At 34.3% G+C, this 67,666-nt stretch overlaps 8 protein-coding genes and 2 long non-coding RNA genes across 11 annotated transcripts; 5 read left to right on the forward strand and 5 right to left on the reverse strand.

Annotated features, from left to right (window-relative positions):
- Window positions 1-4,981: 4,981 nt before the first annotated feature.
- Window positions 4,982-5,776, reverse strand: LOC135145519 (uncharacterized). The gene is made up of 4 exons (XR_010283474.1): window positions 5,635-5,776; window positions 5,482-5,572; window positions 5,250-5,383; window positions 4,982-5,194 (listed from the first exon to the last, which is right to left on the reverse strand). It is a non-coding gene; the product is annotated as an uncharacterized LOC135145519 (long non-coding RNA).
- Window positions 5,777-6,240: 464 nt separating this feature from the next.
- LOC135145542 (uncharacterized) lies at window positions 6,241-7,206 on the reverse strand. The gene is made up of 6 exons (XM_064077660.1): window positions 7,127-7,206; window positions 6,980-7,057; window positions 6,827-6,919; window positions 6,614-6,677; window positions 6,495-6,558; window positions 6,241-6,285 (listed from the first exon to the last, which is right to left on the reverse strand). Exons 1-6 carry the CDS (start codon window positions 7,143-7,145, stop codon window positions 6,241-6,243), a joined length of 363 nt encoding a protein of 120 aa, XP_063933730.1. The 5' UTR covers window positions 7,146-7,206.
- Window positions 7,207-16,936: 9,730 nt separating this feature from the next.
- Window positions 16,937-17,979, forward strand: LOC135145563 (uncharacterized). The gene is made up of 7 exons (XM_064077682.1): window positions 16,937-17,005; window positions 17,057-17,261; window positions 17,311-17,412; window positions 17,466-17,630; window positions 17,683-17,710; window positions 17,764-17,834; window positions 17,893-17,979. The coding sequence occupies exons 2-6, from the start codon at window positions 17,128-17,130 to the stop codon at window positions 17,797-17,799; spliced, it is 465 nt and encodes a 154-aa protein (XP_063933752.1). The 5' UTR covers window positions 16,937-17,005; window positions 17,057-17,127; the 3' UTR covers window positions 17,800-17,834; window positions 17,893-17,979.
- Window positions 17,980-21,107: 3,128 nt separating this feature from the next.
- On the forward strand, window positions 21,108-26,114 carry LOC135145527 (uncharacterized). Its single transcript, XM_064077645.1, has 28 exons — window positions 21,108-21,114; window positions 21,173-21,249; window positions 21,747-21,897; window positions 21,952-22,003; window positions 22,054-22,104; window positions 22,159-22,278; window positions 22,523-22,612; window positions 22,744-22,860; window positions 22,921-22,973; window positions 23,032-23,112; window positions 23,183-23,265; window positions 23,318-23,385; window positions 23,801-23,849; window positions 23,985-24,038; window positions 24,105-24,220; window positions 24,276-24,367; window positions 24,430-24,473; window positions 24,523-24,616; window positions 24,664-24,728; window positions 24,794-24,878; window positions 24,942-25,000; window positions 25,065-25,120; window positions 25,173-25,266; window positions 25,324-25,408; window positions 25,473-25,547; window positions 25,604-25,757; window positions 25,812-25,874; window positions 25,932-26,114. Exons 3-28 carry the CDS (start codon window positions 21,769-21,771, stop codon window positions 26,039-26,041), a joined length of 2,139 nt encoding a protein of 712 aa, XP_063933715.1. The 5' UTR covers window positions 21,108-21,114; window positions 21,173-21,249; window positions 21,747-21,768; the 3' UTR covers window positions 26,042-26,114.
- Window positions 26,115-26,522: 408 nt separating this feature from the next.
- LOC135145524 (uncharacterized) lies at window positions 26,523-26,842 on the reverse strand. The gene is made up of 2 exons (XR_010283478.1): window positions 26,786-26,842; window positions 26,523-26,721 (listed from the first exon to the last, which is right to left on the reverse strand). It is a non-coding gene; the product is annotated as an uncharacterized LOC135145524 (long non-coding RNA).
- Window positions 26,843-30,333: 3,491 nt separating this feature from the next.
- LOC135145543 (ubiquitin-like-conjugating enzyme ATG10) lies at window positions 30,334-31,252 on the forward strand. Its single transcript, XM_064077661.1, has 6 exons — window positions 30,334-30,402; window positions 30,470-30,526; window positions 30,592-30,649; window positions 30,698-30,816; window positions 30,875-31,033; window positions 31,082-31,252. The coding sequence occupies exons 2-6, from the start codon at window positions 30,503-30,505 to the stop codon at window positions 31,250-31,252; spliced, it is 531 nt and encodes a 176-aa protein (XP_063933731.1). The 5' UTR covers window positions 30,334-30,402; window positions 30,470-30,502.
- Window positions 31,253-31,313: 61 nt separating this feature from the next.
- Window positions 31,314-33,450, reverse strand: LOC135145544 (uncharacterized). The gene is made up of 9 exons (XM_064077662.1): window positions 33,385-33,450; window positions 33,105-33,263; window positions 32,786-33,041; window positions 32,486-32,641; window positions 32,275-32,414; window positions 32,104-32,223; window positions 31,870-31,999; window positions 31,545-31,621; window positions 31,314-31,487 (listed from the first exon to the last, which is right to left on the reverse strand). Exons 3-9 carry the CDS (start codon window positions 33,000-33,002, stop codon window positions 31,314-31,316), a joined length of 1,014 nt encoding a protein of 337 aa, XP_063933732.1. The 5' UTR covers window positions 33,003-33,041; window positions 33,105-33,263; window positions 33,385-33,450.
- A 6,852-nt stretch (window positions 33,451-40,302) lies between these two features.
- Window positions 40,303-45,420, forward strand: LOC135145557 (lysine-specific demethylase 5C-like). Its single transcript, XM_064077673.1, has 18 exons — window positions 40,303-40,368; window positions 42,386-42,538; window positions 42,716-42,843; window positions 42,942-43,051; window positions 43,098-43,169; window positions 43,228-43,293; window positions 43,341-43,430; window positions 43,478-43,551; window positions 43,604-43,720; window positions 43,773-43,897; window positions 43,951-44,068; window positions 44,138-44,244; window positions 44,292-44,421; window positions 44,471-44,560; window positions 44,613-44,704; window positions 44,758-44,836; window positions 44,891-45,279; window positions 45,345-45,420. Exons 5-18 carry the CDS (start codon window positions 43,130-43,132, stop codon window positions 45,409-45,411), a joined length of 1,584 nt encoding a protein of 527 aa, XP_063933743.1. The 5' UTR covers window positions 40,303-40,368; window positions 42,386-42,538; window positions 42,716-42,843; window positions 42,942-43,051; window positions 43,098-43,129; the 3' UTR covers window positions 45,412-45,420.
- A 45-nt stretch (window positions 45,421-45,465) lies between these two features.
- Window positions 45,466-47,953, reverse strand: LOC135145559 (ADP-ribosylation factor-binding protein GGA1-like). 2 transcript variants are annotated; one of them, XM_064077674.1, is made up of 15 exons: window positions 47,890-47,953; window positions 47,711-47,814; window positions 47,476-47,596; window positions 47,297-47,395; window positions 47,112-47,232; window positions 46,999-47,048; window positions 46,859-46,912; window positions 46,653-46,733; window positions 46,472-46,600; window positions 46,344-46,422; window positions 46,159-46,287; window positions 46,047-46,096; window positions 45,869-45,997; window positions 45,698-45,808; window positions 45,466-45,643 (listed from the first exon to the last, which is right to left on the reverse strand). In XM_064077674.1, exons 2-15 carry the CDS (start codon window positions 47,779-47,781, stop codon window positions 45,533-45,535), a joined length of 1,335 nt encoding a protein of 444 aa, XP_063933744.1. In that variant the 5' UTR covers window positions 47,782-47,814; window positions 47,890-47,953; the 3' UTR covers window positions 45,466-45,532. The 2 variants fall into 2 exon arrangements, with proteins under 2 accessions (XP_063933744.1, XP_063933745.1); XM_064077675.1 differs by lacking the exons at window positions 45,466-45,643; window positions 45,698-45,808 and having other exon boundaries at window positions 45,893-45,997; window positions 46,043-46,096.
- An 11,788-nt stretch (window positions 47,954-59,741) lies between these two features.
- On the forward strand, window positions 59,742-63,950 carry LOC135145545 (nonsense-mediated mRNA decay factor SMG5-like). Its single transcript, XM_064077663.1, has 26 exons — window positions 59,742-59,814; window positions 59,875-59,936; window positions 60,017-60,112; window positions 60,174-60,211; window positions 60,280-60,322; window positions 60,374-60,453; window positions 60,509-60,758; window positions 60,811-60,871; window positions 60,929-61,062; window positions 61,122-61,211; window positions 61,260-61,331; window positions 61,391-61,445; window positions 61,501-61,584; window positions 61,636-61,814; window positions 61,871-62,011; window positions 62,066-62,139; window positions 62,197-62,265; window positions 62,326-62,434; window positions 62,496-62,580; window positions 62,633-62,762; window positions 62,822-62,914; window positions 62,968-63,134; window positions 63,190-63,245; window positions 63,311-63,359; window positions 63,413-63,519; window positions 63,574-63,950. The coding sequence occupies exons 1-26, from the start codon at window positions 59,768-59,770 to the stop codon at window positions 63,948-63,950; spliced, it is 2,748 nt and encodes a 915-aa protein (XP_063933733.1). The 5' UTR covers window positions 59,742-59,767.
- The last annotated feature ends 3,716 nt before the right edge of the window (window positions 63,951-67,666 follow it).

Consider the following 67,666-nt stretch of genomic DNA (forward strand, 5'->3'; position numbering starts at 1 on the left):
ATACACTGAGTAAAAGAGTTATTAGTTGATTTAATAAAAAAACAAAAGACCAGAAAAGCTATCTCTTTAAAACTTAGTGCCTACGGTCCCTGCCTAAGGTAGAATGTAGACCGTATTTTAATTCTATTATACTTATTATATTAGTCCCCATCCTACTCACCTAGAAATTAATAAGGCAGATTTAAAATAACCACAGTCTACAAATAAATAATACTCGTTCTTTTGAAAGCAACCGGCTGGCTTGTAGAAAGAATGGTTAAAAAAATAAAACTATTTTTACAAAGAAATTCAATTTTTAATAGAAACATTCGCCTGTCCGGGGTCTAAGCATTAAATTTATGTAATTTTTTATTAATGCCTTTTTTAATGCGCGCACTAGGAAAACAATGATCCGGAGTGGACGCATATGTAACGCATCGCTTCATGAATCGCGGATGAGTGGCCTCATCTGTAAGCCTCGATGTAAAGCGTTGTTTTCGGCTAAACTACGGCGTCCCCGTCATAATAACGACGCTTTGATTGTGGTAATTAAGCAAAACTTTATGGTTGGCGAGTCGTAAACTCAAACCAAAGAGTCGACCTTCATGGCTTAACAACGAGAATTTTAAGCATATTCCGACATCTTGTTTTTGATGATGATTTTTACTTTAAAAGTACTTTTGCTTAAATCTAACGAATTAATAGCTAAAAAATTAAAATTTGTTCTTATAGGCTTCTTTAGTCCAAATCTAAATTTTTATAACACCCTCCGCCTTTGTAACTAATTACTTAAGCGGTCTCCTTACTATTAACCGATTTTAACGTTTTAAGATAAGTAGTTCATAAGTTAATTGAAAATATTTATTACAGCAATAGGAGTAAAATAATAAGGCGTACTTATCAAATATTTTTGTTTACTAACCCGTGAGTTTTTCCTTTACAAAAAGTTTAATTATATTATTCATCTATATTGTATTTTAACGAAATTTAGCTACTTTTTTTTAAAAAAAAAAGATAATTTCGCTAAATAAAAATTAATTGGTTTATTTAAAATTAATACCTAGTAATTAATAAGCTCCCGAAGTTTTCCACTGTGATATGCAGCAAAAGTGTCGTCACAACCCCCTATGAGCTAATTTTATAAAATTTTTATTAATTGTATTGAAAACTACTCAAATGCATTAAATTATAGTAAATCACTTTTTATATAAATAAAAATCGTAGGTAAGAAGGTATTTAAGAAACAATTAAGATAAATAAATAGTTAGAACCTTCTTATTTATAAATACATAGGGAACAGTTCGCTGAGAAGTCAAGGCGTAAAGTTCATCTTTAATCTAATAAGATATATAAATTGTAAAACGTAACTTATTTATAAAGCTCAGAAATAAATTAAGTAGAAAACATATCATTCTACTTACACTGTCGCCAGTTTCCAGCTGATCAAGTTCCATAGAAACAAAGTCTACATTGAGTTTTTTAAAAAGATCCTTAACTTTAGTGCAATATCTGCTAATAGTGCTTAGTGAATACAAAGCCACCGTAGTGTCAAAAGAGCTGACTTATGTTTATTACAGCACTTATTTTTCTCTTCGAAAAGTACTAACTATCCAAGCTACCAATAATATTAAATACACTTTTTTTTTCGCCTTAGAGGAACTCGATGAATCAAGTGGTTTTTTTAAGACGTTAGTCAATACTAAAATATGCAGCTGTAATTATAAACTTGAAATAAAATATAAGTTTCCAAGCAAATTAAAGTACAGTATTTTTTGTGTACAAACATACAATCTTCTAAATTAGATATTTAGTGAATAACTTACTAATAAATAAAGACATTACAAAGTTCAAGTTCATTTTGGCGGAGAATATAAACTTTTAACAAGCAAAATGCTTAAAGAAAACGTTGGAAAATTGTATCATGCGATAAACTTACGGACAATAAGTTTTCGAAAATATTGCAACCAGCTTCTGCTCCAAAATTTTGTTTATAATTTCCACAGATCGCGACATTTAGATCTTCACAGCAAGGTTTATACTCAGTATAAGTTTATTATAAATTAAAATATCCACTGCGTTTGCCTATATATAATATAAATTTTAGATTGGCAATTGTAAACCTATTCTAATAATATTAATTCAGAGAACTTAAAGTATAACTTTGTGATTGCAAAAGGTGTGTAACAGAAGCGAAAAGAAAGGTTCTCAAAAAAAGAAGCAGCTTCTTCGTTATAGCCATTGTCCAGGACGCTAAAGTATACCTCACACATTTGTGTATCTTTTTCGTTTAACCTTATATGGGAATGGAATGACAAAGCATTTTTCTTACTGTATAGCCTTTTGCATACATTTTTTAGCACAATAATTACACCTCTTGCCGATTGTTTTATCATAAATATTCAAACCCAAATTAAGAAATTAACTATTTTAAAGCTAACCTTTCTATAAGCAGCTAAAATTTAAATCTTTTATACCTTAGTATATGTACTAATGAAATTACTAGAAACAGTTTGGAACCTAGACCAGAAATTTAGTATATATATGATGTTTAAAACTTTAAAAAGAACTAACTTAAGAAAAAACCAAAATTTCAATGTTAAATGTAGAATTAAAAGCGTCTATCATATGTTTTGTGCGAAGTACGTTCTAAATTAATGACCATTGTAAAGTAGAAAAGAGTAACAAAATTATAGTAGTTATAACTGGCATAAAAGGGAAAACTGTAATTGTTGCATATGGTAAATGTGCGTGGAACCCATATCAACCTATAAAAAGTACCTTTTCTTTGACTTTTGCAGACTCGGTAGATCGAGCGCAAAGCAACTTAGTCTTTTTGGGTGCGAATGGATGCCTGCACATCTTTTGAAGGAGTATTACTTCCTGAAGAGCAAAAGATGGCGGAAACGAGAGGTGCTCTTGAGTGCTAGACATTAGGCCTCCTAGAAGCACCAAGCAGCCTTGCTCGTAAAATACCACTTACCATTAAACTTTACCCAAACTAAATCAGGCGCGTAAGGAAAGCTACCTTAAACATTCTTAACTGCGAAAAGCGCTAAGTATACTTTAAAATATAAAAGCCTATTCACACTTGGGTATATGTCTGTTACTTAAGGTCACTTTAACGTAGCTAACACTGGGGGCAATAAATTTAATTGTAAACCAGAGTTCAATAATTTTTTATGTTTAATAAGCAAAGAAAAAAAAATTTTTTTTGTTTTATTCTCTATAAAAAATTGTTATCAACTATCTAGTATCAATAATTTATAAATGCGATTTCGTAGTCAATCTTTTAATGAGGTAGAAGTAGCGTAAATTAATTTAAAAAAATGCACATATTAATCTGGGTTTTTTTTAACATGCACACCAGCAAAAAATGTTAGCGCATTTGCAACCGTAGATCCATCTTGATACATCTTGAACTGCAAAAGTAGGTGCTTAATTTTTTTGGTGAGAAAGTGTACCAAATAACAATATTGTACTAATTTCTTATTTAAAATTACTTATGCACCTAAAGGCTATGTAAAATATGAATTTTTTAGAATTTTTTGCCGCTGTAAGAGTTGTGAAGAATAACACAGAAGCTTCTGAGTACAAGATAAAACAAGGGTGATTTTTCTTCGAAAAAGCTTTTGATAGAGTCTGGCATAAAAAAGTTTAATTTTAAAGATTGTTTTCATGCAAGTTGCCAGAATATCTACGCGCGTTGTTAGCATATCTTTACTATAGATCATTTATTGTAAGACAAGAGAAGAATTGTCCGCCCCCAGGCTCCTTAAAACTGGAGCCCCTAAGGGTTTCTTTGTTACCTTTATACTTTTCTTATATACGGGCGATTCCCTCCCTTGCCAACATAGTTTCCATATAGCTCTAATAACTAATACACTGAAATTTAAAATTAATTGCATTCGCTACCAGATATGCAGGCCCAACTTTATAACCTTGATAAATTGTTTGCTGAACGAAAAATTCTTCCAGAGGCCATGCGATGATCTTTTCAAGAAAATAAAGAAAAGAACAATTAAAGCTTAAACACGCTATCGTAAACGCCCATTTCGGGTGCACCAGGGAAGTGTTGTTATTAACTCCAGACGTAATGAGGAGGCCTCACTTACATATAATATTATAGAAATTATGAATTTAACTTAACATCTTATGTATAAAGCTATTATCGACCTTAATATGAGTCACGCATTTGTCTTATGATTCTATTGCTCGGCATCGAATATTAACAAGCATCAGAATCCTTAAAGCGACCTCAGAATGTTTACAAGCGCATCTTGATTAGTGAAAAATTCTAACTACGAGAGCGGGAGCCAAACCTCTTTAGCTTCACCTTAAACGAACGGCTATGAAATGTTTTGCTGAAATACAAAAGATATTCTAACAGTTCAACAACTAAAGCATTTAGCTACTCCCCTGCATTTTTTTTAAACATATAAACACCTAAATTTTTTTTGAATATACTCAAGAAAAGAGAGCACAAGAAAGGCTTAAAAAAAACTACTGTACTATATAATTATTTTATATACGACAACAAAAGAAAAGAATGTTAATTGCTTAAAGATTTAAAAACATCGCTCTCTTCTTATTATGTAGATGAATTGGTGGCTTTAAATTTTATAAAGGTTACCCTTCTTATCCTCTTCTAATAAAGGAATTAAATTAAGCAGTTTAATTTATAGCCGATATAATTGTAGTATGTCAGATCGATTAGTCCATAATTATACAATAGTACTTGGCTTAAGTACTATTCACACCATTTTGTGTTTAATACATAAATTATAGTCCGCTCTATGCAGCTGAATTTTCAGCTTGCAATACATTTAGGTTTTTAAACTTTTTTACAGTAGAGCAGATCCCATCCCTCCCACTGATGGTCGCTTTATATTTTTTTTTATGTTGGGTGTAATTTAAGTTTATTTACAGAATTTTTTTTTTTTGGTAACTACTTTAATAAAGGTATATCTTCTTCACACTGATAAAAATTTTCAGATTCGGAGCTATCACTTTTACTGTCCTCTTGGCCACTTAGATTTTCACTCATATTATCCGGGTCAAAGCGACTTAATCCGTTTGCGCTATGGACTCGCTTAATATCATTGCTATTATAACCATTTACGCCTTTGCACTCTTTTTCTGGAGCGTCAACGGATTTTCTTTTAATCCTCGCCAAGTTCAACAGACCAAAAGAATTTTCCGATCTGGCAACCTGGACCTTTTCGTTACTTTAAGCTAAAAACTGGTGAAGGGTGGTAACATGGCGCGAGTACTTTTTTCTGAATATCTACGTAGACATCCGTTTCGTCAAGAATCTCTTCGTTTATTAATTCTTCCAGAACGTCCTCGAGTGTAATGATTCCCACAGTTCTGTTTGTTTGGGGTTCCAGCACGATAGCCATGTGGCCTGCAGTTATTGCAAAAGAAGAGGAAATTGTTAACGAAATTATAACAACATTTTTGCTACATTTCTCTTTACTGCGGAAATAAGCAAGCAGTTATTACATAAGTTCAGAATGCTACCAACTTTTTCCCTCCTGAAACTTATTTAGCAGATCATACAAGCCCATCTCCTGGCTGATGTAAAGAAGCGTATCTAAACATTAAGTTAAAACTGAATCTCCAATCCTCAAGAATAGCTTCTAAGTTGATTGGCACCTTTCATGAGCTGCGCCACGGTACAGTTTGGAGGGAAGAAAGCCCCCATCTTCTCGGACACCAGCGGATTCATGAATATGAGGGACTTTGCGTAGAGTACTCCAATCACCACGTTATCGGTGGAATCCAGTATGGGTATGCGGCTGTGACCCACACTAATAATCTTTAAGTGGAAATGAGCCACGTTTTTGGGGGTTCAAACTATAAAAGTTACTTCTCTTATTAAATCGCTGGTTATGATGGTGTTGGAGTGAAGGTAAAACACGTGCTCCATTTTTATAAAGCAGCTTTTGACCTGTTACCAAAGTAGAAACGAGTTGACCCCGCCGCAGGTTTGATAGTACCAACCTTCTTACTAGCCATGTCTAACACGCCGCGGATGATGGTTATCTCGTCTGGACTTAGCATGTCGCCAACGTTGGCGTGCCCGTGTAGATTCACTAGTTCTTTTAATTCTGAGGTTGACTTTGTAAAAAAAAGTTGAATTACAAGTGAACGAAAGTAAGACCAGCTCTTCTAAAGTAACTGCCCTTCTCCTTTCCGAGTAAAAAATCCAATAGTTTACCTATTGTCCATGATAAGGGCGCCGTGACGGCCATGAGAAACTTAACAAATCTGGTAATAAGGTAACTCGTAAGTTTCTATCGGGATCTACCAGATCAATTGCAATTAGCTAGTGACAAAGTTTACGTGTCAAGCTATGACCTACTAGAATCTTGTATACAGTAGCAATATTATAAAATCAAGTATTACTACTGAAACTTATTGGTTGTTTACATTATCTTAATGAATTGAATTGCTATTAAATGAGGCCGTGAGATTTAAATTTTAGAAAATATTAAATATAAAAATATACTTACATACGGTGAAAGATAGTAACCAATTGCGAGCCCGTATTTCGAGCAAATTGCTTGAGGGGCTATCCTGTAAAGTACTAACGGTTAGTAGTGAACTATTTATAAAAAAATCATAGCAGTACTCGCCAAAGAAGAGCACGGCAGTGGCAGAAAATATAACTGCAAGATACTCAGGAACAAGTTTGTCTAAGTAAAAAAGTACATTTTTTCATATCAGCATATAATGTGTTATAAGTTGTTAAGCTACCCATATTCTATTTTATAAGATTAATGATAAACACATAATAAAAACGCCATGTTAGCATACTGATATAAGAGAAGCAAAGTCTGCTTACTTAAAAACAGTGGTAGCGCCTCCATGGAAGCGGCATTGCAAATCAGTAAGGTAACCAGCAGAAAATGTTTCCGTTTCACTAAAGGTAATATCCCTGATGCGAACACAATTCTTAGCTTAAAGAGTTAAGCTCACTTCTAATATTAGTTTCAACCTGTGGCGTACTTTTGTTGACGAGGAAGACCACCGTTTTTCAAAACATTTAAAAAAGTTTCGTCGAAAGAGAGAAGGCCTTAGAGTATAAAGAAAATTTAAAAGGAATAAAAAAGTTATGTGGTTGGTGAAAACCATGAACACAAACCTATTGTCAGACCTGACATCAACCCAGCGAAAAGAATAAGCAACACACAAACGGCAAGATGGAGATAAAAAGTTTTCCTATAGTAAAGCTTGGGAAAGATTTGCCGAGTTAATTAAAATAAATAAATTTCACTCGTGTGGATCATCCAAGGTAGGTAGCTCAGCGTAGTATCTTTCACGGTGTAACATTACTTAAGAAACCCATAGAATAGTCAACAACTGGATGACAAAAAAACTCAGTATTAAGGCAATAATTAATTTAAACTTCGCGTTACAAATCCTAACCCCTTACTAAAAGAGGGCCAATTTTAAGTTTATGAACGCTTGCTAATAACGATTGGAGCCATATTAAGACTATCACATAATATCGATTAAATTTTGTGCATCTCATATGTTTAATATTAATAATAGTTTAATACTAAACATTTATACTAATTACAATAATTATAAAATAGAATAATAATAATTTTTATAGTATAAAATAGTAATTATCAGCAATATAATAATATTAAGAAAATAGTGAGTAATATAACATATATGTAAATCAATTATATATTTCTACCCCGGCACCCCTCTCAGTGGAAAATAGATTATGTTGTATTAGCCCTTAGCCTCTAGATCTGTTTAAAAAAAAAACATTTAGTAATAAGTAAAAATAAGTAGCCCGGTTTTATTTATAATTATATATTTATAATTTATTAACTAAACGGAACCTATCATAATAAGTTACGTTTTGTAACTATATCAGCTTTGAGGTCATCCGTTCTTCAGATTTTAGGCCCTCTGTGTTCGTGTCAAAGTATTTTATTATTCCTTTAAAGGGGTTGATATCATTTTATTAATGTTTTTAACCGTTCTATACTATAATCAATATTAGTCATGGCTCTTCGTAAGATTATTACTTATTCTTTACTTCTCGTCTCTTACATTATATTTTAAAAACCACTTTACTGATCAACAAAAGTTATAAACAATCATAGTTTATTAGTTTATAGTTATTCAACTAACTGGGATTACGCTACTATTTTAAAGCGTAATTTAATAATATTTCTTCATAGACCCTTCCCCCCTTAGTTTTATTTTTTTAATTTGTAATTTTATTCTATGCCTTAATATTGATATGTTTTTTTAGCTAACATTGCTAGAAAGCCCTGATGAGCTCTTATTTATAAGGAGTATAAAGTTATTATTTAGTAATTTTTTGTAATAGTTTAACTTTACTTTTGGTCATTTTCACAAATCCTACTGTGTGTCGGCCTATAGTAAAGAGCCTTAAAGCTTCGGTGAGTCTGCTAATTATTATACCTATTCATTTCTTTTTAATCATTTGCGCAACTACTTAAAATCTGAAATCATAGAATATTATTACTGTTTTTTTATGATTGCGTCGCTTTCTATCGCTATTAATCTTCTGTTAAAAGCTATGTTTATTAATTCAAAGAATTTAAAAGTTCTCTAGGTCCTTAAGATAGTGCACATGACAAGTTGCGAAAATAGTATGACCCTTTAATGCCTTTCTATATAAAACTTTCCATTAAAGAAAAGAGCCTTAAGCGGTTCTTTATAGCTAATAATCACTTAAGGAGTATCTTTGTTAACTGGTAGTAATTGTAGGCCAAGGCATTATGTGTAGCGAAGAATGAGGTATTTGATACCTTCATCGATTACATGACTTTAGTGCAAGTGGAGTCCATTTGTTGAACTTCTAGTAGCATACCCAACTTAAACCCTTATTTTGTAAGCATCTCTAATAAATTTATGCTTCTATTAAATTGATATAAAAAGTCTTATAAATAAGCCTGATTGCAAACAAAAAAGGGATATTGAGAGTAAAATATACTCTTCATTTTTTAAATTTAAGTGCTCTTTAGGCATGCGGTGCTGATCATAAATGTTTCAATTCCCTTTACATGATCGTCAAGATGAAAATACCAAGACTGGAGCGGACAATGACCTACGAAGGTTAGGCAAAGGGGTATCAAGTTCTCATTGGCTTTTTTGTATTAAAGAATTGTGCAGATGCTCGGTAATATCGAGCGCAGACTGCTTAATTTTGCAAATAATTTTATATTATTAGGTTAGATCATATTCAGTTTTGGCAGGTTATTCCTCAATAAACTTTTTTTTTTCTGTGTAAAGGTATAACAAAACTGTAATTGTGCGCTCAAAGTGCGCCGTGGGGCCTCCGAAAACGTAAGCTTTTCCAGGGTTCGTAAGTAAGTTCTTGAATCCAATGGGGGCTTGGATGCCTAATAACACGTTTAAAAGAAACTGAAGTTGTATTTCGGAAAAAGACTTACAGTCGTTTCCAAACCCCGGTCGTCATGTTACGTATATTTTCGCACGAAATATGGTGCGCCGACCACAGGAGCTTGTTTTACTGCGTTTGGAAGGGTGCAAATCGTCGATGGTTTATCATATTCCTAGCAGAGTAGATGTGTTGGTCATAGTAGGGCGCACGCATACTTTATTAAGGTGAAGTTTATGGCACGGGGACAATGTACTTTTAGCATAGCAGGGATAGAGTGCGTGAATTGCTGCTTTGAATAACGAACTCTGCGTGTTGCCTCCAAGTTAGTCGCTTGTCGATGACAACGACCAAGTATTTAGGCTGAGAGCCCCACGAGGTTTTAACACCCTGAAGGTTAGTAGCGGGGGGAGCGCGATGCATCTTGAGAATGAGGAATGCTTTGCTCTTCGTTTCAATAATAGTTACACACCACTGCCGCCACCAGTTGGCGAATGTTCCCAAATAACGCATCAATGTTGTCCCAATAATAAGAGACGTTTTGAGGATGCGTAAACTGCAATGTTATCAGCACAGAGTGCAATGCGGTTGTGAGAGTTCGCCGGGAATGGAATATTTCGCATGTATAGCGCGGAGAATAGGGGCTCCAGCTGTCAGCCGACGATATGGCGACGACGCAGCCCCTACTCTCACTCGAAAGGTGTGCCGCGTAGAAACGTACGCAAGTTAATTACTTTAGGTTCGAAAGGTTCTTTGCGCCAAGATTTTTTTTTATTTTCCATTAAGTTTTGCCTTGAGGAATTCTATTTTTTTTTTCAAAGCCGCGTTGGCGGCCAACAAGTTGTTAAATAGATCTTCTTGTTCAATATTTGTGGAAGAACCATTATAACCATTTAAAAAGAAATTAATATAGATATATAAGGTACCGTTATAAAAAAAATAAGTATAAATTTAAGTATATATATAGGAAGGTGCAGGTAAACATAACTAATAAGTTAGGTAGGCGTTAAGAAAAAATGGAATAATAAATATTCTTTTATTTATAATGTTGACATACCACGCCAGGTCAAGATTAGAAGAGACCTAAAATACTGCCTAATCTGATTTACAAGTTAGAAAAGAAGTACCCTACGCCCAGTACGCCGTTAAAACGGTGAGGTGTCGTGGTCTCCAAGAGTGTGGGCAACCGCGTCACAGACTATATCTCGAACAAAAAAGATAAATCGTTGGGATGATATAAATATTCATAATAGCTCTCCACATTGATGCGACAGAAATATTCGGAGCGTTTCCAACTTCAAGGCACGATGCAAGTGAGGACCCCGGACAAACCGGGGGCACCTGTAATTATTCGCAACAGTCAATTTTGAAAACCGCTTGAAGTCGCTTTATGTGCGGTTGACTGCTGCCATACGATCACCACGGCTACGTAAGTTAGAGGGCCGAATAATTTGCAGATAAAGCTTAAGTTTGTTGCGTACTGGGAAAGAACTCTTTTTACCCTAAAGGAATAAAGTTCGTAAATTGTTAACTTTGCTTTATTAGTGATGTAGTCAACGTGATAGCGCCAAGGGGATTGCTTGTCTATGCAAATATCCAGTACTGGACTTTCATGTGCCAGGAGACGGCTTGGTCGCAAAGCGTTATAATAGATGCTGTCGTTTTAAGCCCCCTCTTCGATACAAATATAGCTTTGCTTTTAAGGGTAATTCGCCACTTATCAAATCATACCTTAAGTGCGGTAACACACGTTTGCAAGTGTTTTAAAGCTAGAGAAGGAGATTTGGAGCAGGCATAGAAAGCCGTATTGTCCGCAAACTGTGACAAAAAGTGGAGGTATTCTCAGGCCTGAGTGTGTTCGCCATGTATAAAGCAAATATGGAAGATAGCAGCTAGCCTTGGGAGCCTCTATAGCCAGTTCGCTTATAGATGAGCTAGCTTTTCCCACTATGACATAAAACGTCCTTTGGTTCAGAAAAGACTGGAGAGGCGAAAGAAGATAATTTGGTACCTTCAGGATAGGTAGTGTCATAAAAAGAACACCATCGTGCCATACCCTGTCGATTGCTTTTCCGACATCTAGAAATAAAGTACATGTAGGCTTATTGATATTAAACCCTTTAGTGACATTTTCGGAGAAACGCAAAAAACTGCTGAGTAGTAGAGTGACCCCTTTGGAATCCAATCCGAGACTCTGGTATACAACCAGAACTCTCCACAAACTATTGCAATCGTACAAGTATTACAGCTTCAGCTACTTTGCCAATACGTGACAAAAGACTTAAAGAACGGTGGTCTTTAATTTAGGAATGCATAAGATTTCTGCCTTTTCTATCGTTCAGGGAATGTACATGACTCAAGAGAATTGTTAATATGTGAAACTAAGACTGTTATTGCTGTCACGGGCAAGTGTTTAAGAATCGTGGTTACGCTCTCTGGACCTGACGCTTTTTTAGTACGCAGAAGGTTTATAATTGCTCACTTCTTTCCTATCGGTATATTCGCAAGTTATATTTCGAGGATTGCTACTGCGAGTAGCCCTATTTTCAATTTCAGAAGCTACTTTTTTTGTGATTAGGCAGTGACTAAATAAACTTCGCACGCACACCTCCGCCTTAACTTTGTCGCCATAAGTATAATTGGTCTCTGTTTTAAGGGCCGAAGAATGAGGTTTCTTGCGATTTCTTATGGATTAGACAAAAAACCGCCAGCAGGATGTAGGGTTCTCGGAATTTCAAGCTCGGCAAATTTGATTCACAAGTTTTACTGAGCAAATTAATGAAGCAATTTTTACTTTTTTGTTAAGTTTGTCAAGAATTCGTTTATCTTTAGGATTTTTAGAGGCTACGTATTTACGTTTTCGCCGCCTTCTTAAGTTGAGAAATATTCTATTTCCTCAGGTAAGCGTGCTTTACGCGGAGGGATCGTTACTGCAACAGAAACCGTTATATGTGCTTGATTAATTTTAGTCTCATAAGGGGTACCAAATTTCTTAGGTTAACCTGAGGGACCAAAGTAATTGGATTGCCCTTAATGGCTTCCGTAATCACTTCTTTAAATTTATTCCAGTCCGTATCTCCGTGTGTAATTCAAAGGGCTAAACTCTTATAGGCCAATTTCGTAAAGCACGGGGGAGTGGTCCGAGGAGAGGTCCACTAGCATGGTTATGTTTGAGTCAATTCGGATGTTCTTTGGTATGACAACGTCAAGTACATCTGAGGCTCCTTTTATAGAGAAGGTAACCCCTTTTTTCAACGTAGTTGTATAGTTTAAGTTCCGTTAGTATTTCTCACTTTACTCTTCCAAGGAGCTTTGCTCTTCAAATCCCCGCCAAGAATTACAGATTCGCGACGGTTAAAAATACTAAACAGTTCTTTAGGAAACAAAGGCAGCCCGGGGGACTTATATGCAAAAACGATTACCACGTCCCCCTTAACCATGAAGATTGTTCTTGATGGCCACTGTTTCAAACAAATTAATTTTAAATTGACAAGAAGGTATAAACGGGTGAGCTATCTGCTATTAATAATAATGGCTACTCCCCCTTTTCTTGAGTAGGTCCTGCCATGCCGGTAAAGCCCTTAATTGGAAAAATTTTATGTCCGAGTTTTAAATGGGTCTCACTTATTAAAGCAATATCAATTTTCTGATTAAGAAATTGTTGAAATTCTTCTCTTTTGCGCAAAAGACTGTTCGCGTTTTAAAATAATATGCGACCATATTTAAACTAACAATGGGAGTTAGTATAAAGACTAAGAAGATCGTTACCATTCTTGCCAATGTTGAATTGGTCGTTCATATGTTATTTAAATTATGCTTATAATCTTTTAACTTGTCCTTCATGTTAGTGGCGAATGCGTAGCTCTTCTTGTTGACTAGTCGAATTATTTTCTGAAAAGTTTTTCTTTATTTTGAGAATTCTTGGAAGTGATGCAATTAATTGTCTGGGAGTACGGCTCCGTTGTAAGAGTTGTTAAAGACAAATGTTTGCGCATGTGAAATTTTCTTGGGTGATAAGGGCAACCTCGATAGTTAGCGGTGTACTTGCCTTGACAGTTTGCGCATTTCGGAGGGGCATCTAGTGTCTTCGTGCGGCTGGCGGTTTCATGGTTGCATCCACATTTGACGAACCTAAACGCAGAGGTACAGAAGATAGAATTGCGGTCAAGAGTTGAGAGTGGTGGCACTGGCCAATTACGTTTGAATCCTTGAGTCCTTCAACCGTAATTGTAAGATGACAAACTGAAGTTAATTTGTATACCGAGATCTCGGATTTTGATAGATGTTCAAGAACTAAAGGAAGAGCTTTTCGTTCTTTCCGATAACTTTTTATACGAACAACCCTTTAGTGGGCAAAAACCTGGAATGCGGAAATCTTTCTCAGCAGCGCTACAGTCAAGTTTTGAAAAAAATTCTCTCAGTACCACTTTCAAAAGCCTATCCTCAGGAAGTCGATAACCGTAAAACACGTAATTACTTTCTTATAATATTTTGTGCCCAGTCGAAAATTATTAGAGGAGGATATCATGCATATTTTTAGATGAAAAATTGGTCACATTTCTATCATGCAATAGGGAAGCCACATCTGGCCACCGTTGTTTCTCACGAATAATTAAAGGTGCAATATTTTCTGTCTCCAAAAAGTTTTTCGCAGTTGATACGTTGAGTTTTCTCTTCTGTGGGTGTTGTCGACTGAAAACTTATTGTTTTGTGAATTTTGAGTAGTTAAATCACTCAATCAAGGCGGAAATTCGTTTATATCAGCGCTTTTAATTTGTAAAGGTAGACCAGATAAGGAATTTAAGCAGGCAATAGGTAAAGGTTCAGTTTTGCAAGAGATTAACATAGCCTTACGCTCGTTTTACGAACATCTTTAAAGTGAACAGAATCTAATTCGTTCATTTCGTTCATTCTGTTCAGCGCTATTTTTAAAACTTTTTTAAGTTTTTCATTTAAAGCTAATACCTCAGTGATGGTAGGCCGCGAAATCTTTACTAGAAGAAACAAGAGGCATGTTAAGCATATATATAAGTAAATAAAATAATATAGTAAATATTAAAATATAAGTTAGATAAGCAAGATAGATATATATAATAGTAGTTTAGACTTAGTTTATATATTAAAATAGAGTAGGCGAATTAAAGTTTTTGTTGCAGTAATAAATATATAAATAAGATATTTATAGCAAATTTATAGTCAAAGGTAGAGGTGCACAGACCAATCCAAAAACGGCAAGAGTCTGCGCTAGCCAATTTCCTCGGTGTTTTGGAAATGCTCTCGTTGGTTTGCAATTGTTAAATAGTACTCATGAGCTGCATCCGGTGGAACTGGACGTACAGCCATAAGCTTTACGCGTCATTGCTTTTAACCCCCTTATGCGTTACTGGTTATTATGTTTACCACTTATCAACTAGGTTTCAGTTTGCAAGAGTAGAGCTATGGAAATCGACCCTAAACAACAGACTCCGACTCTGAAACAGTCTCTGGTTAAGTTTGAGTACCCTGTGCTAACGCATTAGACAGCAACCGATAAAACATAAAAAAGTGGTGAATTTAGTTACCAGTGAACGTTAAGTTGAGAACTAATGATCTTTTTTATTGGGCAAAAAGGTGTCCTGAATGTAAGAGGTTTATATTTTTGGTTAGATGGATAAGTAAGCATTTGTTTTACGGTTTTATGATGAGATATTAATTGGGATATGTAAAATTTGATTAAATAATCCATTTATTTGAAATTTGGCAAAACTAAGGTTAAGACACACATTTTTGCATGCCTCAAGTTTTGATTAGAACCTGTATCGTAGACATAAGAAATCGAGCTTTATTTTGTTTTTTCTTTGTTTTGAAAAAGAATATATATACCTATATTTTTAAAAAAAAATAAATGTGTTATTTTTTGCGATTGTATGTTTTATTTATAGAATACAAATTAAGACTTAAATGATATTATATGCACAACAATAAGTGTGGCACATATTCTTACCAGTAAACATTACAGGTGCACCATCAGCTGGTAACCATTCTTTTTCAAAAAGATAGAATCAAATTTTAAAAACAAATATTGTACTTAAAAGTATAGTGTCAACATAGGAAATGATATCGCAGAAAAAAAACATCTATTTTTTGAGCCCGAGTTTTGCCCGTTATAGGGTTAAGCAATAAATCAAGACTACTTCAGGATAATATAAATTATAAATCTTTTTTACTCAGTTAAATTTTAAGGTGACATGCTAGTACTTTTCTTGCTAGCTGGTTTTTCATTACAGTTCTGACATAAACTTTACTTTTTGAAGTGGCAAGTGACAATGCCTCAGAAAAAAAGGACCACACAGTGGAAGTGAAGTTAAAATGATTGTGGGAGTGGCCATAATTTTTCGTGCTGCCTTACTTTAGCCAAACGGTATATTGCTTATATGGAGAAATTAGCAACTTTATGGTAAAATTTTTTGTAGGCCACTAAATTCTATACTGGAATTGATAGAATTATATATTAATATATTTATGCTTAAACTTAAAACACCAATAATTAATTGCCTTTGAAGATTTAACTAGCCAAAAGGCTGTGCATAAAAAGCCAAAGGGGGTTATGGTTTCATATTATATACTACTATATACCTACTCAGTAAAGATACAGAGCGGTTGCCGTTTTATTCTTTTAAGGCTCTCAGGGATCACTTTACACCTAGCGTACTAATCCGCACGGGTTGTCTAATTTTAAGATTAGAAGGCAAAACTAATGTTTAGACGTTCATTATCACACAACTATAAATTAACTTATATACTTATTAGTATAAATTACAATGAAAAAGTGCAACCTAGTACAAAGCCTTCTTATGCCTTTTCCCTTCATAATAAACTAAAAAAACAAGGACACGGCAGCCGCTTTTTCTAATTACCTTTGAGAGCGATTAAAATTTTCTCAAAGGAGACTAAGGCTAACTTGCTTAACAACTCAGGTGTTAAGATTTAAATAGAAGTACGAAGGCACTTTATAAAGTTTACGGGCTTTATCTTAAGTAGCTGTTTGTTTAGTTGTAAAAATATGTTAGTTAATAGAATGGCAGTTAACTACAAATGTATGATGTGTGCGTTAATTTTTTTTAAAGTAAAAATATTAACACATAGCTTTTGAATCAGCATTACTGAAACTGAATAATTAAATTCGTAAGGCTATTCCTAGGTGTAAGTTTTGTGTAAAGGTAATTTTTAGAGCTCTTATTATAGTTAAGGTGCTTTAAATTAAATAGTAATTTTGATTTTCATAACTATGTATTCGATTTAAGGAGACTTTGTATTAACAGTTTTTTTATTGAGTTTATGACATTAACAGGATTGTATGCAGATCGACATTTTCAGTAGGTCAGAAAAAAACTTTAGGCAGGAAGGTTTTTCAGTAACATCAAGTAGACACCTACCACCAAGGGCAGAAACAAGTCACTGGGATTTCTATCTATTGCACACTTATCCGATTTTAAGTAGCAACCTTTAGAGCATAGGTCTCAAAAATTATTAAAAAAATATTTTTCATGTCACTTTTAACAAAATGCATTATTTATCAAATTTCATAAAATGATATAGTAAACTACTAGTTATAAATATTAAATGTTTTCCATGTATACTATCTTATATTAGGTAACGCGTTGGTGCCTTTTAAGGTACACTGTAAATAACTTTTCTAAATAGGAAGGCAATGACACCAGTGCAATAGGGTTCATGTCGCTAAAACCTAGAAATTATTAAAGTAGCTAACTGGTATGGTGAGTGTACTATTTTTTACACTTCGCTGCCGCTGTTTGCAGAAGACTACAAGGCATTTATTCACCTCTATTATTAATAATATCTTTAATATACCTGACTTGAAAGGAATAAAAGAACGAGGCGCAGACAGGTAAACAATAACTTTAACCAATATAAATCAAATAGCCCCATTTACATAGAGTGGCCGCAGAATTTACTTTAAGAATGGGCGGAACAGTAAAGTTAATTAAGGAATTTAAGGAAAGTGGAAACTTGAGGATACTCCCAGGGTTACTTACTAGGTTAAAAAGGGCAGCTGAATATTAATAATATTATTCACTCGACATGAAATTAGGCTTGAAGAACTTGAAGAGTTTGAAAACCTTTGTAACGAAGAGGGCCTAAAAACTAAGGTGTATCTTTATGAAGTAAATTTGAAAGATATTTCCGTCACAGATCTTGGAATGGAACATTTTAAGAATTTGAAACATTTAAAAACATTGGTGCTTGACAATAACAGGTTGTTTTCTCCTTTAAAAACTAAGTTTTTATATTTATTAAAAGTTGTATAGATACATAAGTGAGGAAGGACTAAAAAAGGTTCTTCAGAACCAAAACCCAAGCTCTTTAAACGTTACAACGCGTAATTGCAGGTATCTAACCGAATCGGCGTTCAAAAATTTGACTAAGCAAAATATTAAAAGCAGTTAGCAATAGTTTAAGGGTAATTAAAATTTTATTTAAATATATAAAAACAGATACTAATATATTTATTCTCAAAGTGCGCTAAAATAAAAAGTTAAACTAACCCCTGAGTCTCCTCGAGTCTTACAAGCTCCTCAAGATCAATGCTTTTTTTTTTTAACTCTCTTTAGCTTTTATGTAAAAAAAAGTTGTAACCTTTTATTTTTCATATTGGTATTCATGTAAGGTAGTTAATTTATGTATCAAAGTGTATTACAGCCCAAATAAGGTAGCAAAAGGTTACCCTAAACTCAAGACTCATAACATGAAGCCCGAAAAGCATTTTAGCACCGAGTCCTCGGTTTAAGCACGAATTTATGTCTACTTTGCTTTATTATTTGGTTGCTTCATCTTAAACCCTTGAAAGTCATTAGGTAGAGCACTGCTCTTAAGTACGTGCTCGAAATTCCACCTACTATGATAGTGGGCACGTTTCGGTTAATAGCATAGCCACTACCAACCTTCGTGAAGGAGCTTGGACTTTTCAATAGGAAAGGTACTTTACAGTTCCCAAGCAATGTTTGTGTTTAAGTTATTGACTAATTCGCTTTTTAATGAACGTCAATCCCTTGGATAAAACAATAAAGTTACTTTACCAACCCAAACCTAAAAACATCGTACTACTTGATAATAGTAGTAGTTAAATACTGAAATGCTATGTATTTTAATTTTTAGCTATCAAGAGCAGTCCTCTTGAACCATTGCTTTAAAGGAAGTTAATGATAATTCGTTTTTGCTCAATCTTTTTCTTAGCTCTCGTCAGCGCACTTTTGTTTAATTATTATAGAAATTTAAAATAATTTAATTATTAATAACGAGTGGTTATACGGTCACATCTGTCATTTCGATTGCTAAACTATCCAACATTGCTCATGTAAAAGTTAAAGATAAAATTGTATTAATATCGTAAATTAAAAATAGATTCATCTTTTATATATAAAAGAAGTTGCAATCATAATCTTTTAAGGGCAGTGGTTCGATCTATTAACTAGAGGTACTTCATTGTTACTAGTAAAAGGACGCAATAGCATGAAAAAAAAATAGTTCATTTATTACAGCAACTACTACATACGGATATTTTGAAGTATAGGCGTCATATAAATTATTTTAAAGCTCGCAATCTGATAACGCGTATGATTCTTTAACTTTATGGCAATAACTTAACCTTATTATTATATAACCATCACAGGTTTATATGCAGAGTGCTTTGATTTTTAAAAAAAAATTAAAAAATTTGTAATTACCGATATCCCTCATAAAAAATTTAGTATTTTATTCAATTTTTGTTTTTCTTAATATTTCGTTTATTAATTATTTTTAGTACGTTATCATCATTTTAATTACATAATAATGTAATAAGTTCCAAGTTTTAAGAGGCTAAAGTTAGCTTTAGACTAAAAAATTAAATATTTCAAGACTGGAGACGGAATTAACCTTATATTTTCTCAAGGGATCATAAGAAAGATAAGGGATAAATAGTCCAAAAAAAAAGTTAACAATTGAATATAGGCATTGAATTAATATATGGCAAGATAGATAAATAAAATGCGAAAACTAAATTAAAAACATACTTTCTAAGAAATGGAAATTTAGTGACGGGAGAAGTTAAAAACGTTGACGAAGAACTATACAGTATAGTAGGCTCCCTATAACACGTAGCTGAGAGCATTAGTCTCTTTTGTGTTACTAATCTTAGTAGGTGTCTTTTTTTTACTTAACGACTACTTTTATATCAGAATACCCTTGAAGGTTTTTGGGTTAAGAGTTCCTTCCCATCCAACTCCATCGAAAATAAGCTACTATTGAAATGCTACTCGAATTGTTTTTAAACAGATAACTTTAACAAGCCTTTTGCGAAGTAAATGAGAAATCTTACTCAGAGACGATTTAAAGTCGATAAAAGTATTTATCAAAATTTACTTTTCTTATCTCTCGAGAAATTACCAAGCTCTAGTTTCGAATGTCTCTAAATGTTGTTTAAGATTCATCGCTACGCCATAAAAGAATTAAAAAGAATCAGTTATATAGGGCATTTCTTGGCTATATACAATAAAGCAGGAATACTTAAAGTCTTTTGCTTGATGTCACCGAAGAATAAACATAAGTATAGTGCCAAAACAGAAAACAGATGTGATAGTTCCAAAACCCATGTGCACCTAGAATAATCCGATAGATCTTTAATGTTTAGTATTATGAAACCTAAATATTTTAGGTGATAAAACTGCGACCCAACTTTTGGAGGTTATTGGGATCCTAAGGCGAGATACTAATTGGTAAAGTTAAAAAATTAATACACCTTAACCTGACTTTGGCGTGAGGTTATCAAATAAAATTGGGGTCTACCACCATTTGGCGAATAGCAATTATAAAAGGCAAATTCTAACAATTATCATCCACCATCCCTCATTTTCTCATAATTTTACTTCCTGTGCAGAATACTATTCTTTACTGGACACACTCATGGTGATCCCAATATAATTTAATAGAAGAACTGTTTGAGACCTGAGCATACTGTCTAAAACAATTTCAATGTGTTACTTTTTTTTAAACTAACCTACCGTGAACACATTTTTGGCAAGCAAACTGCAGAAGAGGGAAATATGTATACTTAATATTAAATTTTTATATTGAGTCATTTTATGTTATGTTGTTTTCTCATTCTAACTAATGTATTTTTATAAACCATTCGCACTAAAAAAATAAGCATGTTTCTTTTTCTTAAAACTTGAGCTTTCCCTTATAACCGCCGCACATTGTCGAAAGAGGATAATAGTAATGTGTAAACAAGGCCACCATTGCATTGCATGACAACCAACCAACCATTTGGTAAAGATATATATTAGCAAGAAAAAGAAAATTTAACAAGATCAAAAAAAAAATTGGACAAATGAAATTTTTACAAGATACAAGACGCACCTTTTTTTGTAAGGTTTTAGAATTAAAAACGGTCTAATTTTTTTATAAAAATTTAAAACATTAACTATTCATAATTTTAATTGTCAGTAATAAATATAATTCTTTTATAAAAGGTCGCACAAATCTATTTTTATAGATAAACTGTTTTAAAGCCTATAAACTTTATTAAATGCTGAAAACTTATAGGATCTGACCTTAAGTTAATACCGGTCACTCAACAATTTGGAACCCATAGTATTTTCAACAATTTGTCTAACATTCGTGTGCTATGAAAATATCTTCCATAAAAACAAAGAATTACAGAGGTTCAAATGAATAAACGCGCTATTTAAGATATAAAGAACGTACTATTAGTTCTCATCCTTATATCAACTATCGTATTGTATACCAATATGTTACTAGGACGAACTGAGAACATGCATTGTGAAATGTCAATTTCAAAAGCTGTGTATACGCTTGCTACGGCCTTCTTATAACAAGTGACAAAAATTATATAACTATTTTTTAGCTTTCAAAGTGAGCTTTACCGTAAACAGTAGAATTATTACGTAAGTAAAATAGCTAAGTTGTTAAAATAATTTTTAAGAAGGTAAAACTGTTACTAAATTTACTTTGTGAGGTCGATTAGATGAACATTTATGACTTGCTTTTTTAATTTTTTAGTACTTAAACTAAAAGCAGTAAGCAATTTTTATTACCCGTTATATAAATTGTATACCAATTTCCTACCAATCCCTATTTTGTTAAAAACTTATAAACTTCTTTGCGTCATTAACTGAATGAATTAGTATAAGAGCGGGTAAAAAAAAGAAATGAATATTATATAACACTGTATGCACTAATTTGAAAAAGAAAGTAATAAAATTTCTTAAAGAAATATTAAAAAAAAAATTAAAATTTGCGTGGTTCTTAAGCCCCCTTAATATAGATAGCTGGCCGGTAAACTACCCTTTTTAACCAAAATTATATTGCAAAGCCTTTATGTGCTCTTCGGCTTAATGAAAGTTAGTGAGTCGCAGCTCTGGAGAAATTTTGTTTTTCACAAAAGAATTGGCAACAGTACAATATTACCGGATTTTTCTTATTGTGGTTATAAGTATAGCGATGAAGAGCTTCCAAGAAACTATGTAAGCTTTTTAACTTTGTATCCACATTTAAGCAGTAATATTATATTTAATGAGAATTGGCCAGTTTATTTAGTTGATGATTACGGAGGCAAACCAAATACTAAGGGTATATTGATAAAACTTTCTTAATATTTTATCATATAAATCCGTTGATAGATTTTTGCGACGAGGCTTTGTTAAAAGCAATTAATGCAGCCGCTTCAACTGGTCAACCTGCTAAAATTTTTTCATAACTTTTGTTAACATTAATTTTGATTAAAGGCGGAGGGGGTATCATACAATTTTCGGCTGGATCGTACTATATTGGTGTAGGGAATAATGAGAGGGATGTAATTAAAATTCATCATTCAAATGTCATAATTAGGGGGAAAGGCTCTAATGGTAAGTGTCAAATGCTTTATGGTATTAAGGGCTTCTTTATCACACATTTATAAAATTGATTGCTATAATAAATTCTCAAACCTAATGACGTAAAGAAAGCTGCTAATCTGCAGTGCTAGCTTACGAAGTTTAATTATCTAATAAGTGATAACTTAAAAGTAAAGCTACGAAGAATATCTCGATATTAATAAATTTATTTTTTACTGCATTGTAGATCCACTTATATTATAAATTAAAACTTTAGAAACTCTTTTGTTTATACATGGGTGCAAACCGGTTAATTCCCTATGTAACATCATATTTGAACCCAATCTTAAGCCTACTAAGAAATTGGGTACCGTTTACTTTTACTAATTCATTTTTAAACAAAAATTTACTATTATTATCAGTTTCAACGTTTTATTTTAGAATCCTGTTATGTATTATCAAATTAGAGTACTTAAAAATTCTACTTTTACTGTAAAGGCACTCTCGCAGGTCCCGTTAATAGAGGAAGTTTTCAAATAAAAGTTAACTCAGTGCTGAATTTTAAAGTAGACCATGACATCATTATCAGGACAATGAGCCCGAAATTTTCTGCAAGTATTTGTTTAAAGTAATTTTATTTTAATTAATTAATTATTATCCGGAAATGTTAACTAGATTACTTCCGGCCTTACGAAGTCAATAAAAGGTTTACGAGATTATACAAAAAGGTGTTTCTGTTAATAGTTGTTGAGCAAAGCGGAGAGTTTTTAAATGGTTAAATTACAGGGTCTAATTGTAAACGAAAACCATCTTATTAAAACAATTGATCATAAAACGAAAATACTTACCCTCTATGAGCCTGTCATGGTTACTTCACAGTTCTTTCTACAGTTATTTATAACTTTCTTTGTTTACTTGAAAACTTAATAAATATTAGATTGACATCGATAAGGATTCATTTTTGTACTTCGAAATTAGAGAGCATACTACGCTTAGAAATTGTGGCTTTGAAGACTTGAAGTGAGCAAATTCTAAATCTACAATTAAATATAATAAGCATATATTGTAAAAGAATAATGAGTAATTGGAAGTATTACCCAGAAGAATTTTCACATCATAAAGATGCCATACACGATTACGGTAACAATTCTGATCACCTTATAAGTTATCCATAAGCTCTATGCATATTATTTATGGGTATAAAATTTTATATACGGAAAAAGGGGTACGACAAATGCTCCAATATACTTTTTATGCGCATCATCGATGATTTATACATAAAATTACAATGCAAAAAACATTATTCACGTTGTGCGCCCAAATTTTCTGCTTGATATTGCTAATTAGTCATTGTAGCCTCCAGCACGCTTTAATGACAACCTTGTCATTACAGAATATTAAAATATAGCTTTGCAAATAGTATACCTCACGAATAATTGGAAAGATTTATTGGCTATTTTTATTTTCAAGCATATAGTTATATGGATTTTATATAAGTAAAACACCAGCTATTAAGCTGTTTTTAAAATTTTAATTTCGCACAACGATTTTTAAGGTTGGCAAGCTTTGAAGATGCAATCGGTTCGAAATGGTTGGATAAGAAGGTTTATTCTCCTTTTTTTTATTTAATAAATGTATTTTAGCTGATTTTATAATTAAATAATATTTTTTTTTTTTGTTAATTAATGCTGTTTTAGAAAGTGTTACCACCACCACTTTCGTTAAACTAAATATCTTAGATATAGGAAAGAGAACAGATATTGCCCTTCTTTTATTAATGCTCACATCCTTAAGTATATATGTCACTATCGATTCGGTTGGGTTTCACATAATTATTCTGACAATTATATAATGTAAAGATGTGTATTTGAAAGTTTAAGCTGCGGGATTATCCTCGACTCCTGCTGTGCTTTCACTGTAGAGGACTGCACATTTGAGGGCAAGCGAGGGCACTACTCCATTATCACCCAGCGAGGCCTTAGTGTAATATTTTTCGTTAAATCAGTTTGTAAGCTTCTTTATATTAATAGGTTACGGCTGTCTAGTTAAGAATTGTGAGGACACCTGCCTAAACCATCACGGCCCAAACGTTGGGTATCAAGGCTGCAACACTGTTTATTTGGTTTCTTTAATTATATATTGTAGCTTTCATTTTTCACCATTTTTATTGTATTTTTTTTTTAGAGATTTAAGTCGTTGCCTGGGCAAAGTATTGATTGCCATTCGGGGTTATTTTTTCTTCCTTTTTTTTTTTCAAAAAAAAATTCTTTTATTCAGCTATCCTTATGCCACTCTCTTTGACGACATTCAATACGGTGGTGTATGGAATAATAACGGAGGGCCTCTGTGTTCCTACCCTAACCATAACAAGGTAAAACTATGCAGCTTGAAAATCTATATTATCCAATAAAAGTTTAGGATCTTGTATTTTGGAACTATAACCACCGCTCTTCGGATAGCCTGCCAGTTTACTATAGTTTTTGGTTGATTTAAGCTACTTTCCATGTATAAATCTTTTTATTGACTGGTCATTTGCTTTTTTTGGTAGGAGAGAAGACCTTACCGATCTACGACCGCGAAACGTGTTTTTTTTCCCCATTCTCGTGGGTTGCACAGGGAACATGCCAGAGAAAGCACTAATAATTATTAGATGTGTGAAAGGCTTCTAACCTGTTTTACACCGTTATACCATTTAGACCATTGATATCCACACATGCTTAGCTGTGGAATCTTTAAATAAAAGAGTTGAGCCAAGGTACCTCCTAACTACTCTTCTCATCTTACAACTTGGTTATTTAAGTGATAATTCAATACTGAAGTTCGTTGTTTGAAGCGCAGTTGGCTCTTAAACATAAGTTATGCCTTGGAGATTCCGGTTATGTACTGATCAGCATTTAATTATTAAAGGGAGTTATACATATTTTTAGAAGCTCTTGTTGAGGGTTTGAGTTTAGAGGCTTCCCGCCTTAAAGGGTTGAAAGGCATCTACTTTGACGCCAGCAATACCGATAACCTACTCTTGTAATTACACTGCGTATTTTTTAAACAATAATGACAGAGACTCTCCCATGAGTAAAGGGATCCTTCTTTTGAACTTCTGTTGGCTGGCGGAAGAAGAAACACGCCGTGGAGAAACTACGGCGCGGGATTCTCTCCATCCACTGTAATTCCACCTACTTCTCTGAAGTGCTGTAGTGGATGTATCTCCCGTCGTTATACCCTCACAGAACGGAAGAAGCGGCGCTCTAAATAACTCGTCCAAACATCCTGGCATTCAAGTCAGAGGAGCAAATTACCAGAATGTATTGTTGGTGTTCTTTCACAGAAGTAACGTTTACTGATCATAAAACCGAGCTAGCCTGGAGCAGGCGCGCAACAGATGGTGTACATCTCCCTTAAACCTCCTAAGAGATTCGTCTTTGGCGGTTATTCCAGAGGGAAAAGAATTGAGCTCTTAGCAGGAAGCACGCCAGAAGACTACTGTCTCTGCGTCACGTTGCACTATAAAGACGGTTTCCTCTATAACACAGAAAGTGTAAGGGGCTGTTCGCCATAACCTGTTATAGGAACGACTTCGGAATTCAGGACTTTTTTTGGCAGCCACAGTGACAAATGGGAAAAAAGCGAGGGTTTATTTTTGTTTGCACTTGCTTTCATACATACGCTTAGTGAAATAACTTTGCTAGGAGAGTTTTCCCTAGAGAAAGAAATTAGAAAATTTGATTTTATCTGCATATTTCAAAATTATAACGGCACCGCCCTTTTTGACGATGTTTACCTATTTTTGTCAAATTGAAACTATTAGACAGTTCTTATTTTGCTCCTTTTACTATTAATTTTAACTATAATAAATGTTTCTTGTGATTAAATGTAGATTTACTAGGCAGCTGTCTAAGTTTTATACATAAATAAATTGCTTCTCATACATTTCAATATAATTATGAGGCATTAGCCTAATGCCAGTGGAGAAAGTTACAGGATATATTAGCACCGAAACAAGTATTTAGAAAAAAGTGCTTTATATTGTTCCGTTATATATAGTCTTTGTGTATGTTAGGACCCCATACCTTAATAAATGATTACTTGCTCCCTTAAGCAAGGCGCCACTTTTTGGCGTAAGGAAAATCAAACGTGTAATAGTAATCCGCATATATACAAAAAGCCACCAGCAAAATATTTTATTTCTAGACACTTTTCACTAATTAGATAAGGTTATTACTGTGCTACTGAGTTGGAAGACAAAAAACTTCAGTTATTATTAAAGATACATAAGTTAGTGAAACACACCCCTTATTTATATACACATCTCCCCGCTCTGACTCACGATTGTAAACTCAGCGCCATGTTTAATAGTTTGTATAAAGTTTCATCTTTGAGCTTCTGAGTTAGGGCCACGTACTGCGTTTTATACGCGAGTGTAGCGTCCAACCTTTACCTCTTCATACGTTCTGTCACTAGTAAGTTCGGTATTCATACCTGTTTACGAAAACAAGAAAGCTCATCATAAAATTACTTACAAGTCTGAAACAAATTAATGCACCGCCGAAAGAAAGTGTAAATTGATAATTAGTAGATGAAGCCAAATTTCATGTCAACTTAGCCCTGTTAAAATTTAATTTAGTTAGGAGAACTATAATCTGTTGTGGCGTACCCCACTTATATAGTAATTTTTTATTAAATTTAAACTTTTTCATAAAAATTATAACAATTTATTTATTAATTCATTATAATAAAATATTTATTTTCGCTCCCATCAAAGTGCAGGTGCGAATTATTGTTTTGGTAATTATAATAAATCTTGTCTCAACATAGAATCCATACAATTTGCATACAACGTGACAAAACGGGGGGATACTCATTGCTTTTTGAGTAAATAGTCCATGTGTAACTTTCAGATAATAGCCCTCTATGGGCCACGTTTAATTTAGGTTTTGCTGAAGTCTCCATGATTTTTAGTAGAGTTTGGTTTAATAATTAAATTTAAGCAATCATATGATCTATGATGTAAAATAGCCTTTTTGACAGTTACTTTTATTTAGTCTATCATTGAAGTACGTGTTAAGGTTACTTAAAATTTGGGGGCACCTTTTTTTGGGCTTTCAAGTGGTCCCGATAATTATGGTTTCCTTTTGTAATAAAAGCATGTAGTTATTGCTATTCCTTAATTAACGTGAGCATTTAAATGACAAGTATAAGCTCCATCATTAGGTAGTATGAGAGGTCTAGTTTTCTTATTAATAAAACTTTTAAAATTTCATTGGCCTTAATTTAAGTATCCAATGATAATAAAAGTATTTAAATTACTTTTAAAGTACAAGCTGTCAGTAAAGTAATAGTAAAGTTCAATTTAATTTGATAATCCTCAAAGTGAACTAGACAAACTTGATTAGGTATCGAACCCGTTCTCAAACCTTATTTTATAAATTTATTAAAATTAAGGTTTTATCTAAGACTAACAAACTTCTTAACTTAGCCCTATAATACTAATCGGGGTTACGTAAACCCAGCACTACAAACCACCACGATTTTATTCCGCGTAAGCTGCCAGCCGTGAATTTTCATATTAAATATTTTTTACCATCACATATAAATATTGTAACGCTCTCACATTAGTAGTAATATAGTTCAGCCGTAAAAATTAATGTGTGTATTATAAAAGTGCTTGAAATTACGCGTAACTCCTTTCAGTATTCGGGTTAAAGTTGAGATATAGGCTTTGAGGGTAAGCGGGCGAAATTGGTAGCTCTATTTTTTGTTTAAATTATCTACCTAGTTTAAAATAATCATGCCACGTAATTAACAAGTTGTTATTAAGTTAATAATTCCAGTAGCACGTTGATGGAAGCAACTAAATCATACAAATACTGCGGCCTCTAGCTTATAACTCCGTGTAAGTGCTTTCGCTTGCATAGGCTTGTGTGACGAGTGACAGGAATGGCACTATCTCGAGTACAAGAGACGCTGGTGCTGGTAGCAGCATAGTTTCAATGAACTAACCAGTGAATAATAGTGGTAGTACTATATAAATGGTATAGTATTAGTACTGTTAGAAGATAGTACTATTTACTAGTATATATAGTTAGATCGAGGAGGGCAATCAAACTCAGAGTAGAATGTTCAATCTTCCAATGAAGATATTTCACAATAAAGAGCAAATCGCTTCAATTTACTCAAGATATTTTCAACAGAAGTCACGAAAGGACTGTCTCGGGCATATGCATATATATACTAGTAAATAGTACTATCTTCTAACAGCACTAAAAACTATACTATTACCACTATTATTCACTGGTTAGTTCATTTAAACTATTGAAGCGATTTGCTATGTATTGTAAAATACATTCCTTTGAAGGTAACACATTCTATTCTAAACATGTTGCCCTGCTCGATTGAAACATGAGGAATGCTTTCCTGATAAAAAAATTTTATGTTCCCGCAATAAATAATTTTTAAAAAGATGTCTATTCCCCCCTTTTTTTTAAAGCAGTTATATCCTTATTATAGATGTCAACTTTGAGTAGCTTATCTAAAGCTTTCAGAAAGCTGTCTTACTAAAGAAGTACCCGATAATACATATTAAACCAAACTTCTATAGACTTCTTGCAACAGAACTCTTCCGCCTTTGAATATTGAGCTGCAAAGTAAATTGCACCTGCTCCGTAGAGCCTGTTCCAACAATAATATTAATAGCTAGTTCACTTTCTTTACTTACCACATGGTTTTAAAAGGTTTTAACTATCGAGTTAATAAAATTAAATAGAAACTCTTACTTAGTATGAAATAAAATTACTGAATGTCGCTTGGACGCTAGACTCACCAAAAATTTTAGTATTTTTTCCTATATAATGCCACTTTTTTTTAAAAAAACTCAAAGGTAGTATTAAAAGTGGTTCCTAGTTTATTAGGAGTAGCTTAAATGACTCCATAGATAACTTTACCTAAGAATAGGGACATCACTTCGACATATGCATAAGCATTTAGGCAGGTTAAATAGCCGATACAACTCTCTACACAAACATATCAGTCCCACGTAGGGCCAGTGCTTGAACGCCCTGAGGTATTAACGTAACTGAGCTATTCCAATTAACCTGTTATTAGTGCAAAATAGCGTTCATCCTCAACTAATCATCATGAAAGTCAACGTACTTGAGAAACAGAACTCTGCTTCATGCCGTAATCCTTGCACAGGCTGACATATCTCTTGGGGTTACTGCCAATTTTATTTTTGCCAGCGTTAGACGGGGCCTATGTTGTCTCTTGCTCCTTGGGTTAGAGTTAGATATTACCACCCATAACGAAGATTAAGTTCGTTTCAGGATAAAAAAATTACTAGAGAAGTGTTATCTAAGTTATGGTAAAAGGAGAGATCTATGACACGGATCAAAAAGTGGGAAAGTATAAGCAGGTGGTACTAGATGAGTCACTAGATGATTTTTCTCAATAACAAACCAACGTAATAAAAGTCTTCATCTTTTTGCTTATATTATTAAAAAAAGTTACAAGGTCAAACTATTTTTATCACTGCATCTGGATCACCGCAAACTTATTTTTGTTCACACTTTTTTTTTAGCTTGTCACAACACAAGGCCATGGCTATTTAAAGGTATCGTACGAAACATCCAAGAGCAGCGGTTCTAATTTAATATTTTATAGAACAAAAGCTCACACAACTCTTTAAATCTCCGTTTGCAGAAAAACGGTCTAAATGTTTAAACCTCTTTTTCTTATAATTATGTGAAGCGTTTGTTGGCTAGTTGCTACTATTATGTATACTCAGGCTATATCGAAAAAAATATTTCAAAACCTAAGGGTAAAAGTAGTAGTTAATTTAAAAAGTTCTATTACTTTTTATTTGTTTGAGAAAACAAGTAGATGTTACAATTGGGGCCGAAAGCTATGAGTTTTACGCCATATAGGCTTTGCGCGTCAATGCTTTAAACCACTAACCAACAGTGACAACTTCTGGGGATAAATTTCGTTAACACGAGTGGTGAATGTCTTCGTTTGGGCAGGTACTCTATTGGTAGAGCAATTTTATTTAAATAAAATGTTACTTTTGAAGTGCTAATTCAGTTATAATAATGTCCACAATTACTTATCAAGAATTTTTAGAACAAGGAAATGAATTTGTAACGAGATCCGACTGGTTAAAAGAAGGTCAATTTAGGTGGCTAAAGCAGTTTCATAGATTTCTTGTTAATTTATGCGTATCATAATATTATAGGCTGGTTTTGGGTAAACAGGGAGAGTAAAATTTATGGAGAAACATACCTTAAGAAATGTAATTACCAAATTAATATTAAAACTAACACCACCTGCCCTTCTTACTTATTAAAAAACGAAAAGGATGAATTTCCCTGTAAGTTAATAGACAAAAGTTGTACACCTGAAGAGCTGGATATTGGTATATATATATTCAGTTGAAAAGTTAATTAATAACATTTTCAAGTAGATATGTCTCTTCTATTAATAGAGAACCATGATACCGCTCTTCATTGTATCTCGCCTGGACAAGTAGGGACAGATATTCACGAATATGATTTAGAAATTGTGTACTCTCCAAGTTATCAAGTGTTTATTTTAAATTTTTACATAGTATACTTGGTAAATTGAGCTATGTGCACACTAGGTGCCCGTTTTACACTTTATTGGAAGGGATGCTAAGACCGGGAGGAGGCTCTCCTTAAAGTCGATCTGGGAAGATTTTGAGCGTATAACGTGTTTAACACTCTCTAAAGACGAATTAATGGCCACTATTACTCAAGGAGAGCATCTTGTTACTAGAAAGGTTAAAATCGCACCGACCTTTATTGCAACTCCTTAACTCGTCTAACAGATTTGTTATTATCTGCATCCGTGCCACACCGCCAAATTAATGAATAACATATTACAAGCCAACAGAAGGGCTGGTGAGAGCTCCCATAACAAGAGCTACTATTTACTTTCGTGGCTGAGTATTTTTGGTTCGGTAATTGGGCTCAACGTTACCTGTAAGTTCCTGAAGTGACTTTGTGCTCCAATAAAAAAGTGTATATATCAAAGCTACAGCAGAGCACTTTTTATTTCCTCTATTCGTCTCTCGGTGCAGCACAAGTATTTAGCATATATTGTGCTTTCGTGCTTTTATGAGCTATCTCAAGACTAGCGATGGCCCCCAGAAGAGAGTCTGCCGAGCTGCACCCCTCGTGCTGCTGCTTAATCCGTTCTTCCAACTGTCGATAACTTGCCGCCACCTCCTTTACCTAGAGGAGGGGACAATTAGTTTTATGTTTACGTAAAGAAACTAATAAGTTACTAACAGCGTTACTAGTACTGTTCATGTCTTTTTGATAATTTCGCATAGCATTTTCAGCGAGTGCCAAAGTCTTTGGTAGGCCTAACCAACAAGAGCTAAGCTTTTTAGTTCATGCAAAAAGAGCGAAGTAAAAAGTGCACAAAAAAACTCTGTGATCACTTTCATATAGTGGCTATACTAACTTAGCCATTGTAGACAAAAGATATGTTAGAAAAAAAAAAAAGGGACATAATATTATAAATCATACAAAAGTGGCGATAACATCTAATATAGCATAAACTTCAAGTAGGAAAGGGAGCTGACATAAAATAATAGACAACAAAACGAACTATGTAAATTATCTTGGGTAGTTTCTAGAGTTTGAATGCGGTACAACGTGGTTTTCAGCGCGATCAAAAATTTGTTAAAGTTCTTATTAAAAACTTCTAAGTTGGTTGTGCACGCAGTAATATTATTGACCTAAAATAAAGTTAGTATAATTCGCATTAACCAAAAAAACTGTAAAAAACAACAAACGAGGGATAAGGAGGGTGAGGAGACTGTTCCAGAAAAAAAAAACATACAAAATTCTCAACAAGAGTGTACGATGTCATAAGATGGTGAGCTTTCCTTATACTTTGCCTCAACTTGGCGTTGTCTCTTTTTAACTTCTCGTTCAGCTGCCATATCGCCGATATTTGCGTCTGCGAAGGTTATAAGTTAACAACTTGGCTTGAAAGACTGGTTTATATCACTTTAGCGGCACGCTTCTGCTTTAGGAAGCAAAGCGAAGCGTGATTTTCACAATAGAGCATCTGAATTAGCCTAGCTTCTTGTAGTTCAATAGCAACTTCTTTTTCTGTTAAATTCTGAGGTGGGAGCGTGGGCAAAGGACCTGAGAACAAGGGCTAGTGAAAGGAAGTCTTGAAGATTTTACTAAAGGTTTATAAGTTGTAGCTGTCCTACCTTCGGACTTCAAAGTAGGTGCTACCGAATTTCCTTCTGTAAGGGATTTATAATTTTTTGTTAAAAGTAAGTTTTTAGTTCCTAAAGATACAGCTTGATGGCTATGCTTTAAGGCTGCTTTAAAAGGATTAACAAGCTGTACTCTTCCTTTCGAACCTAAAGTAGAAAAAGATAAAGTTGTATTAATTTCACCATCTGCTTTTACAAAGTTAATCCTCCTGGTGCGCCCATATTTATTGTTCTCAGGAAGTATTATTTTTCTAAACGCACAAGGTGAATGGTTAGTTGTGCCTCCAATACCTTGTTTAGGTTGCTGAATATCTTTCATTTTTTTAGGTTTTTCGGTAATTGCTTCGAAACCTTTTGAGTAGCTGTGAGTATCTTTATTCTTTAAGGGCGCAGCCCCGTGAATCGTAGTAGTTAAAAGTTCTTTCCCACTTGTTGACCCACACACATCCTTAAAACTTATTACTAATTCGCTTTGAGTTTTTAAATTTTCCTTCAATACTTTTTCCATGCCTCAGTGCTCTAAATTGTATCTTTAATTGCAAATTTCCTAAGGCGTAAAATAAAAAAACACTAGTTGAAAAATTTAAGTTCAAAAAATTAATAGTAACACCTTATAATTAAATGTAATTATATAAAGATTTCCCCTACGAAGATTATGAAAAATGAGAGTATTTCCTGAAATGCGGATTATTCAAAAGTAAATGGCAGGATTCGCCAGTGAATACATATTGCTACAGAATTTTTTAACGCCTTCAGTGTTGCCTCCTTCCTTAGTGGTTTTACCAATAAAAAAATTAACAAATATAGCTCTTTTACGCTATTGTTTTATTAAATAAGCATTTTTGAATTATAAAAAACAGTAAAGTTTTAATAAATACAAAAAAAAATACCAGTAAAACAATACAACTTTTTCTTAAAGTCAGCAGATTTTGCACGTCGAGGTAGACAGATTCCCGCTTTCTAGCTAACCACTACAGAACACACTTGACTGTTTAAGAGGTCAACAAATTAACAACAAAGGAACAGTAAGATAGCCCGGCGCTCGCCAATGGATAGCCTCAAGCCAGAGTACAAAATTTGGTATGTATATAAACTAACCCACTACCTAACGATATTAAACATATTATAGTTAGTAATAGGTAAAATTTTTAGGAAAATCGTGTATGTGATATTACTAACGATAGTTTTGTTATCATTTTGTTGGTTTTGAAATTTAGTAAAAAGGATCACGACACTACTTTACACGAAGATAGAGTCGTTTTCAATGCCTTATACAGATAATTGCGACATGTTTATTTTGCCTATCGCTTCGTTGTAAAGAGCTATAAATAGTAAAATATTTAGGGTATTTAAATCTTTACTGGCCGGTGTCTAAATCTTTAAACCCTTTAAAATTAATTGTAAACAAATATATATATAGTGAGAGAGATGTACAGGTGTGACTAAACAAGAAACTCTGAAAAAAAATTAACTCGACTGCCGGTTTATTTTTCGTGAACCTTCATTATATATTAACAACTAAGAATGAAATAATCTAAATAGTAATCAAAAAATTGCCTAAAATGGTAATTTGCGTTAAAACTTATGGACTGGGATCTTTTTCTTCAACCACAGACTATGAAGCACGGGTAGGGCTCCTCCCCTCTGAATGAGGAGGTCATACCCGGGGAGGCCAGCTGGGTTCGGTCTTGCGCTTAGGACTGCCTCTTTCGGTGGTAGTTTTTAGCGGTTTTCCACCACACTAGACTAAATGGTTGGAGTCTGGGCTGGAGGTTTCCCGCTTTTCTAGTCCTTCGGGACATATTATAGCTCTATAAAGAGCGTATACTGGTGGGTACACGTGACCCAAACCCTGCCGAAGAGGAATTTAAATTAAGCGGCTTAAAGCTCCTATAAAGACCGACCGTAGTATGCTAGTGCCTAAAAAAAAAGCACGTCATGGAAAGAGACCTTGAACTGAGTGTGACCTACGCGCCAGGATATTTTTTTGCGAACTACTTAACTGTTTAGCACAACTCCCTATTTATACTTGCATTAATTTTGTTATTTATTTTTTCTTGTTTATATACCTACCTAATACGTATATATTTATTTTTAATTTTTTTGGCTAAACTTTTATTAATTTCTTATTTAGACTAGAATTTTATTTTTTTTAATGTTGTTATGGGTAATTTTCCCGCTAATAAAGAGCGAAATTAATAGCCGATCTATTTACTGCAAATCCAGCATTGAACGAGGGGTTTAAGTAGCTTAAGGTGAAATTGATTTACCTAAAAAGAGATAAATATTTTGTAAAACACTTAAAAGGAGGGCTTAAAAGGCGGAAAGAACTTTGTATTCTTTAAATCACTCTGGACGCTGCAAACACTATTTCTTCCGCGTAAAAATTTTAGGAAAGGCTTAGACTTGTTAAGAGGGCACTGTTAAAGATAGCGAATGGAGAGAGGTCCTTTCTGGTAGTATTAATGTATAATGTAATAATTTTAGTAATAGTTGTAGTAGTAAATTTTTAAAATTAATAACGATAGTAATATGAACACTAGAAGAGTAGTTTATAGCGATAACAACATTTGAAACTATTAACTATATTAGTTAAAGTAATTACAGGGGGTTGTAAAGATAAAAAGTTAACAATGTTGATAACAACGGTATCAATGACGATAGAAATACCAATAATTATAATAACCAAAAAAAATGCAGAATACTCCTCGTAACAATAACAATACGTAACGGAAATTTATGGTATGGGGTGTTTTCACATTGTAAAAACTAATTATGCTAAGTTTTTATTTGCTAATAGATTTTAGAAAAGATAACTATTGAGTATTATACATATCGACTTCCATCCAAGAAAGAGCTTTAAGTAGTCTTTCGTGGTGTTAATGAGGAATGGGTTTAACGGAAGTCTGAAAAGATAAGAAAACCGGGGTTTTATATTAAAGTTTGCAGGAGCGCGGTACTCAATCAATATAGAACTTTGCTATCCTTAGTCATAGTCAAAGTATGCAAAATTAAAAGTAATATTTTTTAAAAAGAATTATATTGATTTTATTTCCATCTCAGTTGACCTTTTAAAGAAGTATGGTAGATTTAAATAATGTTTTCGCTGCCAGTTATGCAGTTACGCAGACAAAATTTTCACTTTATGCATAGTTGCATGAATGCCTTGAAAACCATGATTCTAAACATGTCTGAGAAACCAACATACGCCAATTTGTAAAGATGAACACCTTGTTATAATAAAGGTTTTATAAACTTCCTTAAAAATACACTTTTTAGGGAAAACCTACTGTTTGTCGCCCGGTCACCTCGAAGACAAAACAACATAGTAACACCAAACAAAACTTACGCTTAGGCGACTACTGACAAAGGTGCTCTAATCCCCACTTACTGATTAGAACACTATTTCCTCCTGAACCTACACACCTATCCGTCTGGGGGCCTAGTGTATGATTCTATATAACCCTTTATAGCTTTTCTCACATTAAAAATAATTTGATATAAAATTTAAATGGTAGATGCTACGAGTGGTCATACTACGTATTTTAAGATGTTTTATTTTTCACAGATTAGTTGGAAGCTACACATAATAAATTATAAATATATATACATTGCCCTAATATAACTTTGACCATATTTTATCTGACTTAGGTGAGTTAGAAGGCTACTTTTTAAGTGATACATTTTATCACTTGTAATATTAATAAAATTTTGTTTTTTTTAATTTTCTATAAAAATTATAAAAACCCATTAATCTTATATGGCATCTAATAATTAGTATATTTCTTTTGTATATTTTAAAGTTAATTTTATTATCACTATGAAGCTGGTATTAATTTGCTATTTCAAGAAATTTTAAAGCTGTTAGCTGAGTGGTCCTATTTTTTTTAAAAAAAGAATAGCTATATTTACCATAGCTATCAGCTTTGCGGAGTACAACTTAGTTTTTACAACTGGTTCTTTCCAGCTTAATACAGCATTTTTTATATTAATGTCGAAAAAAGGGCATCATTTACTAGTCTTTTAAATGTAGGTCTTGAATTTTTAATATATAAAAGTTGGTGTAAGTAGAGTAGACTGAACGGCGGTATTTATTATATTGGCGCTCACATCTCCAAAGAGGAGGGGACGCTACCTAACTTTTGATTTATATATTAACCTATAAGGAAAGAGGAGGGAAGCTTTGTTGATAACTTTATTTTAGTAATGACACCTGCTTCTCGAATGGGTCAAAACAACCGAAGATACGAGCTTTCAACAGAGCGATAGAGCACAAATTATATTTAAGCTTGTATTAAACCAACTTTTTTGACTATCTATTACTTTCAACCCTGATTCCACTAAAAATACAACAAAACGCAAAGTGCATCGCGCGAACGGCAATACGTGCGCCGTCCTATCATTCGTAACTGGAGCGCTTCTAATAATAGTCGGTTAGCGCGTAAGCCATTGGTAGATGGTATTACATTGCCCTGTAAAAAGCATCGTTTCGCACAAACCACGGTGCGCCCGTCATGACGCGTAGTAGCCCGTTTGTCTCGTAGCGAAGAGACAATTTGCCAATGATCCATAGGCCCAAGTAATAAACGCCTATGTTGTATTGACCAAGTACCGCACGTACAAACGTCGCTTGTTTTTTAACAATAGTTTGCTTTTCGCCCAAAGAAAAAGATACAGAATTTTAGCAGTCGCCTTGACCTTCGTCGCTATTTAGTTTAGGTGCGACTGCCAAGATAGCTTATTGTTAATGATGACCCCTATATATATCCCCTAGGTCGTCACGGAATTGTTTCGCCTTCAAAGGTCAACAATAGCGGTGGTGCAATACGCTTTTTTGAGACAGATTGGGTGCTTCTGTTCGCATTAACAGTAACTTTCCTAGGAAAATTTTAAGTTGGCGAGAGTAACTAGGTAGATATGCAGATGCTGGCGTAGTAAGGCCGGCGACTTTGAGGAGGGTGTAGGTAGTTGCTCTTTGGCATCAGCGAGGAAGGGCACTCAGAGCGCATTTTATCTGTAACCAAAGAAAGGTGACGTTTACTGAGAAGCGAAACCATTAGCAAAAAACGTCGCATTGTTTACATCATCTTTCGCTACAAAGACACCGCCTAGTAGAAGGGATAGTAATTGTTAGATTCACCACCACGCCAAAAAGTGGGTGCCACTATAAGGGAGCAGGAGAGCATTTTTTAAGGTATCAAATCCTAACAATAATAAATGCGTCAAGGTTCTGTATCACTAAAAAACTGTAAGCAATTGTGCTGTATAAACTCTAATGTCACATGCTCATATCACGTTTTTACATATACCTTGCATTATATATCATATGTCCGTTCCAAGTCTCTATACACATGCTTATACCATGTGCCTATACCGCGTTTTCTATGTTTGTCCCACATTTGTACTTACTGTAATTCTTCCCTGGAGGTATGAATAAATGGATCGCTCCTCTTCTTTTTTTTCTTCAATAGGCACGGGCGTTACCACCAACCTCTAAGATATGACAACTTTGTCTACCTTTGCCGGTATGGTGTTACAACAGTTCTTTCCAAAAGCGCCGGTGGAATCGATTATGTGCTAACTAGTCTTCGGGCTTTGTGGGAGGGGACGCCGTGACCACTGGGAAAACCATTATGTTCGCAAATAAAAGCTTTCAGTTCATCAAGCAGATGTTTAGGCGGGTACTCAGCTTTAGTGGCGTAGTCACAGTAGGATATACCATGGGCACAGAGGTCATTGACTTCAGCAACAGCAGGTAGAATGGACGCCTTCACTAATACCGAAGACGTTGAATTGGTCATCTCGAGGGTTCAGACGAATTTTGTCCTGGTAAATTCCCCTGGTGACTCCTTTCCGTCTCCGGGATTTAACAGGACTGGAAAATAATTCGACGGGAGTCCCTAAAGGTTCCCATTGGTTGTTGGTCGATAATTATTTTAAAAGGGTGGGTATTCAACACGTCTTATATTCTCTTCGCAAGATGCGTTAAGTACTTGTGACTCCACGCACGCAGTTCGCTCCCTTGGTCAAAGTTTAGAGGGACAAGTTTGCAGTTAAGATCCATACCTAAAAAATTTGGAGGCTCTTTATAAAAAGGGCGTCAAGACCTTTATTTTACATTAAACTTATTTCGTGTATATAGCGCTTGTATGTACCCTAGCTTTTGTCACGAAGAAATAGTTTGCTACTTTAACACATATTTCTTATAAATTCTTAAAATCAAGCATTAAATTCTGCATAAATAACCATAAATTATACTATAACTTGATTTTACACATAATAATAGCTACAGTTGGCATACCTTTTTATAGTTAGCTCTAAAAAAAAATAGTTAAGGAGATAACCTTGTTAAAAAGGTAGCACCTAATTATACTATTGCTTGGCTGATTCATGCATGCAATCACTTGTTAATAAGAAGCGCTTAAAATTCTGAAAGTTTGATGATATCTCTAATATTTTTTTAGTCGTGCTGTGTTAGTGAAGACCCTCCCTCGCGTAGTCTCCCGAATTGATGTACCGCGTGTAACAATGAGATTGATATAAAAAGTAAATTTATTAATCAATTCTACGACTATACCCGGAAAAAAAGGACAAGAACGGGGCAACAGCTTAGAAAAACTATGTGCTACCTTATTATTGGCTAGGATATTCATACATCATTGTAATAGATAAAGGGGATAGTAAGAGCACATAAAAGGGGAAGAAAAAAAAAATGAAAATACATACACTTGAGTTTTTGTTTTAATGTAAATTTTTTACTTTCTGCTCACTCTGCCCTCGGTAAGCGTAGTATAATATATACTAACTATAGCACCTACGCCAACGAGATGGGAGTAGGAAAGAGACAAAATGGGTTTATCGAACCGCTAACACCTACACCTGTATAATAAAAGTTAGGTAGGAAGTTTAGTTATACAAGCATTTATACACTAATCTTTAAAAACATTAAATGCACCATCTGGTTTTTATAATAGCCGTCATTGGCTCTAATTATCATGAGATCGCGTAGGTTTCTCATGACACGCCTGTAGTTAAGCCGTGCAAACTATTATCATTCTTACTGTAACACTTTATCTTTTACCAATCTTTTAGCGGTAATGTAATAATAGTTTGTCCATGTTAAAAATTTCCAAGATGCTTACATATACATTAGTAGAAAAATTAATGTTTACAAAGTTACCTAACACATGGTAATTTAAATAAGCTTAACATGCTTTACAGCATCTGCTTTAACTCAAAGTCTAAAAAAACGAAATCTTAAAGACTTATTAGATACTAAAAAAACCATATGAAAACTTAGTTAAGTACAATAAAGAAGGTGCAACGCAAGTAAGTTATAAATAAAAGGCCAAGTCTGGTCCCCTACTATTTATACTATGGTGTTGTCCTTAATACTCATGACCTTTAAATTAATAAAGTAGTAGTGTTAAAAATATCTTGGAAAATTAAGTTTTTTGACTGGAAATACTTAAAAAACACTAATAAATATACATTATTCAGCTTATTGTGAAGATAAACGAAGTTTCGACCTAGCTTTTTATAATTAGGAAAAAAAGGCGTATCACAAGGATATTTTTTAAAAATAGTAGTTAGCGCGTTACATAAAGCGTCTAAATTTAAAAACTTTTATTCTCAGGTCTTCAACAGAATGCAAGGCTACACACAACAAAGTATTAGATAAATCTGTGTATTTGCTGTATTACACCCATCTCTAGTTGTTTTTTTAAATTTCAATAAAATTAACTTTAATGTTATATTTAAATAACAGATGTTAAATAAACTTGCCACCGCACCCGCTTGAGCTGGTAGCAAATGCGTATACATAGGGGGTTTTTATATTCAAAAACACTTAAAGACCTAACCAAGATAAATAAGTAACAACTTAATATCTGTCTCCCTTTTATTGTTATAACTTTACATAAGTGCAACATACTTAAAATACTTTGTTTAATTCGTACTTAAATAACTGGACTAAAACTTTTTCTACTATTTTGAAAGTAGTATTTCAGTTATATTATTAATTTAATTTATGCGTATATTTTAGAAGTAAAACAATCTCCCGTTCATATTGAGTATATTTTATTAAAAATCTATGTAAATGCTTATATAGCATTTTTACAAATTTAAGAACGACTATTGTGCTTTGTATGACATATTTTACTAAAAAAATTTATATTTTATTGGTTTAGGATATTTGAGTTCATGGCGTTTATTTTTTTATGCTATTACGTATGGCTTCATTCAGGGTTTCTTTTTAATTGTTACAGCGAAAAAAATTTAATAAAATTAGTTCAAGAAATATTATGTATAGATTAGCAGCTTATTTATTAAATTAGTTGTAGAGTTTGTGTACCCTACAATGGTATATTTCTTTCTTCTACTTATTTGGTTAACTATTTTATTGCTACTCCCTTTACTCCTCATAGATCATATTTAAAACGCAAGCTACGTATTCGACATAGATCAAAGCTGATTCTGCTATTATATGATAAGGGGCTTATTTAGGCTATTCATCTCTATAAAAGCATTTCATCTTTAAAGTCATACCATAAAACAAATTTAATTATAGTAACTGAATAAAACATCTTTAGAATTGTGGTAAAATTGGCAACAGCGTAACGCAACAGGAAAACTAGAGAATGTCTGTCCGGCTATCAGTCGTTAACGAATAATTTACTTTAGCAAACTAATTTAAATTAGAACCGCAAACACAATAAGTGCAACAAATTTCCAGTTGTCGCCAAACCTGGGTTTGAATAACTGTAAGAAGTACAAAATAGCTGTAAATATATAACAAGAGTTTTTTTTAGGAAAGTCATATTATTTGTATTATATTAAAACAGGATTATTTTCGGTTGACAAGAGAACTAATTGTTTAATTATTTTGCGGATTAATAGTTAGTAACTTATTATTGGTTAAAAAGAATAAATTATTAGAAGACAATAAATTGGATTAGTTCGACTCTACGTATAAGTGGGCCAGATTCAACAAATTTTATAAGTATCTTGCTTACAATTGTTGTAAGCTTTTAATTTTTTTTCCATATAAAGCTAACCATTAAATTTATTAAAAATTCGCTAAAATTTACCAAGAAAAGTGTATAAATATATTAATTACCATTCCACGGATAAAGCAGTGATTTCCCCACATTACCACCTAGTATTACTTTGAAATGACGCCATAGGTCAAAAAGTGTTTTTAGTGTACATTTCATTATGAAATTTAGGCTATCGTTATGGTAAAAAAAGTTAGAAGTTAAACTTTTTTCATTTATTGTAAGAAATTTGTTTTTAACGTCGAAAAATAACCAATAGGGACTTAATATTAGAGTGCTTGAGTAACTTGCCAAATTTAACTGTTTATTGGGTCAAAAAAAAAAAATTGTCTTTAGCATTTAACAGAACCCGTGCGAGCACAATCCATGCACTTTTTCTCCTCCAGGCCTTCATACAAAGTTAATCAACTTTTAGTAACTATTTCAGTTATAATTTTAGTTGGTGATAAATGTGACATCTGTAGATTAATCTAATAATAAAAAGAAATGTGACGTAAATATTTTTATTCGTATATTTTAACGCCATATAATTCTATAGAGCATTGTAAGTAAATAATAAATTATATATACCAAAACACAACACTAACGTTTTTATGTTTACCTTAATGAACGTAATAAATGGTTAAAAAATTTTTAAAAGGCTTACATAGCAACCAAATAAAGGTATAGTACAAATAAAAATATTAAACGTACAGGTATCCTTAATATTACTATATAGCATTGTTTAAAACTAATAAATTTATCATGGAATGTATTTAAGCGTATACTAAATATATTTATTTATAAAATGGAAATATAGACTAATTTATTTCAAATTATGTCTGATGATATGTAGAAAAAGTAATGGAAGAACATTATACTAAAAAGCTCAAGTTTTCATTCCAGCCCCCTCCTGAGGCTTACACTTATTGCCCCACAGAAGAGGAATTCCGCGATCCCCTAGAATTTGTGAGAGCTATCAAATCATCAGTCCTTTGGGATATGCAAAGTTAAAAATTCAGGCACACTGCTATAGTTGTACTGTAGAAAATTATAAAAACCTTTATAAATCGGATTTATAATTATTTTTTTGCCTTTACAATAGTTAATTTTTGCTTAGTTTCTTGGTTTGCATAAATCTCTGTTTTCCTCCTGTTGTAAGTATTACTATAGCCTTTTTACTTAGATCATTCCCCCTTCCAGCTGGAAACCACATTTTGCGCTTGATTCAAATTCTTTTAAATTTGACACCAGAATTCAAGCTTTAGGTGAACTAGGTGTGGACGCCCGTCTTGAATTACAATTTTTAGAAAAGTACGGTTTGTTTAAATAATATTGTAAATTATTTTCGCTTAACTTAATGGCTTCTGGCCCTCAAGTTATAACACTTTTTTTTGTTGTTTAATATCCAGCTTAGAAAAGTACAATAGTCTTAGAGGAGTACCCTTTACTCGCAGCTGTAATGTCAGCAAAAAACCTCTTAACTTTTTTCAATTGTACCGGGAAGTCAATAATAATGGAGGTTGTTAAAGTATGTTTTTGCATCTATAATGCTTATTTTTTTAAAGGTTTTAGTTCCGTGGTAAAAAAAAAATTATGGATGAGAATAGGGAAAAAGTTGGGGCTAAATAAAACTACCTGTATAAATACTTAGTATTTATTGTTTAAAAAAAATAGTAGTATTACTTTTACATCTAGGCACTTCCATGTCTAATCAACTTCGTACAGCATATGAAAGATATATTCTGCCTTTCGAAAAATATAGTACACTTTTTAAAGCGAGATATTGACTTTACTAGATTTCTTTTAAGAAAACGCTATTTGCGAGCTTAAGGAGGAGCATGAACATTGCTTAAGCCTTAACAAAAAAAACTTCTCAGTTTACAAGAGGAATAAACCCGGTAGACTTCTTTTAACCCCTATAATGTTAAATAAAAATTTTGTAAAGAAATCCCGGATGACTGTCTCAGAGATTGTTCTTTAAAGCGTTCATCGGAGACTTCACCCGTCACTGTGTGTAAAGTTTGCGTTTTTCTGCGCACATCTCTCGCCTATTTAAATTTAACCCGTTTAGGATGATATTGAGAAAGAAAAAGTAGACTCCTATGGATTCCCCCCCGGAAGTCACTACACACTTACTACTTTCAAAATTAAAGCGGACAACTTTAAAAAAAACTACTTCGGAACGTTGGTTAATAGCAATAACCTTATTTCTTGGTGGCTTCTCATTAGTTTTCTATCAGGCGGTACCTTCCAGCCAAGTAGAGTTGGAGTTTTGGGATATAATAAAGCGGAGAAGAGCCGTTTCTGTAGAATATGGAGCCGATTTGCAAACATCCAAACTTGGGAGTGGTTTTCCAAGTGCTCGGTAATCCTCTCTTACCTCTTTTTGAGTCTTTTATGATAGGATACTTATGGTAGACACATGACCGACCATCTAAGTCATTACGATGCCTCGCATGGTTGGAACTTAAACAACTTGCCGTTGCATAAAAACTGCGTCCTTTCTGGCTTTGGCTCAAATATCTCCGGCATGACGGTTTCTTATTTGTTGATACTGACTTCTCTGCAGTCTCGGGGGTCGCTCTTACGGGTTACATTGCCATAGGTGCCGTGGCTGTACGTGGGTATGTGCTTTGCGACGTTCTGCTGGCACGTTGAGGACCATTATACGTACTCTGTCAACTACCTTCACAAAGGCGACAAGAAAATATGGTCATACTGTTTTCTCGCTCTTAGATCTTGTTAAAAAAGGTTTGCAGGTACGGAGTCCCCGGGCATGAGGGCGGAAACTTTGAGACTGTGGCACGCAAACTTATGCCTGCTCTATTCGAAGAGCAACCGGACCTGCTGTGCCATCTAACAACCATGATCCATCCGAATGTCTTGATGGTTCTCAGGCCGCCCTTTCATAAGAATAATTTTTTCATGGTGTCCCAAGCAACAAGGCATCCCGGTCTACAGGATTGAGCAAAATCCAGGAGAGTTTGTAATTACGTTCCCTAGAGCGTATCATGCCGGTTTTAACCAGGTTGTAGTCTACCCTTCATGTTCATTAAAATTTGTCACAATTTGCTCTTCAGGGCTTCAACTTTGCAGAGGCGGTCAACTTCACTCCTGCTGACTGGATTCCTTGGGGAAGGCAATGTGTCAGTGACTACACAGCCATTGGAAGGTAATAATGTCTCATTTAGTGACTACGGCGTGTACTACCGGCTACTCTTGCAGGCACCATGTCTTCTCTCATGATGAAATGCTATGCTTTATTGCTTCCAAAGCTGTGGGTCTTACCCCTGAACTTGCAGCCGTACGTTTATTTTAAACTTAGTGATCTCGTTCTATTCGTTCCCCAAACTTGCAGTACGTCGCAGCAGACTTGTACACCTCTATACAATTAGAAAAGGAAGCAAGGAAGAAATTTTTGGCGTACACTAATTTTCCGCGGGACGCAAAAATTTTGCAAACAGCTTCAATAGAATTTGAGAAAATTCCTGATGAAAAGCGAACCTGTAAATATTGTAGATGCACATGCTTCCTATCTGCCGTTGTGTGTATCTCCTGCGACATCTACGCTGACTGCCACGTTGAAACAATATCCTTATGGCACGCTCAGTCATTTGCTCGCGATCGACTTGTAGGAGGCGACTCGCAAGGCGGTTGCCTTTCGCCTTCTTGGAAGCACGTGAGTTGTCTGACGCATCTGACTGACTTGTGCTCGTGTCCGCTTTCCATGAAGTTCCTCCTGTACAGGTTTACGGCCTTGCTTTTCATTGCACAAGCTCGAGATAAACTTTATTCACTAACTTTCTCAAAAGATACACCATGGAAGAGTTAAACGTGCTATTAATTAATATATGCGGACGAAATAAAGCTAGCGTCTGAGCGGGACAGTTACTCATTTTCTGTCACGAAGTGCAATAATTAAAAATAATTTCTCTTTTCCACGTATTGGAAGCATAAGCTAATAAACATCGAAATGGTAGATATGTCGCTGGCTTTCGCTTTACTGCAGTTTAGTTAGCGAACTACATGTTAACTGAGGAGTTACTCCCTGTTCAACTATTCTTCTTCCATTCGCCGAGTACAGAAGTTTGTACTGTAGACGTATCGGTTTCTACATAAGGGTAAGAGGGGCCCATTGTTTGCTAGCGTATTAAGTAAACAGTACTTTCGTTGGATTAGTAACGGAGAAGCGCTGAGTTATTATTCCAGGTCCGTTAAACGGGTTTTTAGCAAGAAGAATTTGGCCTGACGGTGATTCTAAGTGCGAGTTCATAACCTACTTAAAACCATTGGAAAGCAAAGGTACATATAGAGCGGCAAGCGCGGGAAAGCGTACTTTTGGTACGGCTATTAAGAAGATCACATCCTCGCAGACCCATGAAGAGTCGTTTTTAAGTTGTATCTGCGCCTTCAATGTCATCGCTTGGGCCGTTTTAGTAATTTCGTAATATATCGTTATAGAAATCTACAGCAATTCTAAATATAGTTCTGCACGCGTAAATAGGGAAACCAACGCCGTTTCTATCCAGAATAACTACGCTGAAAAGTTCAGAAGGGATTGTAGCTGGGAAAAAAGTTAAACTAAAAATAAGCCAGGCCGGTTAATGCGGCGGCGAAGAAACAGACCAGCTTCCTCCAGCCCCTGATCTCCAAAGTCGATCAACACATTACTCCTCGGTTTCTTGCCGAGCCGCACAAACTGATCGTATAGCTCCAACGCATCTATCAGTTTGCTGTATATATTAAGAACAAACTCTGCAAAAATACGTCAGTAGCAACGTGCCATATAAGAGAAATAACAATTAACCAACCGATGTCTTCATCTCTTTCGAGTTCTCTGCAGAGATTAGCCAATCTGGGCTTAACTCCTAGGAGGGCCTCGCAGATTTCCTGAGAAAAGTGTTATTTTGATATAACAAATATCTAAAACTATTTTTACTTCCAGCACTTCCTTATGCTCCAGTGTGTCCTTTGAAGCCTCCAAAACCTCAACAAAGATTCGGATGTTTTCCCTGACAATGTTTAGATCATCCTTTAACTTTTCCTTGTTTTTTTCTTCTGTATACTCCTAAATGCGTGGAACTTAATAAATAATTTAGTATAAATTAAAAAAAGTAAACTGTTTCAAAAATCTCTTTTATAAGCAGGTTGGCAGTAGTTAGGTCGGCGGGATCTTTGCTTTGAAGAAGTCTAGGCAAAATCTTAGGGGTTGTAATATAACAGTCCCCCAAAAAAAACAATATTGTTAACTTTGCTAAAAATACAATTGTTTAAAAACTAGTTATTTTATTTAGCTTTCATCAAATCTTTCTAAAAAAAAAGTTACATGTTCCGATTCAGATTTCGGCGATAAAGAGCTCTTATACTTCCATTGTAAAAACTGTTTAAAATTACACGGTTTTTTGGTAGTTTTGTCAACGTTAATTACATATATTATTTAAATAGAAAAAAGAAATCCTAAGTTACATTTTTATCAAAACTAGTTGCGTCGCGGCTAAGGGAGGTTAAGGGGTAACCTGAAACAAATTTTTTAACGCCAAAGCTTCTCTACCTCTTTCACCTGTATACACAAGATAGACCTTGACGCTCAAGCGTCGCACAGACTTCCAGAATTTTCGGTAGTTGTAAGTTAACACGCCACTTGCTCATCAGAAAGAGGATCCTGTCCCTGACTTTTTCTGGAGTGTTTACATAACCATGCTAGAGAAAAAAAAATTCAAACAAAACATTTCTATGTTCAATTTAAAGTAGTTTAAAACGTAACCTTCTTCGAGACAAGTTGAGTTAACTCGTTTAGAAATTTAAACTTTCCAATTACTCGATAAAAGTGTGGCCCGCAATTTTCCACGCAAGCATCCAATAGCTAATGGAAAGCATAACAAAGTACTAAGGTACAACAACTCCGAAAACGCAAATATGATGAAATCTGTCTTACACACTTACAGTAAGTGCGTGCAGGGCAACTTTTTCGCTACCTCTAAGATGTTCAATTACAAAGGAAGTCACTATATGCGGCCCTTCATCGAAGCTTTTAACAGCATCGCAGACATCAATAACATACTGCCTACCCCAGAATATCTTCTTAATATTAAAAACTAGTGAATTATGTCACACAGACTAAATATACCAAACTTTAAAACCTAGAAAGTTTGTATTTTAATAGTTAGTAATAACTAACCAATTTATTTGCTCTAATAGAGGATTCGTTGCTCTGTCAATTAATTCGCGCAACTGAGTTATATCTGTCATTAACTGCCAGGTTTAAGCCTACGAGACAAAGAACTAATATATAGAGTTAAAAGAAGATACAACTTGATTAGTAAAAACGATAATTGTGTTCTAAAAAGGTAATATAACCTAAAAATTAATGGTATATCCAAACATTTGAAACCATAACGAGGCCTCCGTGATTTAAAAGGAGATTGCATATTGTAGTTTACTGTTACTAATGGTATTATGGATATAAACTATGAAAACCTCCAGCGGACGGGTAACCTCACGATCACACCACTGCCTGGGAATTATAATGCGCATATTCATTACAATTAAATGTGCTTTAATTTCATTTATTTTCTGCAAACTTGCTTTAAGGTTGTTTAACTTTAGTGTGCTTTAAGTAAAAAATAAGTTTTTAATAATTTTAAACTTTACAAGTTTATTTTGTTTAAAAAAAAATTTCATATGCAAAAGATAAAAAGGTTTACTTTTATTAAATAACTTTACTTTTATACACTTCAGAGCAGCATGCTATAATATGTTTCTTTTATAGCCAAACTAGAGAAAAATGGTTTTTTTTTGTTTCTAAACTTGACTACATGTGCTCCTAAAAATTAAACCATTATGCTTAACTTGAACATCAGGCCGGCATGTAAAAATTAACACTTTTGAAAAGTCCGTTTGTAAACTGATTAACCATGCGACTGCTTTGAGTAATCTCAACTCTTTTAAAGTTGCGATAAAATAAAGAAAAAGGTATGATGTCGTAATTTATGACGCTAGTAATACAATTACTTGTAATTTTTTAATTTAAAAAACCGTTTCGCGAAGTTCTTAAGATTTAAGTTTAGCACAAAAAAGAGTAGAACTATTACTTTATAAAATTACTTAGCACTACACCCTACAGGCTTTAATCTCTCAGGCGGCTATGCTGTTTTAAGATATTTATACGCTTCTTGGGCGATTATTGACACTTTTTATATAATGTAATTAGCTCTTTCTTAATGTACACGCAAAGTTAATTCTGTCATCACCTCATTTAACTGAAGATGCACATGGCTAACATATATTAATGAAAGTTAAAAACACATTTACATATCTTTAACCATTAAAAAAGGTTACGGAATAATTAAATTAACCCTCTCGAAGCGAGAGGGAGCTCACAAGCGGATTGCAAACGAGCAAAATAGAAGCTTTCTTAATGATAAATTACATTATGTACATAAAAAAGGACCTAAATTATTAACTATAGGTTCAAATAAAATGTAGCAAGTCTAAGAGTTTATCGCTCGTTAATATGTACACATACCACAAAACTAGTGTGCACAAAAAAAAAGGATCATTAGGGCATTTCAAGAGGGACAGAATACTTTACTAGGGGTACACTTAATGTTTTTATAGTATGAATGAGAAAAAGAAGGAGAGCGGTAAATAAAATTACCCAATAGAGGAAGGGTAATTACACCTTCAGGGAAGTAAACCAGAAATGAAGCACAGGATAGAATACGTGCGAGGAGCTCACGCGGTACCTAAAAGACGCAAGGGGATCGGATGGCACCTGGTAGAATGTAACACGAGGTATTAGCACGTCATTTTAACAGTTAACTTCAATTTAGTTTGTACGCATATACCACTTCGGTTTCTCATGATGCTAAGGGTTTTTGCGCACCTTTGTGACGGATTGATTAGCTACTCAAATCGGTATTTCAACCCCTTTGGCAAATGGATTGTTTTGAAACCGAAATATTCATAAAGAGTTCGACTCAGCAATAACTACCGGGAGTTTTAGCGCTGTACGTGGTATTTCAGTAGGCCTTTTTTTTTTTCCATTGAAAAGAGATGCTGGACACACCACTCAACGCCAAGCTGGAAAAAAATTTTCTTTTGCAACATTAACAAAAGTTTCAAAAAATCTTTTTAAACATCCTGAGTAAAACCTCTGAAGAGCATTAAAATTTTTAATACTCCATCGGAAATTACTTATTACTTTAATACCTCATTTGCAACCGATCATTTTTTTCTTGCTGGAGATAGGGCGAAAGCTCAGGTATGACTTTTAATAGGATAGCTATATTTCTGTTCGTAGCTTGCAACTATTCCTCTTATGGCCGTGGTTCAGAAACGTATATATGTCGCGCGCATTTGGAGTATGGTTAAAATAAAAGAGCTGTATTAATTTTAACCCATTTTTTATTTTCCGAATAGCCTTCATCGGTTTACCTTCCATTGGGCTTCTGCTATCCCCCCTTTTAGGAAAACTGTCAAAATTTGGTTCCTGAACGTTAATGTTATCAAATTGAGTTGGATACTATAAAAATTTTGTTAAGGTATATTTTGTTAGTTTCCTCTCAAATTTATTAAGTAGAGAGTTCTAAGCTATAGAAGGAGAAGGTGGTGGTGATCACCTAACACAAGGAATTGGGTGTCCTAGACAAAGCTGTAAAATAATGAGCTTTCAGCTTTGGACTTAAAATAATTTTGGCTCGGACGAAATAGGATGTTTACGTGAGTAGACTCAGTCACAACTCAATCTAGAATCCAAGGCCTAAAACCTAGATCACCCCATGTTTGACCTCTATAAGTATTAAAAAACAATAAGTAAAAAAATTTATAAATGATTAAAAAGAGTTTCTATATGTTTATTTTAATGATAATTAAAGAAATTAATAATAAAAAGAATAAGGTAACGTACCGAACCGGTTTTAACAGCATAAATACCTAGCGTATGTGATCCCCATTCCTCTTTTGATCGCACTCAATGTGCACATCATAAAGGGTGACCGATTTAGGGAATTACCCATTCCGTAAATGTTTATAAAAAGTCCTCGTCATGATTGAGTAATGTTGTATATCTTCTATTTTAATGTCCTCATTATCAAATGATACTTATTTTACGTGCTTAGACGTCCTAATGTACTCAATATTATTTGCAGTAAGAACTAAAAACTGTTATAAACATTACGGGTAATACGAGCACGCTTGTTTTAGCTTTTAACATTATTAAATTCGATTTTGTAATATAATACTATTAATATGTTACATCAGTTAAAAAATTATTTATTCGTTATGAAAATGCCAAATAATATTTTTTTTAAATATTACCGGCAAATAATCCCATTTAAATCCTTGATGACTACTTTAATAATCAAATGCAAGTGGTTTATGCGCTACTATTAAGTATGCAGTCTAAAAAAATAATTCTTTTCTTTAATTTTTGTTAAAATTCCATTTTCAAAATTATTTTTTAAGATCCCATATGTTTGAACTGTGTCAGAAAAGAACTTAGAAAAAGGTTAGAAAGGCCAACAATAGACAAATTAAAAAGAGGACTAAATAGAACCCACTTTTTATGTTTTTATCAATAATTAGTGCAGATGCTCGGTAAAATCAAGTGCAGTCGACTTAGTTTTGCTAATAAGTTAGGTTATTTTGCTAGTGGATAATACTGTTATTTTTAATTAATGGTACTTTGTTCTCTGTGAAACGCACTCAAAACCTTTTTGAACTTTTTCAACCAAAATTAAATTATTTCGAAAATTCGTATCAGTAAGTGTTTTATTTTAATTATTTATAGTATTAACCACAATTTTGTTTTTCTTTATAACCGTTTACAGATTATCATCTTTATTAAAGGGGGATAAGCACTGTGTACTTAAAATCAATTCATATTTTAGCTTTCCGGATCGCTAGGTTTTTCGCATTGGTATATTCCCATATTAAGGTTTTGGTGAGCCCTTATGAATTTTTGTATTTATTAACTTACCTGGATTAAAGGTTCTTTCTAGTTCGTCGCATCTGTTAGGAGTAATATACTAACGAGTGTAGCTTCTTTAGTAAATCGGGACTTAGTTGAGTTTGTCTGAGTGAAGGGTTTAAAGAGTCTTATCTAGTGTCAGCCTAGAGTTTCAACTTAACGAGGACATTCCAGGCGTGATGATAGTCAACAGTGTTAGTATTGTTGCTATAATATCGCTCCAATGAGATGGTATTCTACTACTTATTCAGTTCATTAAAGGCGAGGATAAATGTAAAAATTAGCTATTTTCTTAATATTAAAGTTGTCAACGATTTATAAATTGATGAACTGCATCATTCTTTTTTTTCGAACCGGTGCAGCGTTCAAAATTTTTATGCATAAAGGTTATATGTAAGGTCATATAAAAGTGCTTCAACGTTTTAAATTGCAAGTTTGGGTTCAGTGACCTTAAGTCTTCCATAATTTCTAGGTGAAGACTTGTATATAAACTAGAATTCCTAGCTAAACTTTTCTCATTCTTTGATTTATAAAGGCCTCAGCTTCAACCAAAAAATTTTAATTTAAGAGAGGTCAACAATGCCAGAATTATTAAGGTTAATTTAATATAAATTAGCTATTGATGAAGATAAGATTTAGTTTTTAGCAAAGAGTCTTGCCGTAACAGTGACCCAGAATACATGAGGTTAAAAAATGAGATGTAATTAAAGTGTTAAGAAAGGGGTAAGTAGTTATTAGAAATTCAACATGAGATAAAAAAATAAAAGGGTACAATAGTTTGAAAATTTAAAATAGTTCTTAAGTGCTAACAATGTATTACAAGGCAACTAGGAAGAAGGTCAGAAATGCGAAGAGGAAACAAATAAAAGAAAGAAAAATTTTAAAAAAAAAGGGGGTTGTGATAAATATATATTTTCCTAGTGTTCCGGATAATTTTAAAGTTACCTGAAATGTTCGAAGCAATCCTTTAATCTTTTAGGGCATTGAAATATTTGCTAACATGCGCTTACCAAGGGTATAAATGACCCTCTGCAAAAACTATACAGGTTATTTCAGTGTGTGCTAGAGATTGCATGGGGGATAAAGTGGATTGGGTGTTTCTGCTCGTGCATGTACATATCAAGTTAGCAACGCAACTAACATTTAGACTTATAAAAGCGAGATTATTGCGCAATTATTAAAGATCGAGACTAGGGTGTCACCCGCCAGGAATCGTCCCTTAACCTTGAGTCTAAGTATCAGAGCTCTATTGGTGAGCCTACGGTCACAACCCCCAATTTAGGTATGTGGATTTACATATTTTACCTGTTACAGGCCCTTGCGATTATTAAATGTGGTATGTACAATTTAATACTTTACATTACCTAGTATAATTTCATTTGCTTTTTACATAATCAGGCATAACATTTTTTTAATTTTAATAAAAATATTACTCTACATCTATTATACACTTAATATATATGTAATAGCACTATTTTTTTCTTCATTTTTACCTTCTTGGTGCTTTAATGGTATTATTGAGATAAAAAGTTCTCAAAGATAATAGTTTTATTATTAGCTACTAATAAAGCCTTAAACTAAAAAACTAAACTCAGCAGATAAAATCATTGCGAACTTGTACGTAAAAACTAGCTTAAGAAATATCTACCAAAAATAAATTTTTTAATTTTATATGGACATTAACCGTAATAATGAATTTACTAGTTAAAACTGTGCTTGGTAAAAAGAAGAAACTTGCACAACTCTCGAATTATATTATAAAAATCAGAAATTTTACTAACTACTGTTAGCTCTCCTTCCACTCCAAAAGTGGATGGCCGCCACAAGGAGGCTAAAAAAAATATTTAGAAGATAACGAATTCAAATAATAATTCACATGCGCTCGTTGTTTTGAAAGTTATAATAGCAAACCTAACTTAGAGGAAGCTCAAACCATAGCCTAAGTAGAGTAAACAGTATTACCGCTACTAGCTTCCCGGATACCAACTTGTTAAGGTAGGTTTCCTAAGGACTTTGCACTAATTTTATTATAGAAGAATTGAATCGGCACGACTCTCACCCTGCACGTAGTACGGCTCTTAACAAACTGTCAGGCTGATGGGAAAAAGATGAAGTAGTTGCTACAGCTGGTGCTCGTGTACCCGTCGAAAGATTAAAAGCTGGCAGGTTCTGCATGCTATTATTTAGTTAACTGCGAACATTGATTGAGTTGTTGCGAAAAAACACTCTTATAGAGTATTGATTTCGCTGCAAACGCTTTGCGTACAATGCACATTTTATAAAGTTATTCCGCGCTGCTTTAAGTGTGGAAAAAACCACTTGACTGTCAATACTAAGAAGTCACAGAATTTCGTGTAAAGTTTGTTAACTGTGGTGAGAAGACCTACTATAAACTAACACGGGTATATAAAGTGTCCACATAAGTCTGCAACGCACGTAAACAGAACTAATATACTAATATAATCTCAGATCTCAAGAAGGCTCCTGAACAAGATGGATATGCTGAATGCTTAATAAACCCTTTGCAACGTTCTAAAGTTATTCCAGACCAACCGTGTCTCGGCACAGGCACATCCACCCGTTGCGAAGGCTCCACAGGGACCTCGGTTATTCTAATACTGTTTGCGCTACAATTACATGTATTTATTAGCTGGAAAATATATAGTCTTCTTGCTGAAATTTTTATTGAACATCATAACTGTCCCAATGGATGGCATAGAAATATGACTAGAACTCTCGCCATTTAGCTTGACTTAAAAGTTACCACCAGTGGAGATAGTCTCACTGTTCTCGCATTGCTGCTTATCACGCCTCCCCGACTTACAATGGTTAAAAAGATTACATGGTCAAAACTAAAGTTTTAGCCCATAATTTTTATGATTTTTTAATAATCGTTTAGAAAAACTAATAAAGATATGTCATCTATCATCTAATGCTTTGTCATAATAGAATACCAAAGTGTTAACAGTTCCTGAAGGTCGTTTTAAAATATTGGAGTGGCCTAAAAAAGATCATGGCGCCGTAATTGCTTAACATAGCTTGAGGACACTTAGTAGCTACGAGTAGGTGAATTTTTTAAAAAATTTAAATACCACAAAGATTTGTCTATCGCACCATCAAGCGATACACTGAAATCTACTCTACGGCTGACAAACCACACTCTGGTGGACCTCATACTGTTCGAGCACCGGCAATCATTCTAACTGTTGAAGCTCATTTTCGCCAAAATACTGAAAAAACAGTCGTTGATGACTTTGCAGGTGAAGGTGTAGGGAATCCTTAAAGCGAGATAATAATGGGACCTCAAAGTAGATGTTAACTGTAAAAAAGGAAGGGCATCTTTTTACAGCACCTATTAAATAAAGTAAACAAGAAAGTGCAAAACTGCTTTTATCTGGTACGGAGGTAACAAGCCTCAAAATTTTTTCAGAGAAAAAAATCTTTAATATCGAAGCACAGTTAAATAAGAAAAATGATAAAGTGCGTACTCATAACAGTTCTAAAGCGCCCAAAAAGGTTTTTCATTATTCATAGAGGTCATCCCGCATCTATTATGGTTTATAAGGACATTTCTTATCTGAGGCCCTCTGCAGTCTACCAGTGGTGACTTTTTAATGACCGATACGGGCATTTCTAGATGTGTTTGACATAATTGTGCTAAAACTCATCCTGAGTATCAGACATAAATCTCCTAAAATACCGACCAAAATTGTTGCTAGCCAGATCTGGGCCCCCACAAGTTCACTTTTGTTTATTAAGGTGTCAAAACTGGGGCTAAAGTGTTAAGGAGGCACTTAAGAGGAAAATGTAAAGTTTCTAAGTACCACTGAGTTTATGAATGGAACCGGGTTTTTTAACAGGGCTTATCTACCATATTACTATGCAAAATCTTGGCAAGAATGATTTTTCCGCCAAAACGTCGATTTCATTAGATATGAAGTCGGCCCCTCATCAAGTTTTGAACTAAATTCTTAGTACAAAATCTGGTCACAGTTAGAGGAAATATCTGCTCTACAAGACAGAAATTTAAAGCAATTAAATTCAACCCTGTTACAAGCAATGCCTAATTTTGAAGTGAATATGGTGCTCGATTTCGTAGGTGAGTGGCCTCGAATATTACAATCCTGCGTATATGCATGTAGGTGAAAGGGTGGGTGATAATATCAAATTTAACTTTTTGTCTACATATCGGTTATAAAAAAAACATAATTTTTATTATTTTCATAAGGATGAACTATAAACTTTGTCTATTCAGATGGTAGTGATTTGCGATGTAAAACAATATGAATAAAGTTGTGATTTTTGTACTTACAAACTTGTTTGGCATTTGGTTAAAACTGTCCCGCTAGTGGAGTAGATTCGCTTGCGCTGGATGATAACCTTGGCCATTAACTAATAGCTAGGGAATTTAGTAAAAAAATGTATTAGGTGAATATGAACGTTAATAGTTATTTATATAGTCAGGAAATAGTTGCCTTTTAGTTTTTTTCTCTTTACATACATTATTCTTTTCTTAGTTTCTCCGTTTCCAATAGATCTTTATTCATCATCCCTGGTGTTAGTGTGTAAATTTTTGGTTTAGATTCTCTTTCTTTTGCAAACCTTTTTTGGTTCATTTTTTTTTAAATTTTGGATAGGGGTCAAAGTGTTTCCAAAGATCTTTTACCTAATATATTCGTTGTAGTCTAGGCAGTAAATAGTAACTAATAGAGGTATTGATTTCATTTCCAGTATTAGTGCTTGAGGTACTAGGTTGAGGAAAGTTTCTTGAGTCATCTTTGACTGCGATATATTCATCGTCGTCTCTGATTGTGCTTGCCACAAAGATTTCTGCTAAATAGCACTTCTGTTAATAGGCCACAATCCAGGCTTTTTAATGGATATAACAGAGGTGTAAGTTCGTGAGTATCAATGAGTAGCAATATACGATGGTATGTTGGATATTTGGTATTTGAACGATATTTAGTTATAATAGGAAATGATTCATTTGCCTTGAACATCCAGCCCAAGCTGTTGACGAAGACCAGACTGGATTCGAGATCTTCAGTTAAAAATATTTCTAGGAATGTCTCTAACCCTTGGAGATAAATACCTAGGAGGAGTTGTCCTTCCTACTACATTAATAATACCCACATGTAACTATTCCTCCTTGTTCTCTAGAGGACATCTGAGCAGCTTGTCTCTTACCATATGTGGTTACAACTTTCACAGGTCTCATAACTATTGTTATTCCTGTAACATCAAAACTGTACAACTGAACAGGTTTAAACTTATTTTTGTCAGTTCAAAAACCGTAATTTTTTAAAAATTCCACCACCCTTTGCTTACTTCTCATGAGACTTGTAATTTCTAATTTCGTAATTAGAACTAATCATGGCGAGTCACGAACCCTATCATCCACTCAATACTAAAATTTTATCTAGAGAAATTACGATTATAAAGAAAAAAGCTTACCAGTCATTTTATATAAACTTCAAGTAGAAGGATAACTGCATTTGTCTTAATGCCTTTGCAACTTCATATTCTAGCATAAGAAGTTGCTTGATGACAATCCGTAGCTAAAATTGGGTGGTCCCCTAATAATCTGCGAGTTCAGCTTCCTTATGTTTCGAAAAACTTGCCTTAACGGTATAAGGTTACGGAATATTCTTGTCTCGGTTTTTCTTCATTTCTGCAATTTAATCTAAGTCTACAAATCTTTCTTTCTAAATAAGTTTCGTTTTTTTAAATAATTTATTTTGCAAAATATCGCGATCAATCCCATAAATTCTACTCGGTTTCCTATTACTGTATTCTTTTCTCAAGTATTTGCCATCTTCATCATTTGTTGGTTAACTTCCCTATATTTCTTCCGACCGTATTTTCGACTCATCTAATTTTTTTTTTTACCAAACTATACATTTTAAAAGTAGAGGAGGTAGTTGAAAGCACCCGCAAGCGCAAAGAGAAGGGAAAAAGATGTAACTGAGAGTAATGTAGGCTGGGCCATTATTGTAAGATTTATAACTACTTATTGGCAAACAGTAAGATAGTATTAACTAACAGCGATAGCTTCGTGATAATAGATTTCTAGACTTTAAAAGATTCCATGAAGCTTAATGATAAAACCATACCTAGTACTAATTACACACAAAACTATCAAGGTGTTCATAGCGTCTCTACTTCATAGCACACCAAAATGTAAGATCGACATAAACTTCTTGCACAAAAACTGGGGTGGGTTATTTATATTGTGTTCCAAAAATATTTACTGGTTTAATCTACCTCATGGTTAAATTATGCACTTTTCGGCTCATAGGCCATTTGAAATAAAATGTAATTTGACGTGTCCATAGTTCTATTAAAGTTCAAATATTGGTTTATTCTCATTTATTTCTTGTAGTGTTTGTTTTAATCTTAAGAAAGAACTTTTGCCTAACTATGTAGTTTCCGTTAATAGGCATCAAAGTAATGGCATTGCTGAAAAAGTATAAAAAAGAGTTTGGCGAAAAGTTGATAGACAGTTGAGCGGAAAAATATTATTAGCGTTCAAAAATTTAGGCTTAGTCCAAAACAAACATTCAGCGAGTTATTTAAGCATCTAAAGACTTAACTTAAACTCAATTAAAACCTCATAGAATTATATAATACACTTATAAGCTGAGGAAAAATTCTCTCTGACGAAATAGTAGATATTAGAAAACTAATAGTATAGTTAGATTTGTTAAAGATTTGCGCCTCTATAAGCCAAATGAATAGATGCTATTTTCCGATACTCGCTAAGTCAACGAACACCCTGTTTTAAGTTATATTAAAGTAAAACTTATGGAGGAGTTACTTATTTTAATTTTTTAAACCTAACCCTTATCTTAATTATGAAAAAAACTAAATGAGGTGAATGGTGGGTAAAGTGCTTCGTCTTATGTCTCGTAAGTTCTTTTCCCTGTAAAAAGTTTGTTAGTAGAATTGCCTTGTCATTGAAAGAATTAGGCGGTGTTGCGTAACAAGTGATCTTCAGAGACTGCAGCTATTATTTTTCATGTAAAGCATTGATTTGCGTAAACCAAAGCGAGCACATCATGACGAGTAGATACTTGTTTTATTATAATAAAGGCGTAGGCTCAGCCAGCCGACGTTTAAGTTATAATTGATCCACTACAGAACGCAAACAAGGGCCATCAGTTGCTCAATGAAGGTTTGGTTCAAAGTAAAGGGTGCAATACGTGAGCGCTTTGGGCTTTTTCCGCTATATAATAAACGTGTTGTCTACACAACAACTTATGGTCAATAAAAACTCCTGATTTATATAGTCTAACAGTAAGGGGATAGTAGCGTCTAGAAGGTCAATGTAAGAGGTAGTAAAAAGTGCAGTTCTTTATGATAAAAAAGGCTTTGCTCTTTGCTGTTATTTTAATATCACTAATAGGAAAACTTGTTAGTAAGCGCGAGTATATAGCTCTGCAGACACTACCACAGTAGCTGAAATGAGAAGTAAATTTCCAGAGTGTTAGGTTTATATAAAGCTATCTATAGAATTTGAGGGCGAGGATAAATACACGACTTTCAAAGACCGAAAATAGAGCTGCGTCAGTGGAAAACGAACCCACGACCTTGAGCATGGGCGTCAATGCTTTTTGTTGTTGAGCTACGAACGATAAAACCTTGTTATGATGACTTTACGTATTTAACCTGTTGGAGTGTCGGTGTCAGAGGGCCTCTTGTCTATTTCTTGGGAACTCCTATTTGAAGGTAGTTTTACATGGTTTCCGCAACTTTTGGCCCATGGCAGGAGTTCGAGTCCGGTACGTCTTCCAGTTTCTCAGTAAAAGGTTAAGTACGTTTAACCAGCCTACCGGGATCGAGAGTTGTGGTCGTAGCTCAGCGGTTAAGAGAATTAAAGCGCATACTCAAGGTCGTGGGTTCCATTCCCACCGACGCAACTCTATTTCTCAGTCTTTGATGGTCGCTTATTTACCCTCGCTCTCATGAATATTCTATTAGTTCAGCTTACTCATGACGTTCCTTTGGTGTATGGACCCACCACTTGCGTTTGATTTAAGGCCTGAACGACTGTGCTCGACTTTCCGGGTACCGGCCATAAAAAAGCAAGGTTGTAAAAAAGGCTTTATTTTATTCGTTCAAAGTTATGAGTTTTTAAATTATATTAGTGTTATAACAGTTATTCTTAGGGTCTTGCAACAAGTGTTTGCAGTGGAATAAATTAATTTTTAAACTTCATAAAAGAATTAATTCTCTAAAATACAAGCAGCTAATTTAATCATAAATATGGTTAACGCGGAAAACTCGTTGCACGCAGTTAAATCCTTACATGCGTACGTTATACGATTACTTAAGTTACCCTTTACTGTTTTTTCTATGTTATTATTACATAGAGAATGTCAAACCCTAGAACATATCATAACTACTCAACTGCAATCTATTCAAAAAGACGAAGGTTATTGGGCTATAAGTTTATTATTATTATTTATTATTAACTAAATATTACTTAACACATAAACGTTAACCTACTTTTAGACCTCAACGATCGAAAGCTGCACGATTTGCGTTACAAACTAAAAGATATATATTTTAAGATGCTTTTTATTCACTACGACTATTGTTACATTAAAGGTATATATCAAAAAATATTTTATTTTTACTATTTTTAGTAAGACTTGTGGCTCTGACTTAGACGTTGAGTCGGCTTTATGGAAATATGGCTTTTATATGGTTGAACCCCTTATAAAGCGTTAAAATATATTTATATATTAACTTAATTGCTCTTCTGTTTATTTCAGTTGATTGAGAGTTGTCGAAGTAGGCTCAAGGCTTGCAGGAAAAGTAAATATAACTAGTGCACCACTCTTGAAGTAAATGTTATCGGCAGAGTAGGAACTGGAGAGGAAACTTCACGCAATTTATTAAAGGAGTTGCTTTTATCCTTTTTGAACGAAGCCTCTGGCTTCTACCAGGTTTACATTTATAGTTAGTATTTTTTAATTGTTAATGCTCTAATCATATTTCAAGATCTTGCTGCGCAAATTTTTCATCTATTTTCACTTGCCACTGCCCAAGTACGTCGATTTTCTTAACCATTCTCCTCCACAGTCGGATGCGTCTACAAAAGCTTTAATGCCTTCCTATTCGCCTGGCGGAGGAAACTATATCCCCGTTAATGATCTGCTGGGTGATTTGGACATAAGCGGTAAAAGTTCCTCTAAGAAAAAAAAGTATATTATAAGGAAGGACAATAGCATCCCTTTGCTTGGAAAAAACGGTTTCATAATTTATTCCGCGTCTTATTGCTTTCCTTATTCTGGTTCTTTTAGAAGTTGCTGTAGGGAAACCATCCTGCTATCGCACACTTATATATCTCGGTGACCTGGCCAGGCATTTTTTTCAACTCCTTGTCTTTCTTGCATTTTGCTATTGTATTGTTAACGGAAGGTACCAGGGCGGACTTACCGATCGCGAACAGCTTGGAGGCTTCTATGTGCTTGCTCAACAGTACTATTACCAGGCCTATTTTTTTTTCCCGGAAGACGGACGGGCTTTTAACCAGTTGGGCGTCCTAGCGGCGGGTTTCCCTTACATCTTACCGGTATTTTGGATTGAAGCACCGATACAATATTTATGACAGGGGGGAAAAGTGGTGTGGATAGTGTGTACTATTATTATAGGAGCTTTTCAGCTGTCAGATCCTCTTCCAGCGCCCTCGATAATGTCAGAGGTTGTTTATTATCTGCCATTGTATGAATTCAGTGCTCACGCTCTGCAGCCCTTTTTGATCGTAACCATCAATCGTTTCTGCGCGTACGGAGTGAGTTTTCTTCTTTCTCTGAAAACTCCGGTGCGTGATACACGTTTACTTTTGATCTTTTCGAATTCGTGTTTATGTAATATCGAAAGAACGCTATTGTTACCTCAACAACGCAATGGAATCGAAGACATTTGAGGATCCCCGGTAAACCCTTAACCTTCCGCTCTCTTCAGTAGGTATTGGCTAAATGATAACCTAGTTTTATGGAGGAACTTCAAAATGTATTTTATTGCTTTTGCGTGAGTTTCTTGGAGTTTCACAGCCTTATTCTTAACAAGAGCGGGTGCGTGTTATTCCACATAAGACGTTATCGCTATTATCATTATATATACAGTTTTGAGAAGGCCGTTAACTTATATGAGGACGTGTTAAAGCTGGGGACTATCATCCTTTCAGCGTGCCACCATCTAGCTGCCGCTTCTTTGCTGAAGATTTTTTCCTTTCTGCAGAATTTTATGCTAAAAGTGTTTGTGATAAACATTATCTCAGTACATATGCTGACTGTTACGCAGAGTCTCTGCCTTTTGTTTCCACTTGGTGCTATCTATAATTTATTTTGCCTCTTTCAGCCTCCAATAGAAATCATGATGCCAGCCAGACCACCTCGTTTCTGGCCATGCACATGTGTATTCGCTTCTTCTTAATAAGTGTAAAGAATGCTCTTGTTTATTTCGACTCCTACCACGACCTTTTGGTTGATGATCTGAGATGTACAGTTAAATATGGCACTCACACAATATTAGTTACGTGGTTTGCATGTGCAGGCCTTGGGATTTTTGTCCAGTGGCTCTTGTGCCAGTGCGAGATTAACGCAACGCTGCTTCAGGGCGGACTGAACGTAAGTGCACCCACATATTTCGTCTGAGTGAAGATGTATAGCTGCTATCATATTCAGGCTATCAACACCTTTTATCCCTCGTCTGCTTCTTCGGCGGTTTTAGTCGAGTTCCTAAACCGGCTTTCGGTCTTTAAATTATATGCGTTGGCAGCCTTTGTATTTCATATTATTCGGTTATTGTGAAAGAGCATTGTGGAATCGAAAACATCAATATCGGAGTTGATGTGTGACGTTCGTAAAAAGTGGATTTGTTTATACGATCGAATTGGAAGCGGCTCGAAAATACAAGTTCCGGGTATAAATTCTTATTACCGCTCGGTATTTATGTAGATAATATTGTTTCTGTGCTGCTTCAGCCCTTCCGGAAGATATTATATTGAGGGGCTGCCTGCCATTCAATACCATTCACCAAGTTTTTACTTTCCCGCCTGCCGGTTTCGAGTAGTCTTGACCATTTTTTGTGTGAGCTGTACATCTTATATGTAATTATAAGGTGCTGGAGTGCTCTTAAAACTCGCGAAGAGCTCTATGAACATCGGCTGGCCAGATTTGTCAGCTGCGGTTGGGTCATGGCCACCCTTCCTACCATAACATTTTTTGTTCACAACGAAGAAAGCAATATGGTCTACCGGGGGATTCTTTTTCGTTAAACTTTTTTTTTAATGCGCTTTTAAATATTTAGTTTGAAGAGTTTTTTCAAGACCCCTCTAAAGACCAGGAACAGTTACTGTTTAAACTTCGGCATAAGCGCCGTCAGTTTGCCCTTTCTAAAGAGGTCTCCATGTCATCTTTCTGTTTAGAGAAAAACTTTAACGTCTGGTTTTGCAGGAGAAAAAAAGAAATCAAGTGATGAAGGCAATGGCACAAAGCCGCCTTCAGTTGCAAGTTGAGTCGCTGGAAAACCAATTTAAAAAGCAAAAGCGTCAGCGGACCAGCTATAACAGCGCTACCCTCTTTGTAATACCGCAACTCGAGTGTTTTTTAAAATGCTTAAGGTATTTTTCGTGGGTCTGGATCGAGCACCCGCCACTTTTCTCATATTACTAGTAGAGGTGTTAGGGAGCTTGTTGAAATGAAGCGCTTCGTTGTTATAGTCCCCTTGAGCGGTTCGTTGCCCTTCGAGCCCTTGCACTAGTTTGCCTATTTGTTATCTGCGGTGCATGTACGTTAGTGCTTAAAGAACTGGACACCCTTAAAAAGGGTTGCGACAAAGTTAACCGGTCTTTATATATTGCATGTCAAGTAAGTTCCTTCTGAGTTTTGATTTGTGCAGCTGCGCCCGCGACGCCTGCCGTTACATCGAAGAGAAGTTAAAAACCGGTGACAAGTGGATCCGCTCCCAAAATATTCACGAGTCCGACGGGAACTCCACACACTGTGGTGCTTGTACTAGATAACTTTTTTCTCTTAGTTTTTAGTCTCCAAATATTTTAGGGGAGGCTGATGCTTCCAATCCTGGCACCCCTGATGATATTTTAAATTGCTGCCGCTTCTTTCTTAACCACTTCACAGAATTGTTGGTTGGCGATGACGAATTTTTGTCGACCAAGGGATACAACGTAGTTGAAAGCACTGGAGCAACTGCCGCAAATAAAGACCTACCGCTCAGCGACGCAAAAAAAGAGGGTGGAAGCCCTACTTGCGTAAGAGTGCAGGAGGAAACCACCAATGATCAGTTTATAGGGATGTACAACCACACCTTCGCGGTGATACTAAGCGATAAAGCAGAAGGGAGGCACACTGAGTACACCCCCCAACTGGTAGTGGAAAGCATTTTTTCTTTCTTGCACGCAGTAAAACATAGTTCGTAGGTATTAGTAATAAAACTTTTACATTTGCCTTGTTATATTTTAAAAGGGTATTACGTTAACTTGTAGAATTTTTACCCACTCTTCGTAATTTTTAAGCACACTAAATTTTTAAAGGTAACTTAAATTATTTATTTTTAGTAATTTTATAGAAACCCCATTCGAGTTCACTTTATTTAAAAAACCTTAAACTAAATTTTTAATCCATAAACGTTTTGGCCTATGAATTCCTATATTCAACCTAATTTTTAAGATATATGATACGAGCTTTGCAGCTACGCTTTTCACTTCAAGCTTGTCATTTTCAAATATACATGGCAAGAATTAAACCTTGGAGGTAATTTCTGTTTAGTTAAGGACTAAGTTTTTTACGAATGTAATTCCATTTAGAAAGTATAACTTTTACAATTAAATTAAGGTTTGTAGTTGCACAACTCCCGCATAATTTTTTTAAATATATATTTAACAGTTAAATATAGTCAAAATCGATATATTTAAGGAATGCGCGACTTAAAGACTTTCAAATATTTAATTACTCCTTGTACTGAAGTAAACAACCCTTTTGAACTCTCACCCCTTCGACAATGGATTAACTTTAACTTGTCATGGCAAACACTTGGTTAATAAAATATAGAGAAAAGGAATTGGGTACTATGAATCACTTAATAAATCTGCACTTGGGACCCAATTTATATTAAAAAGCATATACAAAAACCTATAGAGTAAAACTTCGAGGTCAGAGTTACACAACATGAAAAGACGATAATCCGCTAAAAATCCTTTTGTTCATCTTTGCGTCTAAATGCAAGGAATTTACATTACAAAAAAAAGTATATCCATTCACCAATACGCCATACAAGTTTAAACAAGTAATCTGGTTAGAGCAAGTACTAATACTACCTCAGTGCATACAAATCGGTAGTAATCCTAACTTTAACAATTTGAAGTGGAGTCAAAGCACACTGCACAAATACCCACGCAGAGCGCACTGGCCATACCTTAGAAGTTCTGGTTTATTTTTTAAAGCTGCTGGTCTTTATGTAAGAGATTAGGTATATTGAAAATGCGTGTCCATAAGAAGATGTTAACTTAGGAAGAGCATATACAACTAACAACTAAAACACCAAACTCTTTTTAAGATTACAAACTGTTCATTAATGCGCGGTATTTACATTTTAACAGGATGAAGAGTTGCTATAGGAAATACATGAAACTTGAACCAATAGCAAAAAGTTCCTACCTTACCAATCTGCATTTTTAAACTTTTTAATAATGAAAAGGCTAGTTTCGTTGTTTTCATTATAACTTCATATAGTCTGAAAGTTGCTTGATAGCTTATATTTAATTGTTTTACTTTATTTTTAGCGTTTAGGCGCTATAGTTTAGTCGCAAGAGAGTTATAGAAAGAGAGTGCTTCCAGGATATAGTAGCTAATTTGCTAGCTGCCCTCAAAGATCTGCAAAGAAAATTAGATTCTGCAAACAAACTTATTGCGAAACTGAGAAATAATAAATAGACTCTTTCGCAGGCACAGGCTTCTAAAAAACGAAAAGGAGAGGGCCAGCCTTAGAACTTCTAATAGGAAATATTTTTCTTTCTCTAATGGATACTGACCAAGGTACTTTTAATAACGAACATACCGTAAGCTCAAACTTTACCGATAGATATCTTAAAATTTTAATCTTAAACAGAACTCAAAATAAGAAAAACAAGATTAATAATTCAATTAATACTTCATATATAGTACAAGTACTAACAATGTTAATAATAATAACAGTAATAATATTAAAAACATTTATAAAAACAAAAATAGTAACAAATATCCCTCCCCTCTCATTATTCTTAAAAAATAATCAGTTTATCCTAACAATTTAAAGCTAATAACATATTTATTAACTCCGCTAAAGAGGCGGTACATGGCATCAAAATTATGGTACTTTTCGAAATGACTTTAGAAAACTTACAGCCCTACGTGACGCCAATGGTCATGAATTTTATACTTCTCAATTACCTTCTGAAAAAGAGATAAAGGTGATCTTGCGAGGCGTCTTTACTGAGCTAGACTCCGACTATATTAACCCTTTAACAGGCAAAATTCTGATGTTTAAAATGGATTTGTTATTCTCCGAAATCACAAAATTGAACCTAGACGACAAGTGGTTAACAAAGTAATCAGTAACCTGTAAGGGGTTGAACAAGAGCTGAAAATTCAAGGGTTTTATCCTTCTGCAGTCACGGAATGCGACGCAGTGAGAAGCTTAGAACTCCACTGCCTTTGATCCTTGTTAAATTACCTCAATCTGAAAAAAGTATATATAACTTAACAAATATAGGCTACATTACAGCCTCCTCGGAAACTTTAAAGGTTAGTGGTAGGATTGGTCAATGCTTTGGATGCCAATTATTCGGACATAGCAAAAAGTTCTTTTTCTTTAGCTACAGTTAAAGGTGGTTAAGATCATGCCATGAAGTTAGGTCTTAAAGAAAAAGATGAAAAGCCATGGTGTGCAAACGGTAATGGCGATCCCACTGCAAACTACAGAGGATGCCTCTTTCACCCTAACAACGGTCCACTTAGAAAGATTGGAAGAATTAACAATAAGGAAAATATCAGAGTTTGATCTATAGAAGCAGGGATGAACTACGCTCGCAAAATGTCGAGTTGTGATAGGGGCCTTCAACTTCTACTAACTTTGATGATTTAGTAATTAATCAAGTAGTAATCTCTCTAACTGAAGCTAGTAATCAGAATTCGAAATCAATAGGCAATTTATTCGAGAAACTTAACAGTCGGAAATGAATAATGGATACCGATTTAAAAATATTAGGATTTCTATCTTGAAACGCGATCGGCTTAAGAAATGAGAATATGAAATACTTGAACTTGTTACTCGTTACCAAATTGATATTATACTCATTTGGTAACCTGAAAGAAGGTAATCAGTAAATTACCTAATTATATCACTTATAGGTGCAATCGCATGGCCTCGAAAAAAGGAGGGGCAGCAATTTTAGTTAAAAAAGGTATCCAAAAAACGGAGTTATATATAAGCAGTCTTCGGAGCTTAGAAGTAATTGGAATAACCATCAAATTACAAAAGAATGGCGACGTGTCAGTGATATCAGCTTACAATTCCCCGAGCAAAAAGTTATTTATGGGGACCGAATATTTTTATGACTTATCGAGCTCAGTTTTGACGGCTGGAGATCTCAATTGCAAGCACACCCACTGTAACAGCCGCTGTTCGAATAGAAATGGGGAATGGATAATTGGGCTAATTTAGCCGATTCCTTATTCTTGGGCCAGATGACCCAACTCACAGTACACCATGGGGTAGCATTTATGTATTGGAGATTGCATTTTTAAAAAAATATATACGTCACTGCAAGTATAAATTCTATTTACAAGTTCTCATCCCCGAACATAGTTCTTATCGAGCTGGGAGACACTCTTTTTCCTGAAGGCTCCAATATCTTAAAAATAACTCATTGGCCAATTATTCAAATATTACTGTACGAAAATATTTAAGTTATACTTTCCCGTCATCTGAGCCAAAGCATCATTGATGCAGTCAATCTAGGGTTAACAACCCGAAGTATTTACAATTCTGACTCCACTTCTAAGCTTTCTACATCCTTCAACTTATAAATGCAGGTGAATAAAGGAGAGACTGCCTTAAATCAAATTATATAAAGACAGGCTTTTTTAGGGACAAAAA

The sequence above is a fragment of the Zophobas morio genome, unplaced genomic scaffold (assembly GCF_036711695.1).
Source record: "Zophobas morio isolate AGI-343-1 ecotype UQ-CSIRO unplaced genomic scaffold, CSIRO_AGI_Zmor_V1 ptg000157l, whole genome shotgun sequence".
NCBI classification, from domain to species: domain Eukaryota; kingdom Metazoa; phylum Arthropoda; class Insecta; order Coleoptera; family Tenebrionidae; genus Zophobas; species Zophobas morio.

What these genes read in the sequence shown, in the direction of transcription:
- LOC135145542 (XM_064077660.1), bottom strand. An exon ending in GCCGTGCTCTTCTTTGGCGA is followed by an intron (nt 6,559 to 6,613) that starts GTACTGCTATGA and finishes AGTACTTTACAG; the next exon opens with GATAGCCCCTCAAGCAATTT. An exon ending in GTTACTATCTTTCACCGTAT is followed by an intron (nt 6,286 to 6,494) that starts GTAAGTATATTT and finishes TTGATCTGGTAG; the next exon opens with ATCCCGATAGAAACTTACGA.
- LOC135145563 (XM_064077682.1), top strand. Translation starts at nt 17,128, where the DNA reads ATGGTGAGTGTACTATTTTTTACACTTCGCTGCCGCTGTTTGCAGAAG. An exon ending in AAAGAACGAGGCGCAGACAG is followed by an intron (nt 17,262 to 17,310) that starts GTAAACAATAAC and finishes CCATTTACATAG; the next exon opens with AGTGGCCGCAGAATTTACTT. An exon ending in GTGAGGAAGGACTAAAAAAG is followed by an intron (nt 17,711 to 17,763) that starts GTTCTTCAGAAC and finishes GCGTAATTGCAG; the next exon opens with GTATCTAACCGAATCGGCGT.
- LOC135145527 (XM_064077645.1), top strand. Translation starts at nt 21,769, where the DNA reads ATGAAAGTTAGTGAGTCGCAGCTCTGGAGAAATTTTGTTTTTCACAAA. An exon ending in AAGAGCTTCCAAGAAACTAT is followed by an intron (nt 21,898 to 21,951) that starts GTAAGCTTTTTA and finishes ATATTTAATGAG; the next exon opens with AATTGGCCAGTTTATTTAGT. An exon ending in CACGTTGCACTATAAAGACG is followed by an intron (nt 25,758 to 25,811) that starts GTTTCCTCTATA and finishes AACCTGTTATAG; the next exon opens with GAACGACTTCGGAATTCAGG.
- LOC135145543 (XM_064077661.1), top strand. Translation starts at nt 30,503, where the DNA reads ATGGAGAAACATACCTTAAGAAAT. An exon ending in ACCTGAAGAGCTGGATATTG is followed by an intron (nt 30,650 to 30,697) that starts GTATATATATAT and finishes ATTTTCAAGTAG; the next exon opens with ATATGTCTCTTCTATTAATA. An exon ending in AGCATCTTGTTACTAGAAAG is followed by an intron (nt 31,034 to 31,081) that starts GTTAAAATCGCA and finishes CTCGTCTAACAG; the next exon opens with ATTTGTTATTATCTGCATCC.
- LOC135145544 (XM_064077662.1), bottom strand. Translation starts at nt 33,002, where the DNA reads ATGGAAAAAGTATTGAAGGAAAATTTAAAAACTCAAAGCGAATTAGTA. An exon ending in ACCTACTTTGAAGTCCGAAG is followed by an intron (nt 32,415 to 32,485) that starts GTAGGACAGCTA and finishes CCTTGTTCTCAG; the next exon opens with GTCCTTTGCCCACGCTCCCA. An exon ending in AGCAGAAGCGTGCCGCTAAA is followed by an intron (nt 32,224 to 32,274) that starts GTGATATAAACC and finishes TAACCTTCGCAG; the next exon opens with ACGCAAATATCGGCGATATG.
- LOC135145557 (XM_064077673.1), top strand. Translation starts at nt 43,130, where the DNA reads ATGAGAATAGGGAAAAAGTTGGGGCTAAATAAAACTACCT. An exon ending in CAAATATCTCCGGCATGACG is followed by an intron (nt 44,069 to 44,137) that starts GTTTCTTATTTG and finishes ACATTGCCATAG; the next exon opens with GTGCCGTGGCTGTACGTGGG. An exon ending in ATCATGCCGGTTTTAACCAG is followed by an intron (nt 44,561 to 44,612) that starts GTTGTAGTCTAC and finishes TTTGCTCTTCAG; the next exon opens with GGCTTCAACTTTGCAGAGGC.
- LOC135145559 (XM_064077674.1), bottom strand. Translation starts at nt 47,781, where the DNA reads ATGACAGATATAACTCAGTTGCGCGAATTAATTGACAGAGCAACGAAT. An exon ending in TGCGACGCTTGAGCGTCAAG is followed by an intron (nt 47,049 to 47,111) that starts GTCTATCTTGTG and finishes AATTTGTTTCAG; the next exon opens with GTTACCCCTTAACCTCCCTT. An exon ending in TAAAAGAGATTTTTGAAACA is followed by an intron (nt 46,601 to 46,652) that starts GTTTACTTTTTT and finishes CCACGCATTTAG; the next exon opens with GAGTATACAGAAGAAAAAAA.
- LOC135145545 (XM_064077663.1), top strand. Translation starts at nt 59,768, where the DNA reads ATGGTTAACGCGGAAAACTCGTTGCACGCAGTTAAATCCTTACATGC. An exon ending in TGTTTTTTAAAATGCTTAAG is followed by an intron (nt 63,135 to 63,189) that starts GTATTTTTCGTG and finishes TATTACTAGTAG; the next exon opens with AGGTGTTAGGGAGCTTGTTG. An exon ending in GGTTGCGACAAAGTTAACCG is followed by an intron (nt 63,360 to 63,412) that starts GTCTTTATATAT and finishes TGATTTGTGCAG; the next exon opens with CTGCGCCCGCGACGCCTGCC.